This window comes from Rutidosis leptorrhynchoides, chromosome 11 (genome assembly GCF_046630445.1).
Source record: "Rutidosis leptorrhynchoides isolate AG116_Rl617_1_P2 chromosome 11, CSIRO_AGI_Rlap_v1, whole genome shotgun sequence".
In the NCBI taxonomy this organism is placed as follows: Eukaryota; Viridiplantae; Streptophyta; class Magnoliopsida; order Asterales; family Asteraceae; genus Rutidosis; species Rutidosis leptorrhynchoides.
In genome coordinates, this window is record NC_092343.1 from 233,592,249 (window position 1) to 233,664,337 (window position 72,089).

The following is a 72,089-nucleotide window of genomic DNA, read 5'->3' on the forward strand; positions in this document are numbered from 1 at the left end:
GAAACAGAATGGAAAGTTATGTCATGCCACAACAAGATCAGGTGATGAGTCAGTCGGACTCTAGGTCAAAGAAGTCTGTTAAGTTGAAACATAAAAGTGGGTCAGAACAGAGTGGGTCAGCATCAAGTCAGAATTCTTGGTGTTATAGTTGTAGATCATCTCATAGTGGTCCGTGTTCAGATTTAACCAAAAGATGTTTGAGATGTGGTATTGTGGGACACGAGATTCGGATGTGTTCGTTCCAGGAGGATGTATGTTGGATATGTCATCAAGTGGGGCATAGGTCAGCTCAATGTCCGTATGTAAGAGGATCAGGTTCTGGGGCGGGGCCAGGAGCGCAGTCGGTATCGGTAGGTGGATCTTCTGGTTCTCCAGTTGGGCAGAAAAGAAAGAATCCACCTACGGCAACAGCAAGAGCTTATCATATGGTTGCAGATGCGGATGTCGAATATGATGTGAATACAGGTATGTTTTAAAATCCTCGTATTGTTTAGTTATAATATATTTGTTTTTGTGTAGATTGGTAGATCTTGTTTGTAGTGTAAGATGTACTTTGTTGGGTTATGTTGTTATATGTTTTGGTTTCGACCCTTGTGTGCTTTGTGGGGTAAGGGTGACCCTTAGGTTGACTTTTTGGGATTGAAAACCATGATTTGGATAGAGATGAGTTGTGATTTATGTAGTGGATTCTTAGACGGCAGGAGACTATTAGATAATGATACTGTTGTTACTGATGTGATGGAATAAGGGTTGTGTCGATTGGACAATTCTTTTCCTTAACCAGATGTATAATACTGCTAAGTTGAGCGTATTTTGACATTGAGGAACATATGTTGCGATTTCCTATGCTTGATGAATTTGTAGTAATGTTGCTAGATTATACTTGAACATTTGATGGACAATGTTTAAATAACTATGATTGGACAGATGGTGTAACTGATTAATTATAAAGTAGCTTAGTTATTGCCGAAGCATTTGAGGAGACTCATTGGACTTAAGATTAGTGGATGGAACAAGTAGTACTTTTCCGATTCTAGCGACGCAGAATGAAGGCATGACTTAGGATAATATACTTGTGTCCGGCCAACAGAAGTATATTGTGGTAAGTCATACGGAATTTCTGAGAAGCTGGAGGAAAATTAGGTGGCCTGTGCTATATTGGATTGTGACGCGACTGGACATGAGATGATTAACCTCTAAAGTTCTGTTGACTTAATAACAATTGTGTGGACATATGTATAGATTTTAGAATGATGACTGATTCTACTGCCTGAGCTTGGAATAATTGTGGAATATTGACTGTGTTATAAGTTGAATTTGATGATAGATTATGAGATTTTCGATACAGAATGACTTAGAAACGTGAAATTTGACTTGGATCATTGAATTAATAGTGAGGATTTGTGGATTCAAGTGGTTGACCAATGGACGTTGTGATGATTTTCATTGTATCAGACGTGAGTAAAAAGTTAGAAATTCCTTATGCGTGCACTTGTTTGAAGAAAGACGGTGGGTATTGGAAGGACGATTTGCTAGTGTGGGTTAATTATCATGTAAGACTTAGTTGAATTTATGGTTTGTTGACCATAGTTGACTCGATTCCCAGGACGGAATATCTTTAAGGGGGGTAGATTTGTAACATCCTGTTACCGGGCCTAGCTGAAATGACCCTTTTGACCTTGGGTGTGTTTGTGTGTTATTATAATAATTATATGTTTATAATTATTTGGTTATTTAGTTGAGACCAGTTTGTGACAAGGGTCACAGAACAGGTTGGTTTATTTAATTTGGACTCCGTTAGGGCAGTCAAATTAAGTACGAAAGTTATTAGATAACTGGTAAATACCCGTGTGTGATGGGGTATTGTGTTTGACACTGATATATAAGCAATATATCAGCTCCTTCTCTTATTTTCTTGAATGTTCTAAACAAACCCGTACCTAACTCTTTCACTCTCTTGAAACCCTAATCTCCAAATCATGTTGTTGATCCTTGTTTTTGTTGGAAATTAGTAGCAAGTGATTTCTTGAGTCTAAACCAGGTAAGAATCGTTTGATTTCATGTTTAAATCTTTGTTAAATTGGGGTTTTTGTTAGTTTTTATTCAAAGTGTAATTTTGGGTCAAGATTACTTAAATTGATGTTGTTTGTACGAAATTCTTGTGGGTTTATGTCCCAAAATGTTTGATAAATAAGTTGTGGTCGGTTTTAAGGTCAAATCTGAGTCCAGGATCGAGATTTGGTGATTTGGGTGTGAAACCCGTCACTTTGCTGCTGCTGCAGCTGATGAACTACCCTCGGCCGATGGTCGTTGACCATCGACCGATGGTGAGGGACGATCGGCCGGTGGACAAGACCATCGACCGATGGTATATGACTTTTGACCAGCGGATGTAATTTTGACGATCGGCCGATTGGGGGAGACCATCGACCGATGGTGTGTTGACGATCGGCCGATGGATGGGACCATCGACCGATGGTCTTAGACAATGAAATTTATACTAAGTGTTGAGTTTTAGCTATTATGCTGTCTGTGTGTTTTTATGATTTTCAGGATGTAAATTCTGAAAATGCATAAGTGTTAAGTAGACCTTTTTGTGGCGCTTTTTGTGACTGATTTTCTGTATTGTGTTGTTTTGTGTTATCGGATGGAAACTAACTTGATTTGCCTTATGTTCAGGTAATAAGGATAAGGAAGAAGCTCAGTGATAGTTTATCTGAGCTAGTTGCTGGTAATCGGTGAGTGGGATTATCTCTTGGTATAGTATAGAGTAGCAAGTTGCGCTACTATGTTGATATTGTTGTTAGTTGCCATGATTAGTAGTTATGTTGTGCCGTTGATCTCCGTTAGGGTTGCCATGCTTTTAGTAGTATTAGTTGCCTGTAGTAGTAGTTGACTAGTTGTATGTGCACAAGTTGTTGTAGTTGCCTGTTGGAACCTATTGTTGTTAGGTTCAGCTCAGAGAGGTCAACCTTGTTGTGGTTGGGTCCAGTTGGCTACTGTTTGTTGAGTATAGTGCTGAATGACGCATCACCTGCGTGTGGATTTACTATACTGGGGATTCAGTAGTAAGGACTTTCGGTAGACGCTAGACTAATCAGCTAGTGGTCGTGTGCTCGTACAAGCCGCCGAGTCTCTAGTTGGAGCATAGTTGCCAGTTGTTTTGTGTTGCATGTTGTTGTATGTAGTTGCTGTTGTAGGAATACAAGTTGGTACTGTATGCTAGACCTTTTGATAGTTCCAATCACTTAGCCTTGTGCTAACCCCTCACCTCCTCCCTTGCAGGTTTTGGATCTTAGTGCTGGTAGGGACGGGAGTCGGGCTGATGATATGTTTGACAAGACGAACTCTGATGTCTTAACTTTTGTAATTATGTAACTAGTCGTTTAACGTAACACCGGTGGTTTGTAATAAAGTAATTAACTAAGGGTATTTATGTAAATGAAATCTTCCACTGTGATTTATAAAAAAAAAAAAAAAAAATCTAGGGTGTTACATCACCACTCAACCATCTCCCACCACTACACAAAATAGTCACCACAAACCACACGTATTTTGTTCGACTTCTACGACTACGAGTACGACACCAACTCAAAATTCACAAGAAAACCCCAAGATCACCATTTCCATCGTTCACCTTCCATCATTTTTTTTTTCTCTTTCGCCACTCTCACCATCTCAACACCCATCACCAACGAACACCACCATGAAACCTTCACCTACACACCACAAGCAACCATCTTTCTCCTTCATTCTCCCTCTCACTTTTATCTTCTGTTTATATTTACGCCCAAACAATAAACTATACAGCTACTACTGTTCCGTTCTTTCTGTTGCAGCCACGTGCTGCTACAACTATTTTTTTTTTTGTGTTTTTCGAAAACAACCAACAAGAACCCAATGCTATTTCTTGCTGCTACAGCTCACGTGTCTGTGCAGCCACACACCATCGAAACCTACAACCAAACCCAACACAAACACCATCAAATCACTCGAAACAGCTACTGCAGCGAAAGTTTCCTGTTTCTTAATCTTTTTGTCGAAATCCATCATAACCCACCACCACAACTTATTCCTATTACTGCTGTAATGATTTGATAATATCACAAACATCGACTAGAATTTTTTTCTTTTGATCGAACCATATCATAAACCTGCAATTAGTGTATGTGCTTCTGCCTTCTGCACGAGTAAACCGATACCAAACCATCACTCATTGAAACCCAACACCATTAATCAACCTTGAACTGCTGTTTCTGTTTTTTAGCAACCTTCTCGAACCACTGCAACTGCATTCTTTATTTTTCTTGTGTTTCGATTTAACAAGATGAGATAATGATGTATTAAATATTAATACTCATAGCTTTATAAAGTCATCAAATAGATACAAATGGTACATGTTAATGGCCGACCAGTGGAGGGTGTTGATATCGAGTGTTTATTTTTATTTATTTTTTTTTAAACCACGGCCTCCATCAATTAAAACATCCAGCTGTATTTTTTTAAACCCATGAAATATGCCACTTGATGGATTATAGAAATTAGTTGTGATTTAATTCAGAAAGAGCCAAACAGTTTAAAGGGTTGAGCGTATGGTTGGGGAATAAAGAGGTCCTTAGTTCGAATCTGGGCAACTACATTTTTTTTTTTTACAATAGAAGACTGTATTGGAAGATTGGGCCGTGAGAATTATATCCATTGGGTTGTGAAGTTGGTTTAACTGGGCCGATACCTAGCTCCTATGTTGGGCCGTGACTTTGAATCCACCTTTCATTCTATTGGGCCGAAAAGAATAATATAATTAATTTCGGGGCATTCAAAACAGAAAAAGGAGATATAGAGGGACGGTTAGGAAAGTGTTCGGAGTACCGAGAGGTCTTGGGTTCTAACCTTAGCTGGGGCAATTTAATTATTTTTCTTGATGCTTTTCTTCAAAGGTAGTTTTCTATTACATATTATTATTATTATTATTATTATTATTATTATTATTATTATTATTATTATTATTATTATTATTATTATTATTATTATTATTATTATTATTATTATTATTATTATTAAGGTTACAAAAATCATTATTTTTAATATTAACATATAACTATTATCATTATTTTATTATTATTAGATAGTATTAGTATTATTATTAAAATTATTATCATCACAATTAGTAATATCATTGTTATTATTATTAATAGTATTGTTTTTTTTTTATAACAAATTATTGACTTGTGATTTAAAACTAATTACAAATAGATATATACTTTAATATAATTATATATATATGAATAATGAATATTTTACAAAATAACCATATATGAATATAACTGAATATATAAAACATAAATAAAGAATATATATATAACTACAACATTGGATATACATAAATATTGTATAGAAAGAATTATGTGATTATATATGTTAATATATATATTTGATATAGGTTCGTGAATCTGAGGTCAACTCTACACATGTTAAATGTCGTCATATGTATTTTTACAACAAAATACAGTATGGTGAGTTTCATTTGCTCCCTTTTTATTTGCTTCTGCAATATATATTTTTGGGACTGAGAATACATGCGCTGCTTTTATAAATGTTTTACAAAATAGGCCCAAGTACTAAAACTAATTCTAAGTGGGTTAGAATAAAAAATCCCCTAGCTTGGTAACTTTAACTATTGGTTTATGAACTGGTAGGCGCGAATCCTAAAGATAGATCTATCGGGTTTTACACCCCCACCCAGATGTTGTTCTAGTCACTACTAAACTAGAAGAACGGGTGTTTAGTACTTCGAGGTTAACGGAACGCACTTGATTCAGTGCACATATTATTATAACTCAGGGGTACACGCTCTTGTTAAGGCTAGTTACCGGGTGCCCATAACTTAGAATGTTTTTCATACACTTGCGAGTGTATTATGTTTATCAATATGAAATCTTGTGGTCTATTAAAATAATGGAAATGATTGTTTACGATAAACCTATGAACTCACCAACCTTTTGGTTGACACTTTAAAGCATGTTTATTCTCAGGTACGAATTAAGTCTTCCGCTGTGCATTTGCTCATTATAAGGACATTACTTGGAGTCGATCATCGCAATGGAACCAGATGTTGATGATTTCGTCCAGGGGGATAAGGACGGGTTGTTACATGTGGTATCAGAGCGTTGGTCTTAGTGAACCAGGTCTTGCATTAGTGTATCTAACTGATAGTCGTTAGGATGCATTAGCGAGTCTGGACTTCGACCTTAGCTGCATATTATAAGTATTGTTTATCATTCCTAGTAGAAAATTTCTTGCTTATGATTCCTAAGTTTAGACATGACTTCCTGCACTTATTTGATAGATAGTGTACAGATAAATTCATATCTTAGCGTATCTATTACTGTAGACTTTATCAGACACATTTCCTTAATTCTCTCCGTAATCTACGGGATCTTCTGTAGTATACATAGATATTCTATGTAATTAGAATATCATCTGATATCCGAAATTCTTTTCATATCGAAAACCCTTTATCAAATCATACGAAATGGAACTCACCACTAGTTCAAATCTCTCGAATTCTCCAGCTCCGAAAGCAGCGTCACCAGGATGAACCAACCAAACATCCATCCCCAATTCATCTGATGGGTTCGTAGTCGACTTAATCAATGGAGACAAGAAGAAAGCGATCATTTCCATCCACTAACTTTCCCTGTTGGCAAAGAACCTGAATCAATTACCGGCAAACCTGTTTGAAACACCATTTTCACTCTCGTTGCCTGAATATCTCGCCACGATTATATTCTATCCACAATTCTAAACCTTATTCATCCACTCGTTTTGACCGTCAATCATCCCGGAGTAATAGAAGAAGTCAACAAGCCTCGTGTTCAAGTCGTGGCATTGGAGAATATGGTGCAAAATTTACCAGCTTCAGCAACATCACCGACACCAACAGTACCACCAACAACCCAAGTTTCAACATCACACGCCTCAATATCTCATTCTGTACCTCGAGCATAATCATCATTCTACGTATCGTTCTACATCGATTATCCTCGCTCGACATGATGATTGTGAAATTTCTAAAGTGTTAGAGATTATGTAATCTGGTATTAACAATAAATCAAATGAGTTTAATATCTTATTAACTCATTAAATCCATGATTACATATGAAGAAAATATATGTATATTTTCATAAAGATTGTAATTAAAAATTCTTTCGTACAAACTGTTAATGGTGAAAATATTTTAACGGGTGGGTAATACCCAAGAAATATTTAGATTTCACATTAATAAGTTACATTGTACACTCTTCAGTTCTGATTCAGCGATCATTAACAAATACTGCTCAAATTCATACATACACGTATCCGTTCACCAAAGAATAACTATTTCCATTCAAATTCAATTTCATATTTGGATTTTGACCTATCAAAATTTAACAAGTGGCATAATGAAGAAAACATTGGATATAATAAAATTTGTTAGAAACAAACGAATTAACTAACTGAAATTCTATTAAGATTCCACGCTAACTGTTCCTAGCTAACTGTTCCCAGCTAACTGATTAACATTTAATTTATCGCAATTTACATTCTCGCAATTTTATTTATTGTTAATTAATTTCTGCACTTTACATACTGTCGGGACACATGTACAACAATACGTCGGATTAATTCTGAGACAACACGTTGTATAATGGGTCATGATATATATTTATTTACTATACGCACTTTAAATAACGGGACACGTATACAAGGTTTTGACCTATCATATCGACCCATCTATATATATTTTGGAACAACCATAGACACTCTATATGTTAATGTTGAAGTTGACTATACAGGGTTAGAGTTGATTCCAAAATATATATGGTTTGAGTTGTGATCAATACTGAGACCGGTACACGGGTCACGATACGTATTAATTAATTGTATATTAAATTATATATGAATTCATTGGACTATTGGACTATTGGACTATTGAACTGCTAACTTTGGACAATTAAAATGAATTAAAATATTGATTATAACATATGAAACTAAATAATTCTTCAAGTTTGCCACTTGATTTCATCTTAAACCTCATTTGTACCTCGACAATTACAATCTTTGCTCAAATCCTTCATGATTCTTGAAAACACCTCAATCAAAAGGATGAACCAGCCGCACTTCATCTACTAAAGAAAAGATTTATGCATATAATTATGCACCTGAAAAACTCTCGGAACCTAAGTAAACGTTTAACACATAGCTGTGTTAATTCCTTTGGCGTTATTATTACCCAAAATAACTTTGCAATTCCTTTCCAAATTAGCCAATTTTGTCACAGCTCCAGCAAGTTGATTTCGACTTCTCGTTCAAAACAACCTTATTATAACCTCGGAATATATGCGTACTCTTTTATTGTTACCGGAAACCTTTTCACCATACTACCATCCGCGTTTAATCATCCCAAAACGCAATTCTCCTGAAAACACCTCGAGTTGATAACTGATGACCCAAATCCGTTAACTTTGAAAATGCTGGCGAAGCAGCATGTTGTAGATGGTCTTAATGGCCAAGAGTTTGATGATAAATAATGGAGTGTAGGAAACACTCAATAGAAAATTTGTTACTGAAAAAAATGGATTAAGAAAAACCATGAAGGAGATTGTGAACAAATCACAAAGACTAAGCCTGTACTTAAAGAATCCAGATGATTCTGTATCCGAAGAAATCTTTAACGAATATCTTGCTCCTACGTATTCTAAATTCTGCGGAAAAATTTCTTCATCATCTTCTGGTCTTAAATATTTCAAGATATCATCTTATCTTTTGTTATAAATATCTTCGATATTTCTGAAGATACCTTCATAAATATCTTTATCAGAAATTATCTATCTCCTCGTGCTATCTATGTTACATCATAAAAGAAACTGTTTTAGTTTCTATGCTTCTATAAAATTTGAGTTTAAATATTGGATGATTTTTGGAGAAGTGTAGGGAATTGAAGCATGAGTTAGTATAATATAATGACGCCGGGCCAACGTGATTATATTACAGTAAGTCATGCTAAATTTCTAATGGAATGTGATGACGGTTCACAGACCTTGCCCTCATCATGTGCCATGTTACATAACTCTTTCATTCTACTTAATTTCTAAGCATATCACGGAAATATTTTCTTGATATTTCTGTTCTTCCGTAACTCCGACAATCTGCTAATAAATCGTGCTATTACATTTTCTTTTTGATTAGAAGATTCCTTTAAATTCCTTGAATTCTGAAAATCAACCTTGACTATGTCAGAAGTTAAGACGAACCTCTAATCACTTCATTTCACTCTTTTGTGATAGCTTCACTCGTACGCTTCGCATGATCGAATCGTTTTATCCATATTAATCAAAAATGATAAAACACTATTCATATTCGTCATGAAAATAATTATATTGTTAGCCATGACAACCTCACTCAAATTTCGGGGACGAAATTTCTTTAACAGGTGGGTAATGTAACGACCCGGAAAATTTCGACTAATTTTGAGCCAAATTCTCGATACGATGTAATATTTTCGACACGATAAGTAAAGTCTGTTAGGTTGAGTCATAAAAATTTTGAACTGTTTCATATATTCGATTGACCTTCGACTGTTCTCGACGATTCACGAACACCTAATTGTAAATAGATATATTTAATTATATATATATATATGTATGTAAATATTTTTTTTAAATATATATAATTATAATAAAAAAATATATCATATGTTTATTTTAGTAGTTAAACGGTAGGTAAGATAATCTATAGAAATGGCTACTAAATTATTTAAGTTACTATGTGTACAGTTAATATTCGATAGATATTATTATATCTACTATCATATAATATAAAATATATTATATTTATATCACATACAAAATGGAGAGATTTAAAACAACTCAATCACGACCTCACGTTTGAATTAAGGGAATCATAATTAAGATACATGACATAACCTTTATAGTTGTCCAAATATTTACCAAATCAATTTCAAGTTTTGTTAACTGATCAATCATGAATGTGTTAGGCAATCACCATAAGATACATTTTTTTATATTATCATAACATTAATTATTGTAGATATAATCAAACTAAGTGAATAAAAATTCTATTGGTTTTCGTTACAATTTATATTTATAATATATGTATAATATGTATACATAGATAAAGACACACAGATATTATCGCATAAGTTGTTTTCAAGTCACTTTCAGATTTTACATTTCTTCCTGTCTTTCATGTTACCCGTGATTTCATGTCGACCAACTTATTATATACTAAATCAATCATATAAGGTTTATTGATAAAATTATTCAAGTATCCACTATCTTATAATATACATACTTTACATATAAGCAGAGGAGATGTTATTCTTCTCCCTTTCCATTTTCATTCTTCCTCTTGTACTCCCATCTTTTAATTTCTGCAACCGAGACCATCATCAAGAACCATCACCACCATTAACCAAAGTTAAACCGCCACTCTCACCTATTTACCATCCAAGAATCACCATAACACCATCTTCACGATTGTTTTATAAGTGTAACCCATTATCTTCTAATACCCTCAACCGAAACCAACCCACCACCTACATGTTTCTGCTTTTGCAACATCACCACTCAACCATCTCCCACCACTACACAAAATAGTCACCACAAACCACACGTATTTTGTTCGACTTCTACGACTACGAGTACGACACCAACTAAAAATTCACAAGAAAACCCCAAGATCACCATTTCCATCGTTCACCTTCCATCATTTTTTTTTCTCTTTCGCCACTCTCACCATCTCAACACCCATCACCAACGAACACCACCATGAAACCTTCACCTACACACCACAAGCAACCATCTTTCTCCTTCATTCTCCCTCTCACTTTTATCTTCTGTTTATATTTACGCCCAAACAATAAACTATACAGCTACTACTGTTCCGTTCTTTCTGTTGCAGCCACGTGCTGCTACAACTATTTTTTTTTTTGTGTTTTTCGAAAACAACCAACAAGAACCCAATGCTATTTCTTGCTGCTACAGCTCACGTGTCTGTGCAGCCACACACCATCGAAACCTACAACCAAACCCAACATAAACACCATCAAATCACTCGAAACAGCTACTGCTGCGAAAGTTTCCTGTTTCTTAATCTTTTTGTCGAAATCCATCATAACCCACCACCACAACTTATTCCTATTACTGCTGTAATGATTTGATAATATCACAAACATCGACAAGAATTGTTTTCTTTTGATCGAACCATATCATAAACCTGCAATTAGTGTACGTGCTTCTGCCTTCTGCACGAGTAAACCGATACCAAACCATCACTCATTGAAACCCAACACCATTAATCAACCTTGAACTGCTGTTTCTGTTTTTCAGCAACCTTCTCGAACCACTGCAACTGCATTCTTTATTTTTCTTGTGTTTCGATTTAACAAGATGAGATAATGATGTATTAAATATTAATACTCATAGCTTTATAAAGTCATCAAATAGATACAAATGGTACATGTTAATGGCCGACCAGTGGAGGGTGTTGATATCGAGTGTTTATTTTTAATTTTTTTTTTAAACCACGGCCTCCATCAATTAAAACATCCAGCTGTATTTTTTTAAACCCATGAAATATGCCACTTGATGGATTATAGAAATTAGTTGTGATTTAATTCAGAAAGAGCCAAACAGTTTAAAGGGTTGAGCGTATGGTTGGGGAATAAAGAGGTCCTTAGTTCGAATCTGGGCAACTACATTTTTTTTTACAATAGAAGACTGTATTGGAAGATTGGGCCGTGAGAATTATATCCATTGGGTTGTGAAGTTGGTTTAACTGGGCCGATACCTAGCTCCTATGTTGGGCCGTGACTTTGAATCCACCTTTCATTCTATTGGGCCGAAAAGAATAATATAATTAATTTCGGGGCATTCAAAACAGAAAAAGGAGATATAGAGGGACGGTTAGGAGAGTGTTCGGAGTACAGAGAGGTCTTGGGTTCTAACCTTAGCTGGGGCAATTTAATTATTTTTCTTGATGCTTTTCTTCAAAGGTAGTTTTCTATTACATATTATTATTATTATTATTATTATTATTATTATTATTATTATTATTATTATTATTATTATTATTATTATTATTATTATTATTATTAAGGTTACAAAAATCATTATTTTTAATATTAACATATAACTATTATCATTATTTTATTATTATTAGATAGTATTAGTATTATTATTAAAATTATTATCATTACAATTAGTAATATCATTGTTATTATTATTAATAGTATTTTTTTTTTATAACAAATTATTGACTTGTGATTTAAAACTAATTACAAATAGATATATACCTTAATATAATTATATATATATATATTAATAATGAATATTTTACAAAATAACCATATATAAATATAACTGAATATATAAAACATAAATAAAGAATATATATAACTACAACATTGGATATACATAAATATTGTATAGAAAGAATTATGTGATTATATGTGTTAATATATATATTTGATATAGGTTCGTGAATCTGAGGTCAGCTCTACACATGTTAAATGTCGTCATATGTATTTTTACAACAAAATACAGTATGGTGAGTTTCATTTGCTCCCTTTTTATTTGCTTCTGCAATATATATTTTTGGGACTGAGAATACATGCGCTGCTTTTATAAATGTTTTACGAAATAGGCACAAGTACTAAAACTAATTCTAAGTGGGTTAGAATCAAAAATCCCCTAGCTTGGTAACTTTAACTATTGGTTTATGAACTGGTAGGCGCGAATCCTAAAGATAGATCTATCGGGTTTTACACCCCCACCCAGATGTTGTTCTAGTCACTACTAAACTAGAAGAACGGGTGTTTAGTACTTCGAGGTTAACGGAACGCACTTGATTCGGTGCACATATTATTATAACTCAGGGGTACACGCTCTTGTTAAGGCTAGTTACCGGGTGCCCATAACTTAGAATGTTTTTCATACACTTGCGAGTGTATTATGTTTATCAATATGAAATCTTGTGGTCTATTAAAATGATGGAAATGATTGTTTACGATAAACCTATGAACTCACCAACCTTTTGGTTGACACTTTAAAGCATGTTTATTCTCAGGTACGAATTAAGTCTTCCGCTGTGCATTTGCTCATTATAAGGACATTACTTGGAGTCGATCATCGCAATGAAACCAGATGTTGATGATTTCGTCCAGGGGGATAAGGACGGGTTGTTACATTACGGCATATGACAAGCAAGTCTACAGATGCGCTAAGATATGAATTTTTTTGTCTATACACTATCGATGCACTAAATGCAGTAAGACGTGTCTAGACTAAAGAATGATAAGCAGGCAATTCCCTAAGGATGATAAGCAGATGGTTTCCGACTAGAATGATAAGCAAAACTTTTTGACAGGCAGACACTGTCGAAGTCCAGACTCACTAATATATCCTAAAAACTACTAGTCAGACACACTAATGCAAGGCCTGGTTCACTAAGACCACCGCTCTGATACCAACTGAAAGAACCGGTCCTAATCCTCCCGGACGAAGTCTTCAACAGTTGGTCCCATTGCGATGATCGACTCCAAATAATATCTTTAATATGAGCTAATGCACAGCGGAAGACTTAATTCGTACCTGAGAATAAACATGCTTTAAAACGTCAACATAAAGTTGGTGAGATATATAGGTTTGATGCTAGCAGCGTTATAACTATAGACCACAAGATTTCATGTTTATAAACATAATACACTCGCAAGTGTGTGAAAAGCATTCCAAGCAGTGGGCACCCGGTAACTAGCCTTAACACGAGTGTGTACCCCTGAGTTATAATAATATGTGCACCGAATCAAGTGCGTTCCGTTAACCTCGAAGTACTAAACACCCATTTTTCTAGTTTAGTAGTGACTAGAATAACATCTGGGTGGGGGTGTAAAACCCGATAGATCTATCTTTAGGATTCGCGCCTACCAGTTCATAAACCAATAGTTAAAGTTACCAAGCTAGGGGATTTTTGATTCAAACCCATGTAGAACGTAATTTTAGTCACTTGTGTCCATAACGTAAATCATTTATAAAAACAACGCATGTATTCTCAGCCCAAAATATTTAAAGTTTAAAAGGGGCTATATACTCACCTAATGTATTTTGTAGTAAAAATACATATAACACCATTGGTAACTTATAAGGTTGGCCTTCGATTCACGAACCTATATCATTTATATATATATTAACGCACATAATTGTAATCGAACAAATAGATATAATTATAAATTTATTAGTTATATCATTTTATATTAACAACTTATAGATTTCATTATTTAATTAAATATATTCATTTTTAACTATTCTAAATAAATAAAGATATTAATATAATTAAATTATGTGTATTAATATATATTTTATTTAAAGATCATTTATTTGTTAAATTAATAATTGTAATAATACTAGATTAAGGATGATAATAATAACGATAGTAATAATATTGTTAATAACATAAGTATGTTAATTTGAAGAATAATACTGTTAATAATAGTTTTTAATAAAATAATAAGTTTAATAATAATGATAATTTTTAATAATAATACTAATGATAGTTTTTAAAATGATAATCTTATTAATTATAATAATAATTATATATATATATATATATATATATATATATATATATATATATATATATATATATATATATATATATTTTTTTTTTGATAATAATGTTAATGTGATAATAATACCTATCTTTGTAATAATAATAATGTAATAATAATAATAATAACTACCTTAAAACTAGCTTCCAAAAATAAATGCCTGAAACGGGACTCGAACCCGTGACCTCCCACTCACCCACAACACCTCTAACCATCCTCCTGTTCTTTCATATCTGATTAAAACTCAACCCATAAATATATATCTATAGTTGTCTGATTCATCCTCTTCATTTTCCAAAAAAAAAATAAAAACGTCCCAGGCCAGGATTGATCCTGTGACATCACGGCTAAACCAATCACCTTCCAACCACTAAACCGTTCGTTTGTATTCGCCATAACTCGTGTTTTTAAATTTTTATGTACAAACTCGTGTAACATCTTCATCATAAATCACTTATCATTTTCATCATCATCCACCATTCTTATCATACACTATTATCGTCATCTTAATCTAATCTTAATCCAACATCATTGTACACGTATGATTATCATAATCATACTATGAATCCTTATCATTTTCCTAATCATCATCACTGTAGTGCATCAATTATGATCGTAACATAATCAAATAACAATTCAATCCCTAGTTCAATCATCTCATGATCATCTTCATTAACAGACTCTTCGACCCATTAGCATACAAGTGCAACAACCCAACAGAATATTTAAAAAAAACCGACCCATTTCAGGCCCATCGGTGGTCCAAAACAAAACCCGTTTAAAACGAAAATGAATGATGATGGAATAAAGGCGCAAGTGGGATTATTTTGGTTAAATCCTTGTCGGCCAAAAGGAAAGAAAGATCACTTTATTAGACTTTAAATATAACAAGTGGTCTTTGTACAACTATAATTCAATAATAATAGCCATCCCTTTCCAGCTCATTTTCTATTAACATTACCATAATAAAAAAATTAGTTTACAGTTATATGAGAGTGGAGGTGGTGTGATTGAGATGGTGGCAGAATCATGGTGGTATGGTGGCGGATCAATGGTGATCAAGTGGTGTTTACGATTATTGTTGGGGTTGTTCTTCAAAAGAGAAATGAAACAGAAAAATAGTATCGTGAAGGTGGCGGTGATTTATGTAGGCGACGGTTATGGTGTTAGGAGAGAGAGAGGGATGAGTGAAAGGATGGTGGTGATCGAGTATTAACAATCAACATGTGTTCTTTGTGATGGAAGAGGTGGGTTGTGTTTCACGAAGGTTAGTAAGATAGAGAGAAGAGAAAGAGAGGTATAGGGTTGTTCCGGCGATGGTGGAAGTGGGTTTTGTGATGTTTAGCCGATGATTAGAAGATGGTGGTGTCTTGGTTGGTAACCGTGGTGGTTGTACGGTGATGGAGAAGAGATGGCGGTGGTTGGCTTACGATGAAAAGGATGGCGGTTTGAAGGCCGTATGTTCATGGTTGTTGAGAGAGAAGAGAGGTGTAGTGACGGTTTATGGTGAAGGTTGGGATGTTCATGGATGAGGTCCGGTGGTTCAAGGTGGCGGATATGAGATGTTTTACGGTGGTAGTTATATATATGATGGTGATGAAAGTTGAAGATAGATGAAGTGAAGGATGATGGAAGGTGATGATCGAATGGTTGCAGTGTTTTGCGTTTTTGATAAATTTGTTCAAGAACAAAGATACTAGTTTGGTTTCTTCAGCTTTTAGTTTAATAACTTCCCAAATGGTAATGACTGGGTTAAATAGGACGTAATGAATTAATTGATGCTGTATCATGATTTGATCCAAGTTGTATTTTAGTGATTATTGAAATTGATAAGAAACAAAACCGTGAGCAGGAATCGAAGAAAAAAATATAATCAGATAGTGATTGATAATTTATTCAATTAATTTATTTTATATAATATTTATAACTAATAAATATAAAAACCCTAATAGTAATAATGCTGTAATAAAAATAATAAAAATGTTAATATTATTGATAATAATAATAATAATATAATTTCAAATAATAATAATAATATGATAATGTAATTAATAACAATAATTATATTAATACCAATAATAACTATAATATAACAAATTTACATGTAACAATTACATAATATAAATGTTAATAATACAAAAGATACTAATATTTATAGTTATAATAACGAATGTTACAATAATAACGTGCCCATTATATTATAAATGGTAATTCTATCTATATGAATATATTTACTTAATATCAATTGTTCGTGAATCGTCGGAAATGGTCAAAAGGTAACTGATTAACCAATATAGATTTTTAGATTTTCTAGACTCAACATTGAGATTTTTGCTTATCGTGTCGGAAACATATAAAGCTTAAGGTTTAAATTTGGTCAGAAATTTCCGGGTCGTTACACACGACTAAAGCAATAATAGACGTGTTCAATAAGAAACTGACCCTAAGTATAGAGGACGAGAGTGTTACTTTTTCAGTGGATAGAGCCATGCAACAACCGCAATCTGCAGATGATACATGTTATTATATTCAAACTGTAGATCCATATGCAGAATTGTTAGAAGAATTTCCAGAATTACAAGGAACGGGAGAATGTTCGGTAGGAGAAGGAACTGAACCAATTGAATGTAAAGACCCGTCCTTATCCTCCTGGACAAAGTCATCAACATCTGGTCCCATTGCGATGATCGACTCCAAATAATGTCTTTAGTATGAGCTAATGCAAAGCGGAAGACTTAATTTGTACCTGAGAATAACATGTTTTAAAATGTCAACATAAAGTTGGTGAGATATATAGGTTTGATACTAGCAGCGTTATAACTATGGACCACAAGATTTCATATATAAACATTTAATAAAAATATTCTAAGTGGTTGAGCACTTGGTAACCATACTTAACATTTAATCACGTCGCATATTCCCTTTATTATGAAATCTTACTACACTGTACCAAGTGTAGTCACGAAACGAAGTACTGTGCAACCGTTGAATACTGGTCGTCCAGTCCGGTTGGGGTTGTCAGGCCCGATAGATCTATCAACAGGATTCGCGTTTACAATACCGCTGTAAATATTAGTTACCAAGCTACAGGGAAGTATGCCAGTGGTACAACTCAACGTAGAATATATTTTTCAGTGACTCGTGTCCATAACGTAAAACATAAAATACATGTATTCTCATCCCGAAATAGTTAGAGTTTAAAAGTGGGACTATATACTCACCATACTGTATTTTGTAGTAAAAATACATATAACATCATTGAATAAGTGTAGGGTTGGCCTCGGATTCACGAACCTATATTATTTGTATATCTATTAATACATATAAATGTAATGGAAACCAATTCATATATTTTTAGCTATGTAAAGGGATTAATACTTCTATATAATTTTCATTAATACTTATAATGTTTTAAAATGCCTATTTGTTATATATAAGTTAATTATCATTATATCAATATAACTAATATTTATATCAGTTAAAACGTAGTATTATGTAAAATTAGTATACTCATTATATTTTTATATAAATAGTTCATGTTTTGCCAAAATTAATAATTGTAATAATAATAAGATAGGGATGATAATAATAATAATAATAATAATAATGATAATAATAATAATAATAATAATAATAATAATAATAATAATAATAATAATAATAATAATAATAATAATAATAATAATAATAATAATAATAATAATAATAATAATAATAATAATAATAATAATAATAATAATAATAATAATAATAGTAGATATATAATACTTATAGTTGTGTTAATAATAATACTACCTATAATCATCATGTTGATAATAATACTAAAATGATTAATAAACATATTACTAGTTTTATTAATAATAACAACTAATAATAGCAATAATTAATACTAATAATACTAATAATAATAATAATAATAATAATAATACAAATATTAATAATAGAAATTGTAAAGGTTACAACCTTTGAGGTGAAGTCCAAAAAGAAAACGTTGCTGCCGGGTCTTGAACCCGCGACCTTATGCTCACTCAAACCAAAACACCCATCACCACTCCACCGTTCCTGTTTTTCTGAAGTTATACTATCCTAATTTAATTTAAACCTGTTTAATTAACTGTTTTTATTTCTCCTTCCTATTCAGATTATTCATTCGAACAGAGGCAATCAACCATAGCAATTACAAGCTGAAATGGTTTTTAACATAAACGATTTTATCTGGGGTTTTCTTTTATTAACAGCAAACAAAAAGAATTTTTAATAAATATAAAAAAAAAACTGTTATTGTTCGAGAAAAAAAATAATGAACCTAATATATGATTTTGAAATTGGGATGTTTTGAGGCCTCACTTTCTTCATAAAATATCTTTCAAATCGACATTAGAATACATTAGAATCATTAATTGATCCAGAACGTTTGACACTGATTCGAATTTCACTAGAATACATCGTTTGATTTTTTTTTTAAATAATAGTTTGACTTCAAAATTAAAGCTTAATTTAAGGAGTTGGTTCTTGAAACTTTTCGGATAGAATCAAAACATGAATTGGATCCCTTCTGCATTTCTAGTTTCTTAAAATTGATTCGCAATTAAGGCTTTGATGGAATTCGTTTGGGAGGAGGGTAGCGACACAGAACCTATTTCTTTTATTTATTATTATTTTTTTTAATATGGAAACAATTGTTAGAGATTGGAAATTGGTAGTAGTTCAAATGATTTACATTATGCTGTTAAAACTTTGCTATATTCGAATATCTTATAACTATAGATGGTCGACAGAATTTTCCTACAAACAAGGAGAAAGAACCAAAAAAAATTAAAAAGCAAATAATGACAGTTACCAGATATATGCATAATATATTTTGATTGGTACGGTTTATCAATTAGAAATAGGAACAAATCTTACAATTTAAGATATACATGCATCACACGTTTTTTTTTTTTTTTTTATAAGTATAATTACTATAAATAAATACATTAATAATATTAATACTCATTAATAATAATAATATTAATAATAATTATTGATAAATAGTCTAATTGTATTAATGATAAATATACTACTTGTTAAAAAAAATTATAACTTTTTAAGAATAGGTATAATAATGGTAATATGATAATATTGATAATAACATTAATGATAATAATAATCCTAATAATACAAATAATGGTATAACAAATTATACATATCAATTTTACAAATAATAATAATAATAATAATATCACCTTTGTTTTTATATATTTCCGTATTGTTATAACTCTTGCATTTATGGATTATAAGAATTTCTTAATATTAAATATAACTATATTAATAATACACTTTATATATACATACATATATATATACACATACATTTATTTACAATTAATTGTTCGTGAATCGTCAGGCATGGTCAAATGGTGACTAATTATCCGAATATAGATTTCAAACTTTCTAGACTCAACATTAGGGTTTTTTCTTATCGTGTCGGAAACATATAGAGATTAGAGTTTAAATTTGGTCGGAAATTTCCGGGTCGTTACAGTACCCACCCGTTAAAAAAATTTCGTCCCCGAAATTTGGTAGAGGTTGTCATAAATAACAATAGGAATGTTTTCATGACGAATATGAGGTAATGATAGAGTTTTATCATTTTTGGAAGATATGGATACAACGATTCGATCATGTGAAGCGCACGAGTGAAGCTATCACAAAAGAATGAAATAAGTGAATATGGAATTGTTTTAACCGATGACATGATTAGGATGGATTTCCAGAATTTAAGGGATTTAAAGAAAATCTTATGTAATAAGATTTGGTTCTTCAACGATTTAGGAAACGGGATTTTCTTTGACTTAATGCAGTAATCTGTTTCGACTTCTTTATTGGATATTTCACTATAAAACAACTCCCTTCGTTTCTTCTTCCTGTCCATGAGCAATAGTTCGGAATTCGTAGGTATAAGATTTGGAATGAACATAGCTAATGTCCTCAGAAAGGAAGGGTAATGGCATGATTTTGATTTGTCAAATTACCAGAATATCCAGAAAAATAGAACCATTAAGATGATTTGTTCGTAATACGTTTCGGAATTGAATAGAATGTAAGAGCCGTGCAACATGGCATATGATGACGGTACTGTGAATCATCACATTCCATTAGAAACTTAACATGAGTTACTGTGATATAATGAAGTTGATCAAGTTTCATTATATTATACTAATTCATGCATCAGTTCCCAACACTGCTTCAGAACATTCCTATTTCAAACTTGAAGGTTTCAGAATTTAGAAACTAACACAGTTTCTTTTATATTGTAACGCAGATGTTACGGAAAGATAAATGATCCTAGATAAGAATAGTTGTGAAAATATCTCCAGAAATACGGAGATTGTGTATAACGGAAGATATGAAGATATCTTATAATATCTAAGATAAGATGACGATGAAGAATATCATCTGGAAAGGTTTAGAATAAAGAGTAGGGTTCTTACTAACGGTTTCAGCACGTTCTGAATCGTTTGGATTCTTTGAAAGTAGATTAAGTTCTTGTGATCTATCCACACCTGCCTTCATACTTTGCTCAATCCGTTTTCCAGTTACAAATCTCCTCTTTTCTGAGCTTTACCAACCTACTGTACTTTATTGTAGATTTTTGACTTGTTAAAGTCGTTTACAGTTTTTGCTGCTTCATCAGCATTTCAAGAACTACTTCATAGTTCAGGGTGTTTTTCAGAAACTTCACATTCGGAGTATGAAACTCTTAGGGATAAATGTTATAGATAATACTGGAGAAGTGCTACGAGATTTTCAAAATACTCACTGCGGATTCCGCCAAAGAGATAACGAGCTGCTGGTATATCTGCTGATGATGTCATGGGATATAAAAGGTTCTCCTAGTAACGACGGCGAAGGACAACGTATTTATATCGAGATTATAATAGAAGTAGTCTTACTGAGAAGTCGAAGTGGAGCTGTAACAAAATTGACTACTTTGAAAAGGAATCGTATGGTTGTTTTTGCTAATGAATAATAAGGAATTCGACGCAAATACGCTTTAACTATAACTTCGGTTTCGAAAGTTTTCCAGGTACATAACTGTTTGTATAAATCTTTCTTCCGTAGACGAAGTGCGGTTGGTTCAACTTCTCGATCGAGGTGTTTTCAAGAATCATGAAAAGTTTGAACACGGATTGTAATTATCGAGGTACAAATGAGGTTTAAGATGAAATCAAGTGGCAAACTTGAAGAATTGTTTAGTTTCATATGTTATAATCAACATTTTAATTCATGTTAATTGTCCAAAGTTAGCAGTTCAATAGTCCGATTGTCCAATGGTTCAATAAATTCATATATAAATTAAATATATAATATTCGAATTAATTAATACGTATCGTGACCCGTGTACCGGTCTCTGTGTCGATCACAACTCAAACCATATATATATTTTGGAATCAACTCCAACCCTGTATAGCCAACTCCCACCTTCACATATAGAGTGTCTACAGTTGTTCTGAAATATATATATATAGATGGGTCGATATGATAAGTCGAAACCTTGCATACGTGTCCCGTTATTTAAAGTGCGAAAAATAAATAAATATGTATCATGACCCATTATACAACGTGTTGTCTCAGAATTAATCCGACGTATTGTTGTACATGTGTCCCGACGGTATGTACAGTGCAGAAATTAAAATTGCGAGAATGTAAATTGCGATAAATTAAATGTTAATCAGTTAGCTGGGAACAGTTAGCCGGAATAGTTAGCGTGGAATCCTTAACAATATTTCAATTAATTAATTCGTTTGTTTCTAACACTTTTTATTTTTGTCCAATGTTTTTCTTCGTTATGCCACTTGTTGGATTCTGATAGGTCAAAATCCAAATATGAAATTTGAATAGTAATGGTTATTCTGTAGTGAACGGATACGTATATCGGTAGTTGTAAATAGGATAGTAAATGATTGTTGCATCAGATTCGAAAAAAAAATGTACCGTGTAACTTATTAATGTGAATTCTAAATATTCCTCAGGTACTACCCACCCGTTAAAATATTTTTCATCATTAACAGTTTGTACAGAAGAGTTTTTAATTACAATCTTTATGAAAATATACTTGTATATATATTTTCTTCAGATGCAATTATGGATTTAATGAGACAATAAGATATTAAACTCATTTGATTTATCGTTAATACCAGATTATATAATTTCTAACTTTAGAAATTACATAATCGTCATATCGAACGGAGATAATTGATGTGGAATGATATGTAAAGTGAGGATAGTCAATGTAGAACGTTATGTAGAACGAAAATAATGCAGATAGAACAATACGTAGAACGATGATTATGCTTGAGGTATAGTTTGTGACGTGGAGGTTTACGACGTGATTGTGGTTGGGTGTTAAGAGTATTGTCGGCGTTGATGATGATGATACTGATTATGCTGCTGGTGCTGCTGCTGATGTTTGTAACCTTCGCACCGTGTTCTCCAAAGCCGTCACACGAGCACGAAGTTCGTTAATTTCTGCTAGTACACCAGGATGATTGGCGGTTGGGGTGAGCGAATGAACAAGATCCGAAATATGGGATAGGATATAATCGTGACGAGATACTCGAGAAATGAGAGAGAAAATGGTTTCTCGGACAAGTTCGCCGGTAAGTGCTTCAGGTTCGTCGTCAATAGGGCAATTCGGTGGGTGAAAGGGATCACCTTCTTCTTGTCTCCAATAATTTAGTACACTACGAACCCACTCCCAATTCATCCAGAATAGATGATGGGAAATTGGTTGATCCATTCCAGTGACGCTGCCTTCGGAGCCCGAATGAAAATCCATATCAGCGTAGCTGTCGGAGTCGGAGGATTTCGAACTGGACGCGGAGTTCATCTTGTATAGTCGGGGAATGAATTTTTTGTTTTGGATAAATTATAGGAGTTGGGTTTGATATTCTTCAATACCTAACTTACATATGTATTTATAATACTCAAAATCCCGTGATTTGCGGAGAATCTTTGAAATTCGTCAGGCAATGTCTATAGCAACAGATACGCTAGGATACGAATTTTGTCTATACACTATCGATGCACTAAATGCAGTAAGACGTGTCTAGACTTAAGAATATTAAGCAGGCAATTCTTAAGGATGATAAGCAGATGATTTCCGACTAAATATGATAAGCAAAACTTTTGACATATAGACACGGTCAAAGTCCAGACTCATTAATGTATTCTAACAACTACTAGTCAGACACACTAATGCAAGACCTGGTTCACTAAGACCAACGCACTGATACCAAATGTAAAGACCCGTCCTTATCCTCCTGGACAAAGTCATCAACATCTGGTCCCATTGCGATGATCGACTCCAAATAATGTCTTTAGTATGAGCTAATGCAAAGCGGAAGACTTAATTTGTACCTGAGAATAACATGTTTTAAAATGTCAACATAAAGTTGGTGAGATATATAGGTTTGATACTAGCAGCGTTATAACTATGGACCACAAGATTTCATATATAAACATTTAATAAAAATATTCTAAGTGGTTGAGCACTTGGTAACCATACTTAACATTTAATCACGTCGCATATTCCCTTTATTATGAAATCTTACTACACTGTACCAAGTGTAGTCTCGAAACGAAGTACTGTGCAACCGTTGAATACTGGTCGTCCAGTCCGGTTGGGGTTGTCAGGCCCGATAGATCTATCAACAGGATTCACGTTTACAATACCGCTGTAAATATTAGTTACCAAGCTACAGGGACGTATGCCAGTGGTACAACTCAACGTAGAATATATTTTTCAGTTACTCGTGTCCATAACGTAAAACATAAAATACATGTATTCTCATCCCGAAATAGTTAGAGTTTAAAAGTGGGACTATATACTCACCATACTGTATTTTGTAGTAAAAATACATATAACATCATTGAATAAGTGTAGGGTTGGCCTCGGATTCACGAACCTATATTATTTGTATATCTATTAATACATATAAATGTAATGGAAACCAATTCATATATTTTTAGCTATGTAAAGGGATTAATACTTCTATATAATTTTCATTAATACTTATAATGTTTTAAAATGCCTATTTGTTATATATAAGTTAATTATCATTATATCAATATAACTAATATTTATATCAGTTAAAACGTAGTATTATGTAAAATTAGTATACTCATTATATTTTTATATAAATAGTTCATGTTTTGCCAAAATTAATAATTGTAATAATAATAAGATAGGGATGATAATAATAATAATAATGATAATAATAATAATAATAATAATAATAATAATAATAATAATAATAATAATAATAATAATAATAATAATAGATATATAATACTTATAGTTGTGTTAATAATAATACTACCTATAATCATCATGTTGATAATAATACTAAAATGATTAATAAACATATTACTAGTTTTATTAATAATAACAACTAATAATAGCAATAATTAATACTAATAATACTAATAATAATAATAATAATAATAATAATAATAATAATAATAATAATAATAATAATAATAATAATACAAATATTAATAATAGAAATTGTAAAGGTTACAACCTTTGAGGTGAAGTCCAAAAAGAAAACGTTGCTGCCGGGTCTTGAACCCGCGACCTTATGCTCACTCAAACCAAAACACCCATCACCACTCCACCGTTCCTGTTTTTCTGAAGTTATACTATCCTAATTTAATTTAAACCTGTTTAATTAACTTTTTTTATTTCTCCTTCCTATTCAGATTATTCATTCGAATAGAGGCAATCAACCATAGCAATTACAAGCTGAAATGGTTTTTAACATAAACGATTTTATCTGGGGTTTTCTTTTATTAACAGCAAACAAAAAGAATTTTTAATAAATATAAAAAAAAACTGTTATTGATCGAGAAAAAAAATAATGAACCTAATATATGATTTTGAAATTGGGATGTTTTGAGGCCTCACTTTCTTCATAAAATATCTTTCAAATCGACATTAGAATACATTAGAATCATTAATTGATCCAGAATGTTTGACACTGATTCGAATTTCACTAGAATACATCGTTTGATTTTTTTTTAAAAATAATAGTTTGACTTCAAAATTAAAGCTTAATTTAAGGAGTTGGTTCTTGAAACTTTTCGGATAGAATCAAAACATGAATTGGATCCCTTCTGCATTTCTAGTTTCTTAAAATTGATTCGCAATTAAGGCTTTGATGGAATTCGTTTGGGAGGAGGGTAGCGACACAGAATCTATTTCTTTTTTTTCTTTTTTTATTTTAATATGGAAACAATTGTTAGAGATTGGAAATTGGTAGTAGTTCAAATGATTTACATTATGTTGTTAAAACTCTGCTATATTCGATTATCTTATAACTATAGATGGTCGATAGAATTTTCCTACAAACAAGGAGAAAGAACCAAAAAAAATTAAAAAGCAGATAATGACAGTTACCAGATATATGCATAATATATTTTGATTGGTACGGTTTATCAATTAGAAATAGGAACAAATCTTACAATTTAAGATATACATGCATCACACGTTTTTTTTTTATAAGTATAATTACTATAAATAAATACATTAATAATATTAATACTCATTAATAATAATAATATTAATAATAATTATTGATAAATAGTCTAATTGTATTAATGATAAATATACTACTTGTTAAAAAAAATTATAACTTTTTAAGAATAGGTATAATAATGGTAATATGATAATATTGATAATAACATTAATGATAATAATAATCCTAATAATACAGTGCAAGTCCGGTGTATTCATTAAACAAAGAATTAAGACCTTGTTACAGTGTAAGTCCCCAATTAGTTGGAATATTTGACTTCGGACATAAGGACTATTTGACGAAGAACCTCGCATTTATAATTATGCCCGTTGGATCATTATAGACAAAACCGTATGGACATCTTGAATAATCCAAGACAAAGAACAATTAACCCATCGGACTAAAACTAAAATTAATACGCCGAACATCATGATTATGGAAGTTTAAATAAGCATAATTCCTTTTTATTTCATATTTAATTGCACTTCTAATTTACGCATTTTAATTATCGTACTTTAATTTCTGTCATTTAAATTATCGTCATTTACTTTATGCTTTAAATTAAGTTATTTTTATCTTTAATATTTTGTTTTAGGATTTAACTGTATTTTAAGTTTTAAAAATCGACAAACCGGTCATTAAACGGTAAAAACCCCCCTTTTATATATTTATAATACTACTACTTAATATTTATATATTTTTCTTTTTATTGTGCGTTTAACTTTTCGAGCTTTCCCTGTGGAACGAACTGGACTTATTAAAAGCTATACTATAATACGATTAGGTACACTGCCTATAAGTGTTATAGCAAGGTTTAAGTATATCCCACTCGATAAATAAATAAATAACTTGTGTAAAATTGTAGCATATTTAATAGTATTTCGCACTAAAAATAATACTATTTCGTACCCCTTCGCTTTAATATCACCATGATAGAAGTTTGGGTTAGCGTAATTATGTTAATTTAGTACGATTACTGTCGTAATACTGAACTAGGAAGTCTGATAGATTTGTAAGCTAGAATCTTAAGAATTGACCAACCTAGGTTGTGATCAGGACTTGTCCACCTATATGAATTTAGCTACTTCATAGGATTAAGACTCCTGGTTATACTGTATCTGAAGATTCTATGAACTCGGTATGGCCAGAGTTCTCGATAGGCATTTAATGCGCTTTTAGGACACGTAACTTAGGAATTGAGACATGAATGACCTAGTATGCCTATTGAATATTCCAAAGAGACTTCTTAGGAGATGCTAAGATCTAGTTAGTGCCTTCACTATGTGACCCAAGCCTATTGCATGTTCTTGTTTGATTGTTGCCTTAGTACTTAGTCATATCAACTGTTTAGGTATTTAATAGGTTTCTATCTGCTTTACTATCAGTATATCAACTGTAATGATGTATAATGCTTGAATTGATATTATCTCACTAGTATGATGGAATGGTTGTTAGTTTTCATTTAAGGTTTTGCCAACTTAAACCGACGGAATCCTTCCATTTCTGATCAGTGTTCAATCAACATGGCGCGTTGTTATTCATTTAACTAAACTGATAACAAGGGTTAGGATTAGAGCTCAACTCACTAATAAACCTAGCACTTTACTGAGGATAACCTCCGAGGTATAGATACCTTTCAATTATACAACCAAGTGACATACTTCTCACTGCTCAAAGAGAACTCCGAGAGTTCAGAGACAAGTAGGTCTATGTAATTGGCTCATCCAACCAGATATACATCATTCCAATCATAGTCTTAACATAAGCATAATTACCTTTCTCTAACCCAATACTGATATCTTGGTCAACATTTCCCTGATCTGCAAACTCCGGATATCCTTCCACTTATTTACTTTTCTGCACTTTGAACTTTTAGCTTAAACCAACTACTATCCTTTATCTGGGTAATTCAACTAAAAGACAATTATCCACTAGATCTTCAATTCGTTAATCCATAAAAAACATGACACTAGGTTAACTTACACCTTCTACACCTTAGAAAGTAAAAGTAAATTTATGCCCCGCACAATATAAATAAACAAAACCACTATCTGCTACCTTGATCAACCGAATCAGACGTCCTGCGTCCTAACGACACCGCACGAATTAAACCGTCTGTTTCAACCGTACCTTTGTAGTCACATCAGAGTTTTCTGGCACAGCCGCCGAGGATCGAAATTGACAAAGATTTTAAACAGACAAAAGTATTGTTTGGTGGTGTCTAAGAAAGACAATTATACACGGACTTGGTTGTTGGATTTTGTGAACAGTCTCCAATTATATTGGAACCAAAAGGATCCTACCTCTCCGTAGTCGTCCTGGCCACCTAGATACAAGTAATCTGTAAGAAATCCTATCAGTTAAATATCCGATTAGGTTAGCGATCGAATTTCAAGAATAGTTGTTTTATTAAATTATCGATCCTTTTAGTAAATTAATATTTTCTAAAAGTTATTTTAAGTCTTTTTAAACATAAAATCTAAAAATGGAACAAGATACCCTTGCTTCTATGCATAAGTCGTGCTTAGAAGAAAGAGGAGGACCAATCACTTTGAAACCGAAGAAATTCCTGAAATTAGTTCACACATGATTAAAACTAGTCAGTATGATCTGTAAATTTCAAGGATTACCGACTGACGATCCAAACTTTCACTTAAATAAATTTATCAGTCTGGTTGACTCTTTTGAAACTTCATCTTTTCCAATATTCACTTTCTGCACACGCTTTAGCATGGTTTGACGAACTTAACCTGAATTCAATACATTCATGGGAGGATCTAGCCACCAAATTTCTAAACAAATTTTATCCACCCTCACTACAATCATGTTTAAAAATGACATCACAAAATTTTCTCAAAAAGAAAATGAGTCATTGTGTCTAGCATGGAATAGAATAAAGATGATGCTTAAAAGATGTCCGAATCATTCGTTAAGTCAGGCAGACATAATTTGTACGCTTTACAATGGTTTGACCAAGGATGATAAGTCTCTCCTAGACATGGCCTCGCAAGGCAATTTCATGTCCCGAACAGCAGACGAAGCATGGAATCTCTTGGATACAATAGCTGCACAGCAGGAAGATTGGAGCAATGAAGCTGCTAAGAAGGATGACGTCTTCGCTCATACGGTAAAAATGCTGGAAACCAGGTTACAAGATCTCACCCTTACTCTTCAAAGTTTACCAATTCCTAGAAACTCCGATGCTACTAGAGCCAATCTAAGGTATCCTTACCCTAGATGGGCACATAAACAGTAAAATAGCTCGGAGCATAATATAATCTTCCCGTTACACAAACCTACTCTCCACTCTAAGGAAATTTTAGTTGAATTTATGAAAAAGCAATACATGATAAACCTTCAAGTCATAGAATGTCAAAATAAGTTCGATACTTTGATAAAGATTTTTGAAAAATTAATCACCAGTTTTCAGCTTACCCTTAAACGTTTAACCACTAAAGTTGATATAGAGTGTAGTGAGTTTGATGCCCTAGTAATCACTAGAGGAGGGAAAGAAACAACTGTCAATATACCCATACAAGATTTTTCCGATAAGGAACCTGTGTCAATTGACCCAGTTGTCAATCCACCAGAACCTATCTCTCCTAAGGCCCCATAAATTATTCCGCGCACCCGCAACCTTTTCCAGGTAGGCTTAGGAAGGAAAACAAGAAGCACAATTTGCTAAGTATTGAGATATTATCAAGAATTTGCATTTGAATGTACGACTAGTATATGCTTTAGTAGAAATGTCAAACTGCGCTAAATTTTTCAAAGAACTGCTTACTAACAAAGAGAGATTAAGAGAGATAGTTAGCTTGCCCTTAAGTGAAGAATGTTCATTAGTGTTACAACATGGAATTCCCCCTAAGTTAGGAGATACAGGAAGATTCACGGTACCTTGCTACCTGCAAGATATCCAAAGTGTAAACCTAATACCCTATTCGTTATTCAAAAAGCTAGGTTTAAATGACTTATGGCCTACCAGAATGACTATCCAACTCGCGGACAGATCAGTTAAGATTCCTCGAGAAAATAGCTGAAGATGTCCTAGTCAGAGTGGATAAGTTCGCATTTCCCGTCGATTTCGTCATTATGGACATTAAGGAAGGCACGAAGGTCCCACTCATTCTTGGCAGACCATTCCTGAATACTGCCAAGGCCGTAATTGATGTGCACGAGAAATTATTGAAATTAAGGGTTGAAGGAGAATAAATCACATTCAATGTTGATCGTCTCATGAACCATCCTCGCGAAGAAGATGTGAATCTCTCTGATTCTTTTCAAGAACTCGTCAACGAATACTTGGAAGAAACCATGACTATATGTAGTCAAGATCAAATTTCTAAGGATCTGTTCTTTACACCTCTTGAAGGTAATCTAGACAACCATTCAGCCATAAACCTTAGTCAACACAAATCTCCCCTCTCTGAAAGTAATTTTCTTGGCAAGACTATCCATATAGCACCACTAGGACAAGGCATTCCTCTACCTCTGTTAAGGAGAAGACTGAATGAAGAAACACATTTCATTCCGGTATATCAGGAACCCCAGTCAAAAGAGGACTATGTGGAAATTCCTGAACCTACCTTCGAAACTAAGGAAGACGTTTCTGAGGAGGAAGCATTAAGAAGGACGGTTTTCAAAAATGAAGAACAGATAGCATCAGTGACCGCTACTGAAGAATCAGAATTCCAGGAGAAGTATGACTCATTATACCGAAAGGAGATAGCTAGGATGAAGCCATCTATCGAGGAACCTCCGGATTTGGAATTAAAGAAGTTACCCGACAATCTGGAGTATGCATTCTTAGAGGTATAATCGCAACTCCCCGTAATCATCTCGAAAGACCTCACGCCACAAGAGAAGGAGATATTGATTCAAGTTTTGAAATCACATAAGAAGGCAATTGCTTGGAAGATCTTCGACATAAAAGGAATCAGCCCCAACTATTGCATCCACAAGATCTTTATGGAAGATGATTTCAAACCATCAGTTTAGAGGCAAAGAAGGGTCAACCTAATGATTCAAGAAGTTGTCAAGAAAGAAGTAATCAAACTTCTGGATGCCGGTCTGATCTATCCCATTTCTAATTCTCCATGGGTTAGTCATGTTCAAGTGGTACCCAAAAAGGGAGGGACAACCGTAATTCAAAATGAGAATAATGAACTTATTCCAACACGGGAAGTCACCAGTTGGAGGGTTTGCATAGATTATCGTAAATTAAACGATGCAACCCGAAAAGTTCATTTTCCATTACCTTTCATCGATCAAATGTTGGAACATCGATCAGGAAATGAATACTATTATTTACTTGACGGTTTTTCTGGCTACTTTCATATTCCTCTCGATCCAAAGGACCAAGAGAAGACAACCTTTACCTATCCTTATGGAATATTTTCCTATCGACGCATGCCCTATGGGTTGTGCAATGCACCAGCTACATTCCAGCAATGCATGGTAGCAATATTCCACGACATGATTGAACGTTGTATGGTAGTCTTCATGGACGACTTCTCAGTCTTTGGTAGTACTTTTGATTCGTGCCTTTCTAACCTTGACAAGATGCTCACCCGGTGTGAAGATTCAAATTTATTTCTGAATTGGGAAAAATGTCACTTCATGGCTAAAGAAGGGATAGTTTTAGGACATAAGATTTCAAAAGCAGGAATAGAAGTTGATAAGGCTAAGATTGAGACCATAACCAAAATTCCAGAACCTACCACAGTAAAAGCGGTAAGGAGTTTCCTTGGACACGCCGGTTTTTACCGACGCTTCATTAAAGATTTCTCAAAGGTCACACGACCTCTCACTCATCTCCTAGTAAAGGAAGTTCCTTTTGTCTTCGACGAAGAATGTATTATAGCATTCAACTATCTGAAGGAACAGCTAACACATGCACCCATCATGATAGCTCCTAATTGGAGTTTACCATTCGAAATCATGTGTGATATAAGTGACTTCGCAGTTGGATCTGTACTCGGACAACGGACATATAAGCACTTTCATCCAATCTATTACGCCAGAAAAACCTTAACCGGAGCTCAAGAGAATTACACTACCACAGAAAAGGAGCTGCTAGCTGTAGTACTCGCCTTCGACAAATTCTGTTCCTATCTCATCCTGTCCAAAACTACGGTTTATACAGATCATTCAGCCCTTAAATATCTATTCACTAAACAAGACGCTAAACCAAGACTCCTACGATGGATCTTACTCCTTCAGGAATTCGATATAGAAATTAAAGATAAGAAAGAAGCAGAGAACGTCGCAGCAGACCATCTTAGTCGTTTAGAGAATCCAGCGATGGAACAACTTGCTGAACAAGATATCAGAGAAAAATTTCTGGAAGAACAGCTTATGAGTTTAGGACAAACTTACATAGGATCACAATTCACTGATACTCCTTGGTATGCCGACATGGCCAACTACCTAGTTGCCGGAGTAGTACAGAAGGGAATGAGCACCTCCCGAAGAAGGAAGTTCTTCAGGGATGTCAAGTGCTACTACTGGGAAGATCCTTACCTGTTTAGAATTTGCCCTGATCAGATAATCAGGAGGTGCGTAGATGAGAAACAAGCAGCAGGGATTCTTCACCAATGTCACCACGGACTAACTGGAGGTCATCATGGAGCAAACTTAACCGCAAGAAAAGTCTACGAATCAGGATTTTATTGGCCGTCTATATTCTAAGATGTACAAGAGCTTGTAAAGCGTTGCGATGCATGTTAAAGGCAAGGTATTATCTCTATCAAGGATGAGATGCCTCGGACTAACATCCAAGCTTGAGAGATCTTTGATATATAGGGATTAGACTTTATGGGGCCATTCCAAAAGTGTAACGGGAAAGAATATGTCCTCGTAGCAGTAGATTACGTCTCCAGATGGGTCGAAGCCCAAGCATTTCCAACCAATGATGCCAAGATCGTCACCAACTTCCTGAAGAGACTCTTCTGCAATACTCAATTTATGAAGGTGATGCAAGAATACAGAGTTACCCACAAAATGTCCACTGCCTATCACCCGCAAACTAAAGGACAAGCAGAGGTCATGAATAGAGCACTCAAAAGAATCCTAGAACGCACTATCAGCCATCATGGAAATAAATAGGCTGAGAAACTAGACGATGCTCTGTGGGCATTCCGGACTGCTTACAAGAATCCTCTAGGGACTACACCGTACCGCATGATCTATGAAAAAGCCTGTCACCTTCTGCTAGAACTCGAATATAAAGCTCTATGGGCGATGAAGACCTGCAACCTCGATCCTCAGTTACCGCTAAGCATCAGAAGATGCAGATGAACGAACTCGCCGAATTAAGAGACCAAGCATATGAAACGTCATACATCTACAAGGAACGAACGAAGCCTACACATGATGCAAAATTGATTCCTACAAAGTTCGCTCCTGGAGATAAAGTTCTGCTCTTTAATTCTCGGTTCAAGAAGTTCGCTGGAAAATTTAAATCAAGATGGAGTGGGCCATACAAAGTTGTACATGCTTTTCCACAAGGAGCCGTGTAATTGGAAGGACCTACTGGCAACTTTAAAGTCAACGGCCACCGGCTAAAAGCTTATCTAGAAGACCACGATAAGTAGGAGCACCTCTTCTCCTTTGATCCATACTGAAGATCTAACAAAGAAAAGTCGAGCTGTAACGACTTGATAAACAAAGCGCTCTTGGGAGGCACCCCTTTCTTATCCTTTTTATTTTATTTTTCTTTATTTCAATTATTAGGCTCAAGGCGATTGATATTGGAGAGTGTTGAGGAGGATATGGTACAACACCGCCAGCTCCTCCTGTTCGACGATCTAGATGTTTAGCTAGGAGTCCCGCTGAGCACACACAACCACTAGAGACACATGAGCTACAGACGGTGATACACTATGGAGCCACCTTGAATGACCCAGATGTTACATGGGCATTACTCAGAGACCAGCAGAGGCTTTATCGAGCTCTTAGAGCATACCTTCAACGCGAGGGGATGCCGCGCAGTACTCAGGGCCCGTCGTCATTTAGGCTAGCGCGCCGTGTTCAGCCGACACGACAAGCTACCCCCAGGCGTTCCACATTGGCCTTAGTTCACTCAGTCGCTTCAGCTGCCATCCTAGCACAATGCTACTCTGATATGGCCGAAACGGACGGTTTTTATTCGCGCGGTGTCGTCGGGCCGCGGCTCGCCAGCATCAGCCACTCGTGGGAGGAAGGTACTTTTTTTAAATTTATATTTAGCGGGGCCTAAATCTTACTACTCCTTATAAGTAAGGGAAGTATGACCTAGGGTCGTATCTTTGAGATATCAGTAGAATCGAACCTATATTTAAGCCTAAGATAGTTAGGGAATAGAGAATATTTATTTTGGGATTTTCTAATTTAATAAGACAGATAAAGTAAATGCGATAAAATTTGTAATTCAGATAAGGCTAAAGTGAGTGCATACTATGAGTTCATCAGTTATTCTGCCGAGATTATGGAATGCTGGCTCATGAATAGGCAGAGGCCTTGTATTCATTACACTGGTCCTAAACGCCCCTGTCATAAGACATGTCACTGGGTACTGCGTTAGGCTTGAAGATTCTGAATAGACAGCAACGTCCCTTACCCCCGACGCCCGTGTAGTCTGACTACATGCATACACGTTCAGACTGCTCATCCAATTGAGCGACTCGGTTGGGTGACATATTAACATTCTAAAATGGTCTAAACTTTCTTAACCGTAATAGAATACATGGTTTACCATATCCGAGAGATGTGATGTGTTTCAATGCTTTCGTTAATGATTGGTAAAAGATAGTTAGGCCCTTAAAAAGAGTTCAAACATAAAGAACACCATGGCCAAGTCAAGATGACTTCCATGAACACGTTCGGTTATCCTAACGGTCCAATCCTTTATGTGTCTAAACAAACAGTTCCTTAAATAACTAAGAATCTCTCAAGTGGGATGCAATGCTTAAGACCGCGTTATGGTGCAGTGTACTGGTCAACACTAACCGGGTTCCATGGCCTTACTTAGCATAGGTACAACTTACAACAACCGTTATGCTTCAGCGTACACGTACGAAGTTTATATGCTTGGTGACTACACTAGCATGGTCTAGGACCGACAATGTACTAAGGGTCTAGTCAGATGTTTCACTACAAAAGAGTCCATAGTCGGAATCCAAAGCTCGATAGACTTACTACAATCAGTGTGCCTTAGTCGATCTTACGTTGTATTCGATAGACTTCTCTTACCAAGGGGTGACACAGATAGTGTACTCTGAATCGGGGTTCGCGACTTCCCAATAACAGAGCCTATAGCTACGTTCTATTAGTTGGAAAAGCGATTGAGTTTAAAGCATAATCGGAAAGCATTTCGACAGCATACACATGCCATAATATTATTTTGGTATTATAACTGCTTACATCATAGCATACACTAAAGATAACTACTCGATAATCATGACAACGATATCATAAAACATTATATAAGATAAAGGATACAAGTACCAGTAGATTAAACGAGTTTTGAATACAAAAGTGACAACTTCAAGACTCCAGACCGCTCCTAATACAATCTTCAGCGTTCTTCTCCGGGTACTAGGTTTCTTGCACGGAGTCGAAGGCCTTGAGAGTATGACTAATATTGTACAAGAGAGATAAAGAAGTGAATTGAAGTGTGTGTTCGAATGAATGACAAAGACCCTTTAAATAGACTGGGAATTACCCAAAATACGGCTGACAGGCCGTATGGTGGCCCGTATTTGGCAGGCCGTATGGCTGGCAGCCCGTTTCTTGGGGGCGTTTGCTGGGCCGTGTGGCAGGACGTACCCCATACTGGCAGGCCGTATGGCAGGCCGGTTCTGGTGCTGGTCAGTCTTGATTCCCTGGATCGTAACTTGATTTCTTGTCTTTCACCGTTTTCGCTCTAGAATCTTCGTTTTAGCTCCGATTCTCTTGATTCTTTTTGCACTGCCTTTGTAATTACTTGTTCTTCAGTTCTAACCGGCGAAGTGGGTATTTTGCTGACAAAGTTCGAATCTTTCTTGTTTTTGGGCCTTCTTACTGGGGTGAAAACGTGACTTTTTAGCCGATATCAAATATCCCACATTTAGACTTTGCTTGTCCTCAAGCAAACTCTCATTTACTTAAGAATCTTTTCGGTGTTTCTTTTCTAATAGCCTAAGCGGTTTGCTTTTATTATAAGAGCAAAAAGATTAGGTGAGTCATTTATGTTAGGATTAAAATTATCTCTACAAGCATGCGAGGAGGTTACAAGACATAGGCTAGCTTTCACGGGTCACTCAAATCACTCAAGTGTTTAGGGTTCCCTATAGATCTAAGAAATGAAAACGCTCATAGCCAGTCATGTTGCACCCATCGTCATAGGCTTGATAAAGACTCAAATCCTTGATGCTAATGTGAGAACGGTAATAATCTCAGCTTTATAGGTCATTTGTCAATGATGGAGAGGGAATTTTGGAGTGGTAGTGAAGTTGTTTTTGAGGGGTGAGATGAAGGGTAATGTAGTCTTTATATAGAATTTTATTCAGATAGACAGGAGTGCTGAAATATTTTTGAGAAGCACTTTTGAACTTTTCTTCATTTGATAATCATTTTCGGTCGAGTTCTCTTCGGCATTTCTCTTATTTGGTTCTGCTCCTTTTTTCAGAACTATGAATTTTTTTTTTAATAAAGACTTCATCTCGAGAAACTTTTTGCCGGTAAACTTTTTCAAGACCTTTGCCATGATACTTGACAGGTTTATAACATCGGGTTTTCGGAAGGAATCTCATTTTCTAGCTTTTTCGAGAGATAGTAAAGGTGATGTGGATGTGGTGGTGGAGTAGAAGTAGTGGAGGTGCGGAAGGTTTATGTTTGACAAATGGCTAGCTATTTTGATTACAACCGAATCACGTTTCACTGCTTGGAGATGTAGATCTAAAGCAAGTTCTGATTCTGAGCACGGACATCGGCACTCTCAACAGAAAATAGTGAAGCATTAAAGATGAATGCTGGTATTTATTTGGGGTGCCTCACCATAATCAATTTAGGTCGATAATGCCTTAGTCATGCAATGCTCTATTAGAGATTTCAATCTAACAAGATTACCACCTTACTTAAGCCTTATTTTTATTGACAAACGTTTTAGGTTTTCAAAAATACTCTTTCGAAAAGGGTTTCTTTTGCAAAAATTTCTGAAATTTGGCTTAAGGACTTGAAATCTTTGTAATGGGTGATTATAACATAGCATAAAAAGATACCAACATCCCACACTTAGATGAACATTGTCCTCAATGTTCCTAGTGTATCCCACACTTAGGAGTTTTAGTTGAAGATTTGGGAGTATTTGTCTAGTGCTTTTATTGGGTGTTATCCCACACTTAGTGATAAGCTAGGATGTGGCATATTTTAAATCTTGAGCTAGTAGCGAAAAGAAAGAAATACCCCTAGCAGAAGTGGCTGGTTTCCAATCCTTGCGTCTTTATCGGCTCATTTTTCATTCTTTTATTCTTCTACTCTACTTTATTACACGGGTTGCCTCCCGAGAAGCACTTTTGTTTAAGGTCGTTGGCTCGACCGTAGTGATGCTTCAAAAAGCAAACATTCCTCGTTGATGGTTGTGATCTTGGTCTTCTCAAGGGAATGTGAGTCTTGGTGGATAAATTCTGAGAAAGTGTCGGACCAATAGTGGTAACACATCCGGTACTTCTCTTGAAGATATTCTGAAAGATAAGTAGTGCGCAGTTTCGGCTCTTGATAAGTCTTGAAGTTCGATGAGAATATGATCCATAGCTCTGCAGGTTGACCCATGAATGTCAATCATAGAAGCAGTGCTGGTGTTGATTATTTCTCTGACGGGATGCTCATTTCGGAGGTCTTCAAATAATGTCAGAAACTGTATCTTTAGAATCTCGAAGTCTTCGGAACGGTGATCTCCACAGTAGGAGTCTGTTGCTTTGCATAGATTTGTTAAGAGACGAAGCTGGAAAGAAGTGAACATCAATCCTGATCCGAGTATTAATTTCACCGTCTTTGAGTATATCTCCCGACATCCAACTTTAAATGTGAAACTAGGATCTGTGGACTCGTGGAAGATACGTGATAGCTGCTTCGTAACATAGGTGGCAATATTGACTCGATCTGGTTCAAGATGAGGGAACGGATTGTTTCGCCTTGCTTCCTCCATAACAGCGTCTTGTAACTCTTTGATAATCAGATCAGCGTGGTGATCCATTGTTACGTAAATCACTAGTCTGTCTGGTGTGCTTTCGAAATTATCTCTTTCTAAAAGAGCGAAAAAGCTGTGAATATCCTCGATCATTTGCAAATCAGAGTGATAAGTCAGGCGTCCGGTGGAAAGATCCATATGCTTTCGGATGAGAGTCAGTAGTGCTCGTTGGTTTCGTGAGAACGGAAGTGTAGATCCGGGTAAGGCGTTATAAACCCTAGAGTAAATGATCTTCTGATCTCGACAGAATCTTGTTCCAAGAATAGTGTGAACCACTGAATTATGCTCTCGTTTCCTTTCTTCATGATAATATGATCGTGAAGAGAATTGATAAAGTCTTGAATGCATTCTTCTAGGATTTCAACATCATTGTCTTCTCTTCAGAGATATAGGTGGTGTTCTTCTCTGATAGCCATGATTCGTTCTGTTAAGCGTAGCGAATATTCAATGGTTGATTTTCGGATGGCTTTGAGAATGTCTTCAAATTGATCGGTATCATTGATGAAGGTTATCATGTCTGCATGTGTGGATATAACAGGAATTCGATCTGAAGAAGAGTCTGGCTCCCCTTGATCTGGTTCGATTGGAGAGTGTGAGTTATTCAGAATGTCTTCATGTTGTTTCTCCTCGTCATCATCGGTATCTTGTTTGTCTGAGGATGCGTCTGATGAACGGGCTTCTTCAGTATTTTGATTCTCCACTTTGATACTTGCAGGAACAATTTCTATATCCTTAACCTCAACCTTGTCGGTCTTCTTTTTGAAGCGAATGATTAAACTGTGATCTTCCGTCTCAAGCCTCATTATTTCTTCATGACGCTCAGTGCTTGGAATGGGCATTGTCGCAGTTTATTTTACGTCTTCCATTTCCTCTTCCTCTTCAGATTCCTCTTCTTCCTCTATTTCTTCACTGGGATCCTCTTCTTCCATTTCTGGGTCGTCTACAGACTGTGATTCGACACCCATCTCGACATCATCGGCTGGTGGCGAAGACTCATCATCGGAAGTGATCCGTCTGGTGGAAATAGCAAACATCTCTGCCTGTCCAGAAAGATCGGTTGGTCGGTCAATTTTGAAGGTAACGCTCTCCCCATGCGATCGTAAGATCAATGTTTGATTGTACACATCAATGACAGTCCTAGCCGTATTCATGAAAGGTCTTCCTAACACTACTGGGGTGTGTAGGTCTTCCTTAATATCCATTACTACGAAATCCGTAGGATACAAGAATTTGTCGACCTTCACCAAGACGTTCTCAACTATGCCCTTAGGATATCGAATTGTATGATCGACAAGTTGGATTGTCATTTTGGTTGTTGACAAGTCTCCTAACTCTAATCTCTTGTAGAGAGAGTAGGGGATTAGGTTGATACTTGCTCCTAAATCTGCTAGCGCATGAATGGTTCCAGATTGGTAGATTGAACACGGGAAAACGAATTGGCCCGTATCTCCTAGCTTAGGTGGTAGACAGTTTCTGAGTAATGCAGAGCATTCTTCACTCAGTGGAATTTTGTTAGAGTGTGGTATCCTCTCCTTTGTAGAGAGAAGCCTTCGGATGTATCTCTTCTGGTTGGGAACTTTGGACATGGTATCCAGGAATCTTCCATCAAGTTTGAAGGAATCAAGCTTGGATGGTCCTTCTTGTAGCCTTCCAGGGTAAGGTACGCGAACTAGAGTTTCATGGATCAACTTCTGAGTATATGTCAATTTGTTATTGAGCCTAGCTGACCTTCTCTGTGGTTCTTCCTCTGGGATTACGGAATCCATTTGCTTTGCCTCTTCTATGTGTGGATTTTGGATAGTATTACTTGGCAATCTTCCATGCGGTCGGGTTTCAAGGCGTTGTGATAACTGTCCGAGCTGCGTTTCCAAACTTTTGAGCAGACCCAATTGATTTCTCATTAGTATCTCCATCTGATCTTGTCTGGCTGCAATTCTCTGATTTAGCTGTTGTTGTCCTTGAATGAACTGAGTTAACTGATCATTAGCTCCGAAAGTGGGGTTAGTTGCTTTTGTAATCTGGGTGGTAGGGGAATTTTCCTCAACTGGGGGACCAGTGAGTGGAAGTGGTTGATCGTAGGTCAATTGAGATTGTTGGACTGAATAAGGTGGATAGCGATAGCGAAAAGGTTGACTGCTTCGCTGAAATTGATTAACCCTAGGTGGTTGATTGAATCTGGGATTTGGTGGACGAGCTGGGTATTGGACGTAACAGACTGAACCGTCAGGGTTTTCGTACTCAACTTGATATTCTTCAGTTGGTTGCGGGTTGGTACAATTAACACAAGCCTGAGCTTGGTTAACCTGTTGCGGCTGCGTCTTCAATTCTCCGAGTAATTTGGTAAGAGATTCCATATTATCTGTGAGGGAATTGATGGCCTCCGTTTGATTGTTAAGTGCAGAGAGTGGGGCAGATGATGAAGTTGTTTCACCACTGTTCCAGTTATGATGATGCATCGTCTTGTTCTCGAGCAATTCCCATGCTTCATCTGCAGTTTGGTTCATCAGATTCCCTTGAGCTGCTGCATCGATCGTCGTCCTATGATTTACTGTAAGACCATTGTAGAAGGTACAGATTTGGGCTGACCGTTCTAGCTGGTGGTTAGGGCATTTCTTCAGCAGGGTTTTGAAACGCTCCCATGCGGTGTAAAGAGATTCGTCATAACTTTGTTTGAAGTTAATGATGTCATTCTTCAGTTTGGTTTGTTTAGAAGGAGGGAAATATTTGGTTAGGAATTTAGTAGCCATCTCCGTCCATAACGTGATGGAATCTTTTTCCAGTCCTTCAAACCAAGTTTGAGCATGATGAGTGAGAGAATATGGGAACAAGTATAGTCGGACTATATCTTGTCCTATCCCTGGCTGTTTGTAGGAGTTCGAAAGAGATATGAATTTATCAAGGTGAGAATTAGGATCGTCATTCGGTAATCCATGAAACTGACAGCTATTCTGAATGAGCTGGATGATGTGATGTTTTAACTCGAACGAGTGTCCTTGAATCTCTGGAAATATGATTGGTCCTCCTCGACCTTCAATCGAGGGTTTGGTATTTTCTGCTAAAGTAACGCGTAACGCCATTTGATTTCTCATTCGTGCTTCCTTACGTGCTTTAGAGATTATTGCGTCTGGATCAGGTACGAATAACAACGACCCTGGTCTAGATCGGGTTTGGGACGTACACTGGGTATGCCTTTATGTTTTTAATTTTTCGCAGATAAACTAAAATTATATAAGCTAAACTAATCTAATCTATTCTAGGATAATCTAATCTAAGGTAGTCTAAGTTAGTCTAATCTAAGGTAGTCTAAAGTAATCTAATTTAATTAATTAACTATCCTACGGTTGAATATGTTTTTGGTTCTGGCTACTGATTCCCTGGAATTTTGGTAACAGAGCTCCGCACGAACTATTCAACAAACCAAGTGGCCATGCCGACTACGGAGAGGCAGGATCCTTTTGGTCCCAATATAATTGGCGACTGTTCGGAAAATCCAACAACCAAGTCTGTGTATAATTGTCTTTCTTAGACACCACTAAATGCTTTTGAATAAGTTTGATAGAGAGCAGTATTGCATGATACCAGTTCCCCGGCAGCGGCGCCAAAAACTATACTCCTCCCGTGATATGGCCGAAACGGACGGTTTTTATTCGCGCGGTGTCGTCGGGCCGCGGCTCGCCAGCATCAGCCACTCGTGGGAGGAAGGTACTGTTTTAAATTTATATTTAGCGGGGCCTAAATCTAACTACTCCTTATAAGTAAGGGAAGTATGACCTAGGGTTGTATTTTTGAGATATCAGTAGAATCGAACCTATATTTAAGCCTAAGATAGTTAGGGAGTAGTGAATATTTATTTTGGGATTTTCTAATTAAATAAGACAGATAAAGTAAATGCGATAAAATTTGTAATTCAGATAAGGCTAAAGTGAGTGCATACTATGACTTCATCAGTTATTCTGCCGAGATTATGGAATGCTGGCTCATGAATAGGCAGAGGCCTTGTATTCATTACACTGGTCCTAAACGCCCCTGTCATAAGACATGTCACTGGGTACTGTGTTAGGCTTGAAGATTCTGAATAGACTGCAACGTCCCTTACTCCTGACGCCCGTGCAGTCTGACTACAGGCATACACGTTCAGACGGCCCATCCAATTGAGCGACTCGGTTGGGTGACGTATTAACATTCCAAAATGGTCTAAACTTTCTTAATCGTAATAGAATACATGGTTTACCATATCCAAGAGACGTGATGTGTTTTAATACTTTCGTTAATGATTGGTAAAAGATAGATAGGCCCTTAAAAAGAGTTCAACCATAAAGAACACCATGGCCAAGTCAAGCTGGCTTCCATGAACACGTTCGATTATCCTAACGGTCCAATCCTTTATGTCTCTAAACAAACAGTTCCTTAATTAACTAAGAATCCCTCAAGCGGGGTGCAATGCTTGAGATCGCGTTATGGTGCAGTGTACTGGTAAACACTAACCGGGTTCCATGGCCTTACTTAGCAGTTGTACAGCTTACAACAATCGCTGTGCTTCAGCGTGCACGTACGAAGTTTATATGCTTGGTGACTACACTAGCATGGTCTAGGACCAACAATGTACTAAGGGTCTAGTCAGATGTTTCACTATGAAAGAGTCCTCAGTCGGAATCCAAAGCTCGATAGACTTACTACAACCGGTGTGCCTCAGTCGATCTTACGTTGTATCCGATAGACTTCTCTTACCAAGGGGTGACACAGATAGTGTACTCTGAATCGGGGTTCGCGACTTCCCAATAATAGAGCCTATAACTACGTTCTATTAGTTGGAAAAGCGATTGAGTTTAAAGCATAATCGGAAAGCATTTCGACATCATACACAAGCCATAATATTATTTCGGCATTATAACTACTTACATCATAGCATACACTAAAGATAACTACTCGCTAATCATGGCAACGATATCATAAAACATTATATAAGATAAAGGATAGAAGTACCAGTAGATTAAACGAGTTCTGAATACAAAAGTGACAACTTCAAGACTCCAGACCGCTCCTAATACAATCTTCAGCGTTCTTCTCCGGGTACTAGGTTTCCCGCACAGAGTCGAAGGCCTTGAGAGTATGACTAATATTGTACAAGAGAGAGAAAGAAGTGAATTGAAGTGTGTGTTGGAATGAATAACAAAGACCCTTTAAATAGACTAGAAATTTGCCAAAATACGGTCGGCAGACCGTTTGGCAGGCCGTATGGTGGCCCGTATTTGGTAGGCCGTATGGCTGGCAGCCCGTTTCTTGGGGGCGTTTGCGTGGCCGTGTGGCAGGCCGTACCCCATACTGGCAGGCTGTATGGTAGGCCGTATGGCAGGCCAGTTCTGGTGCTGGTCAGCCTTGATTCCCTGGATCGTAACTTGATTTCTTGTCTTTCACCGTTTTCGCTCTAGAATCTTCGTTTTAGCTCCGATTCTCTTGATTCTTTTTGCACCGCTTTCGTAATTACTTGTTCTTCAGTTCTAACCGATGAAGTGGTTTTTTCTGACAAAGTTCGAATCTTTCTTATTTTTGAGCCTTAATACCGGGGTGAAAACGTGACTTTTTAGCCGATATCATACTCCTATTCCCATCACGCCACCTGCTCCAATCCCCGAGGTAGTCCCGGTCACTGAGCTACCTGAGGGTTGTCACCTAGTCACGATTCCCATATCAGTTGAGCCACCCACGGCCCAGGCATTTGAGATTACCGGAAACATCCCTGATGAGGAGCCTTTCCCGAGCCTATCACACCTAAAGTTACCGTCAGACCTTTGTCTGGATTCATTACTAGGCCCTGAGATGGATATAGGGAAACTACTCGAGTATTTGCTGAGACTCGAGGATGATGATGATCTCTTTGGATACTTCGCAGCGCCGACTCAGCACATTGACCAGGATAGTATTCCATAGACTACTTTATTTTATTTACTTTTAGTTTTTTCTTTTTGAAGCATTGTACTAAAAAGTTATATATAGTTGAAATGCTGCCTTTTTCTATTTGTTCTTCATGCAGAAATCTTATCAAAAGAGACTGGTCCTTTCCAGCAATTAGGAGACCAACCGTAGGAAGGCCTAGCACTAGGAAAGTAACATGACCATAGGGAAGTAATCCTTCCTCAAACCTATTTCAATTATTACGCACTAAAATCTCTAAGTGTGGGGTAACCCCCACAACTAACTTGGAAATTTTAGAAGACAATGTCCTTAATTTATAAAATATTAAAATATTCTTTTTCAGAGAATATTAGGGACAATGCTCTTCTAAGTGTGGGGTATTGGATAAAGGTTTAAAGGTCGAGTAACCGTAAAATGCCAAGTTGAAAAATTCTTTTGTCTAAAAAAGTAATTAAGCAATGGATATTGGGTGATTTCAAAAAATTCTTACCTTGTTTTGCCCAAAAGATCCAATAAAATTGCTAGAAATCGGTTTTTGAAACATTCATTAGAATAGAACGATTAAGATGAAACTGATGTTTTTGTGTCAAAAGATTTCTTTTAAGAAAATATGTAAAAGGCTACGCATGATCAAGCACGACCCCTACTCCCAAAAGGTGAGGAATCTTGGACCCAAAGTATCTATATGACCCATCAAATCTACAGTACTTTGTCATTTCAATTGATGAGCGTGCCAGTGTACGGTTCAAGTTAGAACTTGGTTCTGACATACGTTTCAAGACCAATGGTTAGTAGGCGCCATACGTGGTGCAAGTGCAATACTCCTTCCGAAATCATTCTGAATAGAGAAGACAAAAAGTCATCCGTTTCCGTTTCCACTCCACGCACTTTAAACCGACCAACTCACATAAAGAGTTGATGAATCAGAAATATTCACCCCAAATTCACTCCCAAAATACACTATTCACCTTCATTCCCCTTTCCATTTATCCAGAGATTAATAAAGAGATAGATCGATCAAATTCACTTCAAAAGCACTTGTTGAAAGATTTGTGTGATGACCCGGAGATTTCCGAACAAATTTAAACTTTAACCTTTATATATATCCGACACGATAAGAAAATCTGTAATGTTTGAGTCTCGAAAGTGTTGAAACTATATTCATTTAATCAAATACCCTTTGACCATGCCAAGCGATTCACGAACAATTACGTGTAAATAAATATATATGTATATATACATGTGTGCTTATTAGATTGACATATATTATAAAACATTGAACGGATTAGTTGATATGAACGTAAGCTATGAGATCTATTTTATGAACTTGGAAATGCTATCAAGGTATTGAATAGATAATACTTTACATAAACGTATTTGTTCGATGTAAGTTAATCAACAAGATTAAAAGATGATATCAAATGATTGAATTACCAGATACATTGATTTATGATTTCGAGTCTCTGTTATGAGGCCCACTTTGAATTAGAAAACTCTTACTTTTAACGGTATTCGGAATAAATGGTAATGTGATTTACAAGTAAGAACAAAGTATCACTTATTGGGAGTTAGACAAAAGTTAGTGGAGAATCGAATTTCATAATACTCGATTTATCATATAGAAGGAATAATTGGGATAAGATTCGTTGACTAGATAAACCCTTTTGATATGTTATATTAAGTTATATTATTTAGAAAGTTAAGAAAATTAATTAAACATCTACGCATACAAGAATTAAATCAAATTAAGTTTTAAAGCATAAACGTTATAGGATTTTCGATTATGTAAATGATCTTAAATTATACTTTGAAATATATCTAGTTTTGAAAAGTTAACTAGTATGTTATTAGATAAATATTTCAAAAATATGTATTGTGTATAAGATTATAAATTTTAAATAGATTTATATATTTAATTAGTCATAAAACGTTTTGATTTTTAAACTAATATTAATAAATAGACTTTGATAAATAACAAGATTGTGAATTATAAAAGGAAATGACCAAAATACTCAAAAGTTTAAGTTACACTTTGAGTGGGTTAATTTTTCATTTATTAAGTCTATATTTTGATAAAGGTACGAGTCATAAAACGTCCTGATTTAAAATAATATATTTTGATAAATAACGAGTCACTGATTTATAGAAGTAAATGACCACAACGGTCAATTTTATAAGTTATATTTTTATAAAAGAAATTTATTGATGAGTGAGTCTAATTTTTGTGAAAGGTACACGTCACGTAACTTAAAAGGCTAGTTTTCTAAACGTACGAAAGTGCGCCCGAAAAACCGAAAGTGGTACATGAGTCGTGAGACCACGACCGTGTCATTTTTGTAAAAATTATATTTTTACCATGAACGTAAATATAATATAATATTTAATTAATTCTAAAGATTAAATATATTAAATATTAAATAATATTATAAAATCTATATATAAAGTTTAGTTAGACGTGTTTATGTGATGTTATGTTAGGCGCAAATTACGGACCTTATTTCCTTCATCACTCCGAGATTTCACAGTTAATGGGTCCCAGCAACATTATATAAATCTAGAACGCATTTTTTGTTCAAACTGAATTCATTATTTTCATTCTTCCATTCTCTCGTCTCTCAAATCTCTCTACATATATATTAATTATAATTATTATTATTAATAATATTATTAATAAGATCAATATTTATTTTATGATTAGGAGTATTATTATTAGTAGTATTATTATTATTATACATAAAATATTACGACGAGTTCATGAGCGGGTCATTTCAAGACAAGTTTTATGAGTAGGATAGGGCTAGGGAAATTATGGGTTATGGCTATGGAGGTGATGGGTAATGTTCGGGGGTTATGCTCGTGGGTCAAATCTAGTGTTTGTCATCTCCGTTGCGTCTACGTACCTTTCCTACAATATTGAACCTCAATATTGATACGTGAGCACTCATAACTTAACTTTTATTTACTAATAGTATATCCCTGACTAGTGCTCGAGAATATAGAATTGTGCATGCTTGTATATTTGATATTGCCCTTAGATAGGTTATGTTGAATCTTAAAGGTTGTTATACTAGGGATGAAAAAAAAGGTTGTTATACTAGGGATGAAAAAAGGTATAAGATATGCATGTCATTGGAAAGCTAGTGAAAAATTAATAACTTTACCTTTAGGTGCCAAAGGGATCTGATGGACGGATTAGAAGTTATAATCAATTTAAATTTCGTAAAAATGATTATATTGTCATCGTTAATATCGTTGTTCTAAAATTTATCTAATTGTTAATATTATTATTAATATTATAATAATTATTATTAACATCATTATCATTATCATCATCATCATCATTATTATTATTATTATTATTACTATCAATAAAAGTATTATCATTAAGAATTGTTATTATAAAATATCATTATTATTATCAATTTAAATAAAAATTATTATTTTAAAGTTAATATTAAAAAGTATCGTAAAAGATATCATAATTACAATTATCATTTTACCATAATATCATTTTTTAGTAAATATAAATATTGATTTTTATTAATAAAATAGTAATAATTATTATTACAAAATAACACGACTGTTACTTATTATTATTATCAATACTAGTTTATCAAATAAAAATGTAATACAAAGTATATAATTGCCTCAATAGAATCTATCACAATATTTTTATGATAATTAAATGCACTTTATAAATTTTATTACTTATGATATGTAAAAGTATATCTTAATATAAAATTGGATCTATTAATAAATGAATTATATTATTTACTCTATTAAATCTTTTAAAATATTTTTAAAAATATAAAACGACGATATTTAAAATCATATAATAATCATTTTTAATGGAAATCATTTTGAGTCAAACTAATTTTTGTCGACCTTTGCATATTAGACTCGAGCATTAGGATTGTGGTGCACTATGACTTAACTTAATGTATTAGACAAATATTGACAAATACATAAATATATATAAATAATTTAGGTTCGTGAATCCGAGGCCAACCTTGCATTTGTTCAATGATGTTATATGTATTTTTACTACAAAATACAGTATGGTGAGTTTCATTTGCTCCCTTTTTAAATGCTTTTGCAATATATATTTTTGGGACTGAGAATACATGCGCAACTTTTATAAATGTTTTACGAAATAGACACAAGTATGTGAAACTACTTTCTATGGTTGAATGATCGAATTTAGATATACCGCGTTTAGCTTGGTAGCCTAAGAATTAGGGAACGTACACCCTAATTGACGCGAATCCTAAAGATAGATCTACCGGGCCCAACGAGCCCCATCCAAAGTACCGGATGTTTTAGTACTTCGATTTTAATCAGGTCTGAGGTAGTTTCGGAATGATTGGGGATATTCTATATGCATCATGTTAATGTCGGTTACCAGGTGTTCACCATATGAATGATTTTTATCTCTAAGTACGATGCGAAATGCCTGCTTGAGATGGTTGTTATGAAAAATGAAATCTTGTGGTCTATTAAATGATGAAAATGAAATGATTATAATAAACTAATGAACTCACCAACCTTTTGGTTGACACTTTAAAGCATGTTTATTCTCAGGTTTGAAGGAAATCTTCCGCTGTGCATTAGCTCATTTTATGGATATTACTTGGATTCATTCATGACATATTTCAAAAGATGTTGCATTCGAGTCGTTGAAGTTCATTAAAGATTATTATTATTAAGTAATTGACGGATTAGGTCATTTATAGATTGGATATTCTGAAATGGTATACATATCTGTCAACTTTTGATGTAATGAAAGGTTGTCTTTTAAAAACAATTGCAACGTTTGTAAAATGTATCATTTAGAGGTCAAGTACCTCGCGATGTAATCATATGTTATTGTATTCGTCCCTATGGATTGGGTCGGGTCGTCTCAATTTGGAACCCATGATTGTTTTTGATAGGTCAAAGACCTATTTTCAGTGGATTATCACTTCCTCTCAGGCACCATGAACGAAAGACAAAAGTTATGAAGAAAGGGTATGCCGAAAAAAATGTTTAATGAAAGAGCAAAGTCTCTATGAATAAAGGCAAAGAAAAACCCGAGAATTTTCCCTAAAGAAGGATACCGGGGGAGCCAAAGAAAATTCTAGACAATGTCTTAGCAAAATCCGCCTCTTCCGAAGAAAACTTTTTACGGATTTCAAGCCGCTCTCTATCCAAAAATGGATACTCTAAAGAATCGAAGACTATCAATTCTCTCAAAATCAAAAGATCTGGATACCTTTCACCAATCCATTAAAATTTCCAACCAAAGCCTACAACCCGTCTTCCTCTTGAAAGAATGCCTAGGAAGAAGATCATTGATGTCCTTACTTAACCGGTGGAGATATCGATGCTTTACCAAGCCTATGATGAGAACTGTTACATGACTGGCTTCTGAGTGACAATACAATTAGAATAGGCCACCCTAAACACTTGAGTGATATGAGTGATCCGCTAGTGAGGAGCCGGATCATGTATACTCTATATCCGAGAGTTGGAAAGTATGCCTTTTTCACTATGGACACAATTGAAATCTAGCGACCAGTTGATCGAAGCTCGAAACTTTTTCTAATACTTTCGAAAGATGTGACGAATTCTGATGAAGGCATAATAAAAGGATCCACGGGTGGGGCAAGGAAGAATCTCTTAGAAAGATCCTTATATTCCCGCTTTTTGCTTGAGGACAAGCAAAGCTAAGTGTGGGGTATTTAATATCGGCCAAAAAGTCATATTTTTACCCCCAATATTAAGCCCTAGAACAATAAACATTCAAACTTTGTCGGCAAAATTATCGCCTTTTCGGTTGATTTTGTAGATTAAGTAATTACGAAGGCGATGCAAAAAGAATCAAGTAAAACGGAGCTAAAACGAATATTCTAGAGCGAAAACGGTGAAAGACGAGAAATCAAGTTACTATTTAGTGAAAATCAACTGACCAGGCAGACCAAACGGCTTGCCAAACGGCCTGCCTGGCTCACAAACGGCCTGCTAAACGGCCAGATCAAATGGGCACCTTAAACAGTCAAACCTGATTTTCGTCTGGATTTATTTCTTTATTTATGAGGTGAATGAAAACAATAGGTAACAGTAGATGGATTTGTGGTGGCTTGGAGTGAAAATGGAAATTGAGGTATTTGATGGGGGTGTTTTTTCTTCACGAATAGCCGTGGTTTATAACCTAGTAATTCTGATCAAAAGGTGTGATTCCGAAGTGTAGATCAAGAGAAAGTTCTGATTCAGAGATGCTAACATCGGGACACTCAACGGAAATATAGTGAAGCACTAAAAATGAGTGCTTGTTGGCCTTATTTGGGGTGCCTCACAACAATTATAATGGGTCGAATTGCGCCTTTGGTTATGCAATGCTCTTTTGAAGATTTTGTTTTGGTTTTTGCAAAACGTTTTGACCTCATTTTACTCTTTTGTCTATTTTGTAACAAAAACCTTTTTTTATCATTTATAGAATTTGTAATCCTAAGTGTTTTAAGGCTTGAAAAGTTTTAAATTTTGCGAAAAAATTTAGTTTTAAAAACACTTGAGGATTTTGCGATAATCATTATGTGTAAAATATTGCTATCCCACACTTTAAACCAACATTGTCCTCAATGTTAAGGACACAGGGTATCCCACACTTTAGGTTTTGAAAAAGACACTTTGTTATTAAAAGTTTATGTTGGTAGGGTTGTTAATTCCACACTTAGTGTTTAAAGTGGTCTAGTATGTTGCGTATATTCTATTGAAAAAGTGGTGAAGACGTAGTATTCCCCTATGGTCGCGAGGTGTGGCTGGATGGTTCGCCGATTATGGTTTCTTCTATTCTTGTGGTGGCACCATTCTCGTTCAATGCGTCCTTGATCCAAGTCGTGCTTCCATCTTGTGTATGGTCTCGATCGTCGTTTGTTTTGTGGCTTTTATTCATGCAAATTTATTCAACTAATATCATACAAACTAAGAAAGGTAAAAAGTAGTTATGCCCAATATTGAGCGTACATGAATAATGTAATATTGTATCATAACATCACAAATAATCATAGATGAAATAGAGAGAGATAGGGTAGAATGATGGTTGATCTGGCATGTGCGGAGAAAGAGAATATGATACACTGGTACGAGGCTACCTCGGAGGTCTCAAATCTGATTGTCCTTCATCGCGCATCTCCTCGTCGGTGGCCAACTGTCGTACCCATCCTGAAGTGTTCGTGCCTGAGGATACCATGAAACGAACGTCGTTCAAACGTGCAATTAGTCCGGTGAGCGATGAGGTGCTGGTATGAATCATCGGCCCGTGCGTCAACCCTGTCCTTCTTGCAGATCCCTACCCCAATCAGTGTTTACACCCATTCCTCCTAAACCCTGTGTCACATCCTCGGCTATACCATGGCTTACAGCCTGATCCCATACAGAAGTCTGAACACCGGCAGATGTATCTCTATGTGTGCTGATGAGGTTCGTCCCGAAAATGCTGTTAGCCAAATCCTCGTACCCTGTGTTTTGCTCTTGTGGTAGAGATGGAATAATTGTGTGTTGGTTGTAGTGATGCTGAGGAGGAGGAGGAGGATGAGGAGGAGGTGGTGGTCGATGCTGATAACTAGTCCTTGCATCTGTAGGCTCTCTGTGGGTGATGATCAAAGGATGCGGCCATGGATATGGTGGGACATTAAGCTATCTGCCTGAATGATGCATGAAGTGCTCCAGGTTCTGGAATATCGCAGACTCAGCAAACCATTTTCCGGCCCAGGCAAATCCCCCATGTGATAATGATACGGCTCATAATATGGTTGAGCCCCCTGACGTACTGGTGAATGTCTCTGGGTGTCACTATCAGTGGGCTCACCCTGCAACGTGGGATCATCCTCATCCCTTGGATCCTGTGAACCCCGACCTCGTCTCCTGCCATCCCTCATCCTAGGGTTGAGCCTAAAACCTCTAACTGTCACACTAGGCACACTCCTATCGACTGAACCTGCAATTGTTGGGTTAGCTAGACTATCAACTGATGATCCCGTATCTGAATAAACTGCCAATTGTGCAGCAGTTTATACCCGATCTCTCCTTACTCAGTCTCTCTCCAATAACCCATTGCTTCAATACTTCCCAAGATGTGCATCCGTCGAAGAATTTTTGTGACTACAGCCCCTTAAACTGGCTCAACTGTACGTGGTGCATTTTTCTCATTAGTGAATGCAACTCGCATGTTTCGGTTGTGGAACATGGAGTGCATAAGATGCATGTCGGCAATGGTAACATCTCTGCCATGCTGGGTTTTTGGATGAAGAATCTTAATTATAAGGTGATGGAGGATGCGATGGACTGGGTTAATGAAACTAGATGCCTTTTTCCTCGACCTTCAGGCTTCTTGATCGGTGGTGTAGGTTTGCCAGAAAACCTGATAATTTACTGTAGGGTCCAAAGTAGTGTACCCTCTCTTGAATACCAAGCGGTTTACATGAGAATTCTTGTACAACTCCAGATAAGTGGCGAACTGCGCAAGAGTGAGATGGTTCATGATATTTTGGTGGCGGAAGTAGATGCAAGAACGAGTGTTATACTCTTTTGGGTCAACGTTTGCCTCAAAATTCCATGTAGCCATAAACTCAGCAAACGGTTCTTGATACACGCTCTCGTTAATTTCAAACAACTTTAACCAGGCGCTGTGTGTTTTTCCATTCATCTGAAAACTTAACATTCCTCTCAGTTCCTCCGCCCACCTGCATTGTTCCATTATTTCCCAATTGATGTACTTGTTATGACCCTTTCGTTTGTTTATCCAAGTTCTCATAAACGGCTCATTTACCTCTGGATTATCTTGCCCGTGGATAGAATGGGGTAACTCGTACTCTTCGGGTAGACGATATCTATTTGCCATCCGCAATATTTAAACAATTCCAAAATAATAATACTTATTATAGTAAGAAAGAATGAAAATGATTATAATTTTCAAAAAAAATTCGAAATGAGGGCTTTAAAAATGGCATTTTCCATAACTCTATTATTGTCAATTATAGAAAAAATTACTGCAAACCATATCTTAACCAACTATAAACTTATTTTCAAGCAAAATTTAAAACGTACCCGTGATTGCAACAAATAATGCTAAAAATAATAATTATAGCGAGTTAGTCGTAATAAGCAATTTTGTTCAAAGTGAGATGATTTCTAAGCATACAACGATCCTAATAACCATTTTCAATTACCTTAAATATTTTCCAACATCAAACTTTGCCTATAACGTTCTTAAGTTATGATTTAAAACCATTTTTATCGAAAAATATTCATTTTAATCAAAACATACAAAATAAGAAAAATCAAAGACTAGATTCCAATTTCATTCTTAAGTCAATGATATCTCAATTTAAACTAGTTTTCAAGTCATCCTAAGTTTTAAAAATGTTTTAACGTTAGGAAAAATCGAAAGCCTAATTTCGTACATTTTTATCAAAATTGCATTTTCCAATCAAACGATCCTAAATTGTTTCAAAACTAGTTCCTAAGTGTATTAGGTGAATCACTAAGCCTAGATGAGCTAGCAAAACATCATGTAACATCCTGAGATCGGGCCTAGGAGGAAATGACCAAATTGCCCTTGTGTGATGTTAATTAGTGATTTTTATAATTATATGTTTATAATTATTTGTGTATGTGGAAAGGACCAGTTTGTGACAAGGGTCACATAACAGGTTTGTTTTATTAATTTGGACTTCATTTGGGTTGCCAAATGATGTACGAAAGATATCAGATAACTGATAAATACCCGTGAGTTGAACAGTGTGGGAATTAAACTCACTTAAGTGGCTAGTGCTGGGTTCTTCTTCTCATTTCTAGACTTTTCTTTCCAAAACCGTATCTTCATCCCTTCCATCTATCAAACCCTAATCTTAAATCCTTGATCTTGAGCTCAAATCTTTTACATTACCTTGTTCCTTGTGATATACTGATTCTATCAAGGTAAGAATCACAAGCTTTCATGCTTTAATTCTTGAGAAATTTGGGTTTTTGTGTGAGTTTTTGTAAAGTGAGTAATTTGGGTCAAAATGGTGAGATTTGATGTTGTTTGAGTCAAAATCTTGTTGGTTTATGTTTCTTTATGTTTAGTGTCTTCAATTTGGTCAGTTTTGAGGTCGTAATCGAGCTCTAGAGCAAGAATTGGATGATTTTGGGTGAAACCCGTCACTTTGTTCTTCAGCTTCTGCAGATAAACATACTCGGCCGAGTGTCTCGAGACACTCAACTGACCGACTCAACCATCGACCGAGTGTGTGAGACCCACGGCCGAGTGTGTCTGTGAGAGACCATCGACCGAGTGACTAGACACTCGACCGAGTGAGTGTAGACAGTCGGCCGACTGTCTCTGACAGTCGACCGAGTGTTGGAAAATTTTACTAAGTGCTGATTTGTAGCCGTTATGCTGCCCGTTTGAATATTGATGGAGTATGTGTGTATGTATATATGTGTGTATATATTGTGATTGTGATATTGTTAGCATTTGGAATATGATTTGCTAACTTGTGAGTATTGTTTTCAGGTGATACAGACGAGGAGAAGACTCGGTGACATTAGACTACCGAGTGATGTCGGTATCGGTGAGTGGGACTAACTGTGGAATATAGTATAGAGTAGCATGTTATATTATGACTGCCATGCTTGTTAGTTGCACTTATTGATACAGTTAGTTAGTATGTTGTGATCACTGCATGTTAGTTGATGCTTATCTGCTGGAGCCCAGTGCGTCCCTATTGTGTGGTAGCCTCGGTAGGAGAGATCAACCTGCGGGTTGGGTTCCTCTGTGGTAGCCTAGACAGCCGTGGTGTATATATATGTGAATGACGCGTCCGTCACGTGTGGATTATGTATATACATACGGTGGTGGAGGAACTTCTGGTAAGCCCCAGTCCGATCAGCTGGTGGTTAATGGTTTGGCCGAGCCGCCAGAGTCTCTGTAGACGGCACTTGGGTGATGTTTGTGTATTAGCTCTTTGTGATATGATTAGTATGACGGTTCTGTATACTATTGCCTGTAGTTAGTTGCACTCACTTAGCTTCGTGCTAATCCCCCACATCTTCCCTGCATGTTATGGATTTGTTGTATGCTAGTTATCAGGGTGAAGATGGGATGCTGGAAGATATGTTTGACAAAACCGAAAACTCTGATGTCGTGTCCTTTATACTAAAAGTTGTTTAATGTTTAGTATAACACCCGGTCATTTAAATGTTAACGTGTATATTATACTTAAGGGGATTTTGTATGATTTATATATAATAACCCAGTCTTCTGCTGTATATAAAAAAAAAATCTGGGGTGTTATAAGTTGGTATCAGAGCGTAGGTTTGGCAGCATGTGCACAGAAGTGACATGTTCCCAAACCGTGTGTCGAGTCAAACATATCTTGGGGGTGGGTTAAGTGAGTGAAGTAGGTATTGATGAGTTAGTTGGCAGAAACTAACAGAATATCTACTAAGCTTTTGTGTGTGAGATGTTGTGTTAAGACAGGTATGAAGATCGATTCCACCCTGCTGGTGCCCCGTTGACCCTCAGTGCTGACAGAACTTTGGTGGACGTGTTTGATGCCGATTTGGGTGAAGGACTTGACGAGTATTAGTTGACGTGGCTCCAATGATGGGGATTCAGTTGCAGAGTAGTTGCAGAGTTGATGAGGGTTAAGAGTGCGGGTGCGATCGAGGTGTTGATAGATACAGAAGATGTCTTCTGGTACATAAAGGTACATTCTGGTTACATTAATGTAATTATTATTATTGTACCTGTAAATTGTACTTTTGTGTTTGTTGAATACTGTGATAGATGTAAAGATGATCTGTAGTAATTAGTTGAGATTATGTGTGACTAGGTGCTTCTGCTTTGAATATAGAAGTAGTTGATAGTTTGATGACTCATATGAGAACGGCTGCGTCTGGAGCTACCCCTGACATGATTGCGATTTTATTCCCTTAGACTGACGACCATGATTAGGGAAACCCGTTAGATATGGCACATGTGACCAATTGTCATGTTTTTGGTGAGATGTTTGATATGGCCTGTTACAGGTTTAATCTGCTAGAATTGTGTAGTATCATGCTAATAATACTTGGTCTGCTATACCGATTGTGAGTTAATTGTTAATCTGGACCTGACGAGCTAGTGTGCATGATTTTTTAGTATTAATTAAGACTTGCATGGAGTCTTTATCCTTACCGGTGACCCATAGAGACTGATTAGGGTAGTGAGCCCTTGATGACTGGTGAAAGTCCCGAACCTTATTGTGTAACTATGTGAAGTGTAGTCTTCCTGCTTGTCGACAGTGACTGAATCAGTAGATGACGGACCCTGTGATATTGTAGTATGGCGGGTCTTGTTGTGTTGGGCTTAGGTGAAATGTAATTCCTTCCCATGGATCGACGGGACACACGTAATGGCCTGTAAGGATTAGAATAAAGTAGTAGTTTCCTTGTCTTCTAATAAGAGGACCCGAACCCTGTTTGTTGCTGTGGTATGTTGGTAGTTTACGTGTCATGTATGATGTTGACTTTTGGTTTAGATGATTTTGATCGTAGTAAGAACTTGAGGAATCACTTTTCCTACCATAGAATAATGTGAGTTGGTTGTGACCTTTAGGAAGTAAGTTTGAATGGAGTTTTCCATGTAGTCTTGACTGAAATTAGGAAAACTATGTTTTGTCATTTTGTGAGGGGTATTATTAGCCTGGAAGTTTTTGTTGCTGGATTTGACTAGCTAGGTAGGACCTGTAGAGTTGTCCTGAGAAGTTGTTGATTTTTGTGAATTGATGTGACTCATTAGACGTCAGTATATGAGATGTTCGTTTAGTGACTATCTTGGAAGTAGAGAAGACCTTAACAGCAATAGGAGTTCAGTTCAAGCTGAATTATGATTAATCTTGACTAGGTCAGAAGACGTGATTAGAATAGTGATCATATTATTGCTAAGGTAGGATCATTCATCTGGTAGTTCGATAGTGACTGTTGTGAATATTTTGTCTTTCGAAGATCTGAATGTAAGGTTGAGGACAAACGATAATAGTATTTGCAAATAAGATGAAGTAAGTAAGTATAGTTTATTGAATGTTGGATCAGATTTACAAATGTGGTTGCTAAAGAGGACTTAGTAGAATTAAGATCGAACTAGAACCGAGTTAGGTGTTTACTTTCAAGACTTTTTGCGGTTTTGATGGTCTTAGTTTGTAAAATCTATTAGTTGGAATATAGTGGAAATTTATAACTAACGGTGATTTGAGAAAATAAACTGTGTTGTTTTGATGAACTCGATTAAAATCTTCTTCCGAAATACTCGAAATGAAAGTGTGATTTAGAATAATGTATTACGCCTGGCCAGCGAAAATACATTGTAGTAAATCATACAGTAGTTTCGAGAGTCGGAAGAGATGTAACGAGTGTTAGATCGGATGTTGTTTGACAATTAATGCGATTTTCGATGACTGTTGACCGAGAGTTGACTTTTCTGACATAGTAATGCTAGTTGAGTAATATTCGCACGTAGGCTATTGAGGATCGAATAAGCTTTAGTTTTGAATTCTGATGAAGTTCTAAGTAAAATAAATACGATGCAGAGATAGTTTTAGCGGTGTTAAACATGTATCGATGTCATTTGACGGACTTGATTGTTAGATGGATGTTTATTGCTTGTGTTAGTGGGTATCATTGACTTGAAATCCATGTTCGAATGATTCATGTTGGTTTGATATTGCATTTGTTAGTGTTTCTTCTAATGATTATATAAATAAAGCCATGCTTTAAGTAATGAATTTCGGGTAAGTATCGACCTAGATGAATGATTTATGACGAAACTCATAAATATTGAGTTTGAACTAGGTATTTATCTGCAGATATCGGGTTATCTTGTTGTGATCGGTGTTGACCTAGCGTTAAGTTATTTGAAGAATTGCATATTTTTCTTTGTGTATAGAGGTTAGTGTTAGACTTTGATCTGTGACACGGACATAAGTAATACTGAAAATTCGATGAAAATGATTTAGGAAATAACCCTAAGATGAAATTGATCGATACCATGTGGTGAGTCGATAATGTGTAAATTCGATGAAAATGATTTAGGAAATAACCCTAAGATGAAATTGATCGATACCATGTGGTGAGTCGATAATGGTATTTAGTGACTCTAATATGTGATATACCTAGACCTTGTGTAATTCTTGATTTAGATGGTTAAATTTTCCGGTTCTGAGAGCATTTTAACCAAGTGATAATCTTTCTGATGTAGCTGTAGCAATGTTGGGCATGTGTATTGATGTTACTTGAGGGAATTAACACTTGGATAATTACTTCTAGAACATGAGGACAGTTATTCTTTACTCAAGATTTGTGATGTAATGATTGAATTGATTTGAAAGTGGGTTGGTAATCATTTCTACTATGATTGAGTTGACCAGAATCATGATTTAGTCTTAGAATAATTGGGTGAATATTGAACCTGATAAGCGAGTTTCAACGAAATTCTTGAATATCGGGATTGAAACAGGTATTAAATTACGGAGTATGGGTAACTTAGTGTAATTCGAGTTGATTTGGCTATGTTGTAATGACGAAATTAGCTAAGTTTGTGTATTATAAGGTAAATGATAGCCATTATTCAGTGTTTTAGAGTGAGTTAATCTAGGAAATTCGATGAAGATGACTCGGGGATAATCTCAAATCATGATTAACAGATAGCATGTAGTGGGTCATTGGTAGTGACTCAAGAAGTTAGTGTGTAAAACCTAGACCTGATATGGAATTTTCATGGTATTTCGTAAGATTGATGATAGATCAAGTTTGAAATTCAGATGAAATTAAACTTGTTTAGATATTAGATAGCGGCAGGTTTTCAGCATAGAATTTCTTTAACTAGTGGTAAAGACTTTTTTCTAGACCAGAATGTGAGGAACGATTCGAATATCGTGTAATGTAAGTAAGTAAATTTACAGATCAGTATATAGAGGGTCTTGACCCTTGGGTAGTAGATTAGCAAATGGTGTGTTTGAATTTAGACCAGTAAGTTAGCTTTTGACCTACGAGAATGGATGGAGCTTTGTAACGCGTATGACTGTAGAACATGTTTTGACCTAGACCACGTTGTGGCCTGTTGTAATGGTTTGTAGTATCTTTGACCTTTATTGACTTTGTGATGAAGAATTGTGGGCTTAACTGAGTTTGAGTCTTCATGTGACACGTTGACAACAGACAGATGACTTAGAATAAACTGAATGGGAGATTTTATGGATTTACTTTATGGGTAATCTCGAAATTTGATGGATCAGTCCGATTTGATGAAATTGACAGTGTATAACCATTGGTATCTTCAGAAAGTAGGGTGTAGTGACAGTTTGGCGTGAAACTTTTCGTGGAAAACCTAGGAAATCAGACTAATTGATGTTAATTGGAGGACTAAATGATGGATAGTTACATATGATTCGAGAATACGATATGTAAGTGGAAACTCGTTGTGAACCATTTTGTAGAAATCAATTTAGTTGATGATGGGTCTATATTATATTTTTGGGTTGTCTTGTATTATCTGAATGTTGTGTTGCGTGATTAGGGTTAGTCGTAACAAAAGAGATTAGTATTGACTTAGTGACGGTGAGTTTTCATATTGACATTATGGTTTATGAGTTAACAGATGAGAAACTAATGAACCTTGCTAACGTTTGTGATCTTAAGTTTATGTTGGTATTTGTTACCTGTGACCCGTTGTGGCTATGACTTACCAGATTCTGAGGACGGAATCTCCTTAAGGGGGGTAGATTTGTAACATCCTGAGATCGGGCCTAGGAGGAAATGACCAAATTGCCCTTGTGTGATGTTAATTAGTGATTTTTATAATTATATATTTATAATTATTTTTGTATGTGGTAAGGACCAGTTTGTGACAAGGGTCACAGAACAGGTTTGTTTATTTAATTTGGACTTCATTTGGGTTGCCAAATGATGTACGAAAGATATCAGATAAAACTGATAAATACCCGTTAGTTGAACAGTGTGGAAATTAAACTCACTTAAGTGGCTAGTGCTGGGTTCTTCTTCTCATTTCTAGACTTTTCTTTCCAAAACCGTATCTTCATCCCTTCCATCTATCAAACCCTAATCTTAAATCCTTGATCTTGAGCTCAAATCTTTTACATTACCTTGTTCCTTGTGATATACTGATTCTATCAAGGTAAGAATCACAAGCTTTCATGCTTTAATTCTTGAGAAATTTGGGTTTTTGTGTGAGTTTTTGTAAAGTGAGTAATTTGGGTCAAAATGGTGAGATTTGATGTTGTTTGAGTCAAAATCTTGTGGGTTTATGTTTCTTTATGTTTAGTGTCTTCAATTTGGTCAGTTTTGAGGTCGTCATCGAGCTCTAGAGCAAGAATTGGATGATTTTGGGTGAAACCCGTCACTTTGTTCTTCAGCTTCTGCAGATAAACACAGTCGGCCGAGTGTCTCGAGACACTCGACCGACCGAATCGACCATCGACCGAGTGTGTGAGACCCACGGCCGAGTGTGTCTGTGAGAGACCATCGACCGAGTGACTAGACACTCGACCGAGTGAGTGTAGACAGTCGGCCGACTGTCTCTGACAGTCGACCGAGTGTCTTTGGCAGTGGAAAATTTTACTAAGTGCTGATTTGTAGCCGTTATGCTGCCCGTTTGAATATTGATGGAGTATGTGTGTATGTATATATGTATATATATTGTGATTGTGATATTGTTAGCATTTGGAATATGATTTGCTAACTTGTGAGTATTGTTTTCAGGTGATACAGACGAGGAGAAGACTCGGTGACATTAGACTACCGAGTGATGTCGGTATCGGTGAGTGAAACTAACTGTGGAATATAGTATAGAGTAGCATGTTATATTATGACTGCCATGCTTGTTAGTTGCACTTATTGATACAGTTAGTTAGTATGTTGTGATGACTGCATGTTAGTTGATGCTTGTCTGCTGGAGCCCAGTGCGTCCTTATTGTGTGGTAGCCTCGGTAGGAGAGATCAACCTGCGGGTTGGGTTCCTCTGTGGTAGCCTAGACAGCCGTGGTGTATATATATGTGAATGACGCGTCCGTCGCGTGTGGATTATGTATATACATACGGTGGTGGAGGAACTTCTGGTAAGCCCCATTCCGATCAGCTGGTGGTTAATGGTTTGGCCGAGCCGCCAGAGTCTCTGTAGACGGCACTTGGGTGATGTTTGTGTGTTAGCTCTTTGTGACATGATTAGTATGATGATTCTGTATATTATTGCCTGTAGTTAGTTGCACTCACTTAGCTTCGTGCTAATCCCCCACATCTTCCCTGCAGGTTATGGATTTGTTGTATGCTAGTTATCAGGGTGAAGATGGGATGCTGGAAGATATGTTTGACAAAGCCGAAAACTCTGATGTCGTGTCCTTTATAGTAAAAGTTGTTTAATGTTTAGTATAACACCCGGTCGTTTAAATGTTAACGTGTATATTATACTTAAGGGGATTTTATATGATTTATATATAATAACCCAGTCTTCCGCTGTATTTAAAAAAAAAATCTGGGGTGTTATACATCAAAATTCTAAAAATTTCACCAATTGCTATCCTAGAACTGAAACTCACGAATCGTATGCTAAAGTAAACCAAAATGCCTCAATCGAACCTAAAAACTAACACATATCAATCACATTGTCTAACTAAGCATCAAAGGAATCAAACTGGGCATAAAATAAAATTTTTTACAAAAGTCAAAAAATTTACCCTAAGCAAAAACTTGAGTTTTAACCATGAAAGAGTACCTTACTTGCGAAATTGACAGTGGGAATGCGTTTAGATGGTATGAGAAACTTAGAGTGCTTTGAATCGTTGAAATTGATTGAGAAATGGCGATGATGGTGGTGGTGATGCTTGTCGGCCGCATGAAAGGAGAAGTGAAGGAGAAGGAGAAAAAAGAAAGAAAGAAAAGAAAGAAAGAAGAAAAAGAAAAGAAAAAATTAAGTCGTTGGCACCTGTGGTTTGTTTACACTTTGTTGACAACACCTAAACTTAATTTTTTGAACAGTTGGTACCTAAGCTTTGCCTAACTTTCGTGGTTGGTACCCCAACTAACTTCCATTAAGTTTTTAATGTTAACCCCTCACATGTGCCACGCATGTGAGGGCAAATTCATCCTTTTAAATAATTTAGTCCATATAAAAACAATTCACAAAAGATCAATCTTTTATGATCATTAAGAAAGAAGAAAAGCATAAGAGGGAACAAGAACGAGCTGAAAGGTTACAATATATAACATGTTGGTATGACTCAAAGGCAAGTGCCTTGTACAAATTTAGTTTCGATGGTAACAGTAGCTTATTTACTAATCACATTATAAGCAAATTCCTTGTGCTAAATTTGAGGTGATTTTTGTGAATATGCAGCTTAATTCTTGCTACATTGATTACTGAAAGTAATACTGTAATACTGTACACTGTACAAATATGTGGTTTGTTTTTTATGCATTATGTAGTATTTTGTTAGGTTTCCTCATACTTTGATACCTTAATCAGAACAACATTGTGCTAGTATCAACTATGAGGTTGGAGGGTGATATGTACCTTTTTCAAAAAAATGACTTCACCATGCCTAGATATAAAATACAGGAAACAAGAATTGATTGACATCATAATATAGGGTTTTATGGATTTGATATGTTTAACGTGCACTACAAATGTATAATATTGTATATACTACTACTATAATATTATTGAAAATGCATTGTAACTTAACTGATACAGTAATAATCTTTACTAGATTATTTATGGGCCGAAAGTAATCACAATTGATTGAGGATTTTGATTATGTGTACTAAATTATTTAAAGGGACGAATCTGCCCTCATATGCGTGGAACATGTGAGGGGTTAACATTAAAAACTTAATGGAAGTTAAGTTTGGGTACCAACCACGAAAGTTAGACAAAGCTTAGGTATCAACTGTGCAAAAAATTAAGTTTAAGTGTTGTCAAGAAAGTGTAAACAAACCACAGGTACCAACGGCGTAATTTTTTCAAAAGAAAAAGAAAAATGGGCTCGTGTGGCGCACGACTTATTTTCCCGACCCGACTCGCGATTTTTATATTTTATAATTTTAAATTTTATCCCTAAATTAATAAAATATTTATAAAAAATTTCTTCGGATTTTAATCCGGTTATTTTTGCTAATTAAACTAAAATTTAAAAGAAAAAGACAAACGGACAGATAGAAATAAAAATTCTTATTTTTATTAATAACGCAAATTATACAGGTTTCACAACTAAGTTCCAGAAATGACGCAGAAAGAAATATAAGTTTAAAGCTTCCTTGACCATCTAGAGTAAATCAGCGGAGTGTACTGAGAATATTTTAAAATCACTTAGCATTTTATGCTCACGCTTTTGTAAATCCCCGATGTCTTTCATAAGTTCAACCAAAGCCCTTCTAACTTTCTTAATGTTTGAAATTCCATCCCTAGGTCCAGTATCTCGATAATTCAGTTCAAAAAGAAGTTTTGACACTGTGTCTTGAAACAAGAGATCTTCCGCGGAGTCAGGATCACCGATAGTAAATTTTATTTTTTCAGATATTTCTCGAATGATCTTTCTTTGCGGAGTTGTAAATGGAAATTTTGACGTAGTGAGGATTTGCACTAGTTCAAAATATATTTCTTTTCTTTTTGTGAAGAAATTATGATGTATTCTCTCCTCGGTTGAATCCGCAAAAAAGTCGATTAATCTTTTGATGAGAAATGATGATGGATCAAAGTAGAAGAAATCTCGATCTCCGTATTGTGAAATAGGGTTAGGTTTTCTGCTTTTAATCCAAAATTCTAATTCAGAAATCATTGTGGTGACATAACGGTTGATATGAATTTGAGAAAACTCCTTATCATCGATATGAGATAGAAAATTGACAAATGACTCTAAATCAAATTTGAGGTCGATTTCTACATCCCGATACTTGACAAAAATATTTTCCTCACATTCCTTTGATAGTATGTGAAGAGAACAAACTTGATTTCGCAGCTCTTTTAATAGATTTATTTGGAATTTCGAAAAACGGGAAATCTGAGGAATAGAGGTGCTAACGAATTCTCTATAGACGTCTAACCTTCTGCTAGGATTTAACAGATTTCCAGTAAACAGAGCTTTTGACTTATCAACGTGTTGTTTCTCTTTTGGAACATATTCAAACAAGTTTGGATATTTGAAAATAGTTGGGTATTCTTCCCGTATTTCATCTTCTATAATGAGGAGTTCATTAAGACTGAGCCTACCTTTTGGACTGTGAAGAGGTTCGAATCTTGGTTCATTTGATTAAAATTTATCCAAAAACAATGAAATCTCCAAGGCAGATGAAGTTATCCGGCTTCTTGGACTACAAGGATCAAGAATTAATTCTTGATGACACTCATTAGGGTTTAGACTCATTTTATTTTTATAAAGGAAAACTTCTCCGGTTTCCGAAGTCGTGGGAGAGCAACTTCCTTTTGCACTTTCTTCGTAATCGGTTAAGTTTGAACTGAAATATACAGAAATTAATACCATAATTAATATTTGTTTTTGTAGTTTCATAAATGGTTTACTATAATGACGACTTTAAATCCTATACCAACAAATTCTCTGCTCATTAAGCATATGTGTTTCTTATCAATTTATCTTTGAAACAAGTGGCCAGGCTGACAACGGAGAGACAAGATCCTTTTAGTTCCAATATAATTGGAGACTATTCGGAAAAATCCAACAACCAAGTCCGTGTATAATTGTCTTTCATAGAAACCACTCAAGAATCTCAGTTATCTTGACAGAAGCAACGATTACCTTAACAAACAGAAAATTCGAGTCCCCGACAGCGGCGCCAAAAACTTACTCTTCTTATGATATGGCCAAAACGGACGGTTTTATTTGTGCGGTGTCATTAGGTCGCAAAAAGTCAGAACCAGTTACCAAGAGGGAGTAATAGTTTTATTATTTGTATTTAGCTGGGTTTCCTAGCTATAATTCACCTACTTGTCTTCCTTTTAATGAGTAAGTGGTAAGTATAACTCAGGTTCGTATTTTTGTATGTTTGCTCAGAAATGTGGGATAAAAGTGCCTAAATAGTTAACCCTAGCGACAAGAGGTGATAGATTAAACTTAACTAAGGTAATACAAACTATTAAGATAAAAAGGGATAGGTATGAAGAATAGAATACTGATGGAGAACTATTACAAGAGTTTAACTTCCTAGAATAAACACTAAACTTCAATCAATTGGGTTATGAACCTAATCAATTTGTCACTATGAGTTTAGGCTTTGAAGATTCTGGCTAAGACGGATATCCCTACTTCCAACGTTAACCTTAGAAGGTTTAAACGACCTTTTGGATAGAATCCTAGGTACATGAATAAAGTGGTATATGTCATAACCCGTCCTTAACCATAAGAACGTGTTAGATAACGTATGATTTCATTGCGAGGTATTGACCTCTATATGCGACATTTTTAAAAAAAAACTGCATATATTATACATTACAAACCATAACCATTATTTTTGTTACAAGCTTTAGACAATAAAAAGATGATTATCGTTTAGCGATAATCTTCGACTTACAAACTTTACATATAATGATAACAACACGGTTTCTAGCGTATTTTACAACACAAATCCTTGGGTATGCAGTTTTATTTTTGACACATATATGCGTACGCAAGATCCTGCTCAAATTCAACATAATGCAGCGGAAGCTTCTAATTATCACCTGAGAATAAACATGTTTAAAACGTCAACATAAAGTTGGTGAGATATAGGTTTAGTGCCGGCAGCAATATATATATAGACCACAAGATTTCGTATATAAACAGTTTAATAAAAATATTCTAAGTGGTTGAGCACTTGGTAACCATACTTAACAATTAATCACGTCGCATATTCCCTTTAATATGAAATCTTACTACACTGTACCAAGTGTAGTCACGAAACGAAGTATTGTGCAACCGTTGAATACTGGTCGTCCAGTCCGGTTGGGGTTGTCAGGCCCGATAGATCTATCAACAGGATTCGCGTTTACAATACCGCTGTAAATATTAGTTACCAAGCTACAGGGAAGTATGCCAGTGGTACAACTCAACGTAGAATATATTTTTCAGTTACTTGTGTCCATAACGTAAAACATAAAATACATGTATTCTCATCCCGAAATATTTAGAGTTTAAAAGTGGGACTATATACTCACTTTCGTCTTGAAGATATATATATTTTGACTTGGTCTCCCGGTTGATATCACGAACCTATCCATATATAATATATCAATATATTTTCATTTTTAAACAAACGTCACATATATATACTTGTTATACTTTTAATACTTTTAATAATTCCTTAGTCCGTAGTTAGCAGTTCGTTGTTAGTAATTCAATTTTAATGGTTCATTTTTAGGTGTTTAATAAACCCCCAACAAAATAAATAAAACCCCATCGTATATGTATTGGTCGAGATTAATCTTGACCCACGGTACCGGTGTTGTCAAATGACGTGTTGCGTACATAAAGTACCGGTGTTGTCAAATGACGTGTTGCGTACAAACATGGGATCTTATGATTAATCTTCTCGTGTTGTTTGCGGGTGATCCTGAACCATATAAAATTGAATTATAAGTATATATATATATAAAATATCATGTTAACTTAGAAAGGTGTAATTTATTTAATTTTTCCCAATTATTTTCGTGGCTAAACTAGTCTTGGATATCTGATTTTGTTTCGGTCATAGTTTCTTCGTTACAACTCCGTTTTCGTTGATTCAACTTGCCATCTCCTTGGATCGAGTCCCTCTTTAAGACTATGAACTGTAAATACCTTAGTTTGTATTCAAAATCACACGGCATAGGTGAAACTTTAGTGAAACTTATGAAGTTAAACATTTTTGTTACAAAAATATCATTTAATGACCATTTTTCTAAAAATACTTATACTTTGAATTAAATCATGAGATTTTTATGTGTTATCATATTCATAGTAAAAATCATTTTTCCCGAAAATAAACCTCCAATTCAAAGTTTAAGATGGTTTTTAATTATCCAACCCAAAACAGCCCTCGGTTACACTTCGACGTCGTAAAAACAGTTTTTAAGGTATTCTTTGAAAAACCAAGTTTTACCTTGTTAAATTAACATATATTTAAGTTATATTACAGGTCTTGAAGTATTTTAAAAGTTAAGTTAGAAGGATCTATTTAGTTTGCAAACAAGTTTGAAAACATTCAAACTATGTTCTTGTTGTTAAAATTGTATACCACAAAATATGATAGCTATATATATATGAATCGAATAGGGTTATGAACATAGTTACTACCTCAAGTTCCTTGGACAAGATTGCTGTAAAAGAGGAGTAAGAAGCTAGAACCAAAAGGGTGATGGAAGTGGATGAAAGATTGGAAGTAAGTTTGTGTTCTTGGAAGGATTTCTTGAAGTGTTTTTGTATGGTTTTCTTATGGTGTTTAAGTGATGTTTTTGAAGCTAGATCTTCTTGGTAAGTTACTGAATTGTTATGGAATTCAAAGGTTAAGAAAGAGTGTGTGTTTTTAGCTAAGAAAATGGAAGAGAAATGAATCAAAATGGAGATCCATGAACCTCCTTAAAAACGTGGCCAAGGGGGGACATGGACAAAATTCTCATGTTGTATTTTTGTGTATTTGTCATGCTTGCTTCCAAAATCAATTACCTTATACATAAGGCATTGAACAAGGGCTGGTTAGGTGGTGATTTGATGTGTATATACCAATAGTAAATACGTATAGAAGCTAGGTATGATACGAGTACTTATACTCTAGATATACGTATAGAAATTTTGTGAAAAATGGAATGAGGATTCAAATATAGCTATCTTTTGTGAATACACTTATATGGTTTTATGTATTTAAGTCCTTAAAAGTGATTAAATACATTACTTATACGATATATGTATAAACATTATAAGTCTTAAGTATTTATGTCAAATAACGTTACGTATGATTATCGTTTTGAAAACTTAAGTTAGTAGTTTCAAAATATACTTATAACTTGTTGTTATTAATACAAAATAAGATATTAAAACATCCAAAGATCATATTAAATATGTATATATACATATATATACACAAACGTATAATTATCATATATTGTATAGTTCGTGATATCATCGGTCAAAGTAGACGGTCAAACGTTGTGTAAAACTCTTTTCGGAAATATAAATCTCGACAATTTGGATTGCTTATCATGTTGGTAAGGTTTAATTTATGTAAATATTAATCTTATAAGTATAGAACGATCGAAAAAGTGCGGGTCGTTACATTACCTCCCCGTTAAATAAATTTCGTCCTGAAATTTTAAAATTGTACCTATTTTGCGTCATCGAGAAACAAGTGTGGATACTTTTGTTTCATCTGATCCTCCCGTTCCCACGTAAACTCGGGACCTCTTCGAGCGTTCCAACGAACCTTAACAATCAGTATGTTGCTCTGTTTGAGCTGTTTAACTTCACGATCCATGATTTCGATTGGTTCTTCGACGAATTGTAGTTTCTCGTCGATATGGATTTCTTCAAGAGGAATGGTGAGGTCTTCCTTTGCAAGAAACCTCTTAAGGTTTGAGACGTGAAAGGTATTATGTACTCCGGCGAGTTGTTGTGGTAACTCGAGTCGATAAGCTACCGGTCCAATGCATTCGATGATCTTGAACGGGCCTACGTACCTTGGGTTCAGTTTATCCCTTTTTCCAAAACGTATCACACCTTTCCAAGGTGACACCTTTAGCATAACCATGTCACCGATCTGAAACTCTAATGGTTTCCTTCGGACATCGGCGTAGCTCTTTTGGCGACTACGGGTTGTTTTCAATCTCTCCTTGATTTGTACTATCTTCTCAGTCGTTTCGTGTATAATCTCAGGACCAGTTAATTGTCGATCTCCTACTTCATTCCAACAGATAGGAGATCTACACTTCCTTCCATACAATGCTTCGAATGGTGCAGGTTTAATGCTCGCATGATAACTATTATTATACGAGAATTCTGCTAACGGTAAATACTTATCCCATCCGTTTCCAAAATCGATCACACATGCCCTGAGCATGTCTTCAAGAGTCTGAATCGTTCTTTCACTCTGCCCGTCGGTTTGCGGATGATATGCGGTGCTCATATCCAAACAAGTTCCTAGGGCCTCCTGTAGTGATTGCCAGAACTTTGATGTAAATCTACTATCACGATCGGATATAATGGAAATAGGTATTCCATGCCTTGAAACAATTTCCTTTATATACAATCGTAATAGTTTCTCCATTCTATCCGTTTCCTTTATAGGCAAGAAATGTGCAGACTTGGTGAGACGATCAACAATCACCCAAATGGTGTCGTATCCCCAGGCAGTCTTTGGTAACTTCGTGATGAAATCCATGGTAATACCATCCCATTTCCATTCTGGGATTTCTGGTTGTTGAAGTAACCCTGACGGCTTTTGGTGTTCTGCTTTGACTTTGGAACAGGTTAAACACTCCCCAACATATGTTGCAACGTCTGATTTTAAGTTAGGCCACCAATAATGCGTCTTAAGATCTTGATACATCTTTCCGAATCCAGGATGTATCGAGTATCTTGTCTTATGTGCCTCGTTCAATATCAACTTCCTTAATCCACCCAACTTCGGTACCCAAATACGATTTGCAAAATATCGAATTCCGTCTTCCCGTATAACGAGTTGTTTCTCATACTTCTTCATTATTTCATTTCTTATGTTTTCTTTATTGAGTGCTTCTCGTTGAACTTCTTTGATTTGTGAGTTGAGATTCATGCGAATTTTTATGTTCATTGCTCGAACTCGAATTGGTTCTCGTTCCTTTCTGCTTAAAGCATCGACCACCACATTCGCTTTCCCGGGATGATAACGAATTTCACAATCATAGTCGTTTATTAACTCGACCCACCTACGTTGCCTCATGTTCAGCTGTTTCTGATCAAAAATATGTTGAAGACTTTTATGATAAGTAAACACAGTGAATTTAACCCCATACAAGTAGTGTCTCCACATCTTCAGTGCAAACACGACTGCTCCCAATTCTAGATCATGCGTCGTATAATTCCGCTCGTGAATCTTCAATTGTCGGGATGCGTATGCAATAACTTTCTTCCGTTGCATAAGAACGCAACTAAAACCTTGTCGCGAAGCGTCACAATATATTTCAAAATCATCGTTCCCTTCTGGTAACGATAATATAGGCGCGGTAGTTAACTTCTTCTTCAGTATTTGAAATGCGTTCTCTTGCTCCGAGGTCCATTCGTATTTCTTCCCTTTTTGCGTTAACGCTGTCAACGGCTTAGCTATTCGGGAAAAATCTTGAATAAACCTTCTATAATAACTGGCTAAACCCAAAAATTGGCGTATCTGTGTTGGTGTCTTAGGAGTCTCCCATTTTTCAATGGCTTCAGTTTTTGCTGGATCGACCTGAATTCCTTTGCTACTAACAACGTGGCCAAGAAATTGCACTTCTTTCAACCAAAAAGCACACTTAGAAAATTTAGCATATAGTTGTTCCTTTCTCAACAACTCCAATATCAACCTTAAATGCTCTTCATGCTCTTGCTCACTCTTGGAATAGATAAGAATATCATCAATGAAAACGATAACAAACTTATCTAAATATGGACTACAAACTCGATTCATGAGGTCCATGAATACAGCTGGCGCATTCGTCAATCCAAACGGCATGACCAAAAATTCGTAATGACCGTAGCGTGTCCGAAAAGCAGTTTTCGGAATGTCCTCTTCTTTGACACGTAATTGATGATAACCCGATCTTAGATCGATTTTCGAATAAACACATGATCCTTGCAATTGATCAAATAAGTCATCAATTCTCGGTAGTGGATACCGATTCTTGATAGTTAACTTATTTAATTCACGATAATCTATACACATTCTAAAAGATCCATCTTTCTTTTTAACAAATAAAATTGGAGCTCCCCACGGTGAAGTGCTTGGTCGTATGAATCCACGGTCCAGTAATTTTTTTAACTGACTTTGAAGTTCTTTTAATTCGGACGGTGCAAGTCTATATGGCGCACGAGCCACTGGTGCAGCTCCTGGTACTAAATCTATTTGAAATTCCACCGATCTAAATGGAGGTAATCTCGGCAATTCTTCCGAAAAAACTTCAGGAAAATCTCTTGCCACAGGCACGTCATTGATGCACTTCTCTTTCTTTTCGACTTTATTAACATGTGCTAGAATAGCATAACATCCCTTTTCTAAACACTTCTTGGCTTTCAAACAGCTAATGAGTTTTAGCTTTGAATCACCCTTCCCTCCATAAATCATCACCGGCATTTTATCCTTACAAGGAATGCGAATTGCCTTCTCGGCACACACAACTTCAACTCCTACTTTGGACATCCAGTCCATGCCGACTATTACATCAAAACTTCCTAATTCTACGGGTATCAAGTCAATTTTAAACGTTTCTCCGGCTAAATTTATTTCACAATCACGACAAATTTTATCGGCTTTAATTAGTTTACCATTAGATAACTCAATCATGTACTTAGCTTCTAGAGGTAATGATGAACAATTCAATTTAGTGTAAAAATTTCTACACACGTAACTTCTATCGGCACCAGTATCAAATAAAATAGATGCTGATAAGTTATTAATGGTAAACGTACCCGTAACAAGCTCCGGGTCTTCACGTGCCTCTCTAGCATTAATAACAAATGCTCTCCCACGTGCAGGTCCA

General features: G+C 35.5%; 1 long non-coding RNA gene across 1 annotated transcript; it reads left to right on the forward strand.

Moving 5' to 3' along the window:
- Positions 1–10,352: 10,352 nt before the first annotated feature.
- LOC139877730 (uncharacterized) lies at positions 10,353–49,064 on the forward strand. Its single transcript, XR_011768748.1, has 3 exons — positions 10,353–12,055; positions 12,537–12,609; positions 48,929–49,064. It is a non-coding gene; the product is annotated as an uncharacterized lncRNA (long non-coding RNA).
- The last annotated feature ends 23,025 nt before the right edge of the window (positions 49,065–72,089 follow it).